This window comes from Anabrus simplex, chromosome 2 (genome assembly GCF_040414725.1).
Source record: "Anabrus simplex isolate iqAnaSimp1 chromosome 2, ASM4041472v1, whole genome shotgun sequence".
Taxonomy (NCBI): Eukaryota; Metazoa; Arthropoda; class Insecta; order Orthoptera; family Tettigoniidae; genus Anabrus; species Anabrus simplex.
The window spans coordinates 976,646,276-976,718,364 of NC_090266.1; the positions used below are offsets into that span (position 1 = coordinate 976,646,276).

Below are 72,089 nucleotides of genomic sequence, written 5' to 3' on the forward strand. Positions count from 1 at the left end.
AAAAATATGTGATCCGTAGTCCAATATGGACCTAATAGTGGTTTTGTACAAAGATAGCACCACAACAGGATCTGCCCCCCATTGCCTACGGGTTACAGCTTGTATTACCTGAATATACCGTTCACTCTTCGAACGCAAATATAAAAAATGATGTTTCCATGTAAGTTTTTGATCGATAAATAACCCAAGATATTTATGGTGACTAACCACTGGTATTTCATACTGATCAAAAGCAAGTGGCGATCGGTCATAGGTTCGGTGATGTGTAAATATCATTGCTCGACATTTCGTTATGGAAAGATTTAACCCATGGGCCTCTAACCATCTTCTAGCTTCATGAAGCGTGAAACTAATATGTTGTCTACAGAGCTGTAAATCTTCATGTGTACAATAAAGCAAAAACTCGTCAGCATACGCCTGTAGTCGAGCATGACGTAAAATGACCGTTTCAAAATCTTTCATGAAAAGAGCGAAAAGAATACCACTCAGAATATCGCCCTGTGGCAACCCATTACTTACCTGCCGGGGCTGGATTGTATAAGGTGTCGATTTAAATCTGAGTGTTCGATAAGTCAGAAGTTGTCTGAGAATGCTAATAAATCCCTCAGGAATCTTGAGAGTTGCAAGTTTTCCCCATAATATGTTCAAAGGTACGGAATCATAAGCCCGTTGAATATCAAGAAAAACCGCTATGGTACTATGTTTTCTATGACGAGCTAATAGTAAATCGATAACAAAACTATTAAATGCTTCAGATGTACTGCGTCCCTTAAAAAAGGCATATTGATATCGAGGCGTCAAGTTATAGTATTCTAATACCCATAGTATTCTTCGAAGTAAGATCTTTAGAAAGACTTTACGAAGGCACGAAACGAGGACTATACCGCGATAATTACTTACCTCAGTGGGTAACTGCTTATTTTTAAGAATGGGAATTAGAAAAATTCATTCCAACTAACAGGTGTACTGTGATTGCGAAAAATATCATTATACCTGTTTAATAATGCCTTCTTTGCTCTAATAGGTAATAATTGGAGCATTTGATATGATACATTATCTGGACCTGGGGAGGAATTTGAGCACGATTGGAGTACTGCCTCCAATTCCTGATAATCGCAGGGTTGTAGCAATACGGAAAAACGTGCGTCTAGTGGGTCTTGGGAATGAACATACTGTGGCACAACAAAATCTGGCGTCTCTCTAACAAGAAAATCTGATAATACCTGACCTGGGATGGTCTTGGCAGGGGAGTGCTGCGTAACTCGTGTGATTGCCCTGATGGCATTCCACAAGTCTGCAATTGGAACCTGACGCGTGAAGGACGATATAAACTCCCTCCAAGCGACACGACGTTTTTGATGGAAAATTCGGCGGGTTTGTGCTATGTGTCGTTTGAGCCGGAAGTAATTTTCAGGTGTTGCGTGCTGCCTATATTGTCGAAAAAGTACTTTGCTGGTTTGAATCATCAAATGACATTCCTCGTCCCACCACTTGACATACACAGGTTTCCTAGAAGATAAAGGGGGTGAAGCGCTGATAGGGTGGTGAAGGTTAATATAAGCTGTTAAAATCTGCAGTAAAGTTTGATATGAAAAAGTATTTTCCGGTATTTTTTGTAACGCATCCTCAATGTAAGCGGTATATATTTGCGGTTTAAATCTCCTCAAAGATCGAATCATGTTATTTTGAAATGTGTGGTGCGGTGGAGAAAAGGGTCTGCCGACACCATAAGAAATAACAATAGGGAAATGATCACTGGAATAAGTATCACTCAAAGTATGCCATGTAGTGGTAGACACCATATTTCGCTTACACAATGTTAAATCTACTGCGCTAGGAGGGGCAGAAGGCGCAGTCAAACGCGTAGGAGAGCCATCATTCAAAATAGCAAAAGCATGGTTATTTACTTCATTAAGGAACTGTGTACCTTGAAGTGTATCCAAATTTCCTCCCCACAGTGTGTGATGAAGATTAAAGTCCCCAAAGATAAAAACATATGGTTCGGTAGTAAATTGTTGAAAGAATTGGTTCCATTGTCTCTCAGTAATGGAAAATTCAGGAGGACAGTAGATATTCACAAGTAAAAGATGCATATAATATAATCCTATAACATATGTATGGGGTATGGCCTGAATATTCGAATGGATGCGATATGTCACGGACGAGTGGACCAAAAAGGCAACCCCACCGTAACCGGGTCCATCATTACGTAAAACTTTGTAATTAGGATACTTAATGCGAGTCTCAAGATTAAACCAAGTTTCTTGTATAGCTAAAAAGTGAGGTACTGTTTCCTGTATTAATTTAAATAGCTCATGACGCTTGTTCATGGGACTTCTAGCGTTCCATTGAGTGATTCTGATCATAGAATTGAATAAAACTGCAAACCCTGTCCCTTAACTGGAAGACATTATGAGCTAACGCGAGGTGATCACCCAATAATTGTACCAATTGCTGAATAGATTGATAAAGACCACTTTGAAGATATTCTCTTTGCCTATGAAATAACGAAAGCGGTTGCGCCATTGAGGCGCTACTCGTGGCAACAGGTTCGTCCAAAGGTGCCTCCATCCGCCGGCTTGCGCCTTCGGAAACAGGTGTAACTCTTGAAGCTGCCATCTCCATGCGGGGAATCTCTCGAACCAAATTTTGATAACCTTCCTTATCATATCCTGGGGCTGGTACTGGTCTCGGTGATTTTAAAATTACTTGTGTGAATTTTCTCTTACGGGGATTCGACTGTGTAGGAGTCGGCCCCTCCCCAGTTAAAGGGGGAAAATTTTGGGAATTGTCTACTACATTATATTCACTAGGTTGGACTTTTTGTACAGCGTCCTTGAACGATAAGTTCTGATGGCTCATGATCATTTTAATGTGGACTTGCTGTTGGTAAGTTGGACAGTCAACATCGCCAGTTGAATGGGTGCCGCGACAATGCACGCATTGCAGGAAAGTTTCCGTACAGTTCGCCGTAGTATGGTGCAATGCACATTTCCCACACCTGGGACTTGTCGCTCTGCAATGCTTATCAACGTGACCGTACCGTTGGCATTTTTTACAGATGATGGGAGCAAAAACATATGGCTCCACCTCTAAATGCACCTGATATAATGACACATACTGTGGAAGTTTCTGCGCACGAAAAACCACTTTTATAGATCCAGTAGGGACATGCTGTGTGCCTTCTTCGTTAACAATTCTACGGTTCAAACGCTTTACAGATTTTATAGTAGCAGGAGACTTTAAGTGCTTTAATATAGCATCCTCTGTCAAGGTCTTCTCTACTCCCCTGATAACTCATACCCGCAATACATTAGAGCTCGGTATGTATGCCCGTAACTTAAGCTCAACTAATATAGGGTGTTTCAAAAATGAATTTGCCTGTACGGCATATACAAATTCTATTTGTACCCTATTTCGTCCCTTGCGGGCCACTGATTTTATGCCTGGAATATTTTTCTCATAGAAAATTCTACCCAGGGTCATAGGATGCATGTTTCCGACATTGCCTGTTGCTGTGGACTCCACAAAAATAATGAAAGGTCCATAATGAGTACTAGGATAAAGTTCCTGCGACTCAGTCTTCGAAATCGAAGCATCAGTCTCTTTATTCACCACCACATTGGGTGTATTCGATTTACTCACTGTACCACTATTCTCACTTAGACTATCATCCTCATCCTGGTCCATTTGAACTGTCTCTTCCCGAGCAACTGTGAGGGTTGAAGGATCAGGAGACTCCTCACCACCACTTTGCTCCCCCATAACGTACGAATTACACTCGTAGAATCACTACTCTATACCGTCCACGCTACCTCGTCACAGCGACTGTCAACTCAACTGCACACGAGCACTGCTAAGAGGGAAATGAGACACAGATAACCTAATGAACTTTAGTATTATCCGCACACTTTATCTTGGTGCATTTACACCCTAGTGCTGAATCGGTCGACCTCGGCGATCTTCGAGATTCGTACTGGCAACCTTTGAAACACAACCTATGAATCGCTTATGCATCGTTGTGCGACATCTGGCGTACGCTTTACGTACTAGTACTGTTGTTGTTTACACAACAAAGCCAAAGTATAGAATTCATGCTAGGAACAAGATTCGCATCGAAAAATGTTTTGTAATGTTATATAATGTATATGTGACATAGTTGTTGGCTTAAGATGATAACGGTTTAGAAATTTCATATCGATCGATCATATTCTCGATTCAATTCAGATTTCATTTTCATTCGGTTGGCAGCACCCGGCAGCACTATCGATACCGGGACAGCTCCCTCCTTGCTCCTCACCCCCCTACACAAATGCACCAAGATAAAGTGTGCGGATAATAGTACAAACGTAATACACTTAACAAGAATGGGACGAAGTGAAACACTTAAGGGCCCCATAGACGGTCCGTCTTAGCGTCCGTCTTACCTGCGCAGTTCTAAGACGACAGGTAAGACGGACCGTGTGTGGAGGAATTTTCATCCCTGTACCGTCTTAGGCTTGGCTCGAAGCGAATCCGGCAGCGCCTGGTTTTTCTGTGCGTGTACAGGTAAGTCGGCGAGCAAGTTGGAGCGTGTGTGGCGTCTTCAGACTTAGCGTCAGTTTTAACCAATTGCTCCTACAGAGCAGCTCGCTCGTAGGACATAATGTCGGATTTAAGAATCATGCCTCGAGCGTTTCTAATGGAATTCATACAGCTATACCGTTGTAATCCGTGCTTGTGGAAAATCAAAAGTAAAGAGTACACGGTACAGGGTTATTTTTACATGTTTTCCATCAACCGCACCCAGACAATTTGGAAAATTGCATTTTCTTTCAAACTGCTGTCCAATACATATCCATTCATCTTCTTTTGTTGGAAACTGAAACAAAATAAAATTATTATTATTGTTATTATTATTAAATCATGCAACTAAAATATAATTTAACCCCAATGTAATTAATTATATTTTTTTGTTTTTAGGTTGGTTGGACGAAGACTGTTAATTTTCACACTCCGTTATATAATTCTTTCTTATTGTACTCTAAGCATACATTATACCTTGTTTTATATTAAATTAACATGAAATACATTTCCTTTTACCTTGTACAAGAAACTTATAAATAAATTTTACTTACTTTGAGATACTGATTCTTGCGCACCTTATATATTGCAGCGCAAGTCTCATGAATTATTACTCCCAAAGACTGGACTGAAATTGCAGCGGAAAATTTCAGATCTTCGTAACTTCTTCCAGTTGCTAGGAAACGAAGTGTGACGTTGAGTCGTTCATGCGGTGTTATTGCCCGTCTCATTGCACTGTTACTCTTTCTGACCAAGTGAAGAAGGTGTAAATAAGTTTCACTGTCCGTCCTCATATAATTGCACCAGTCACCTGGTTCAAGAGTTAAATCTTTCATTAAATTTGTATGCGACAGTGTATCTCGTTTAAGTAACCAAGCTTTTGCCCATTTTGATCAAGCCCTTTTCTTTTTAGCTTTTGATCTCAAAGCTAATGCTAGACCGGTGTAAATTAGAAGTTCCTCTAGCATGTTATCCGTGCACGACTAGCGAAAACTGATCGCAAGTCTGACAGCAAAACGGAGCGTCTGTGTCCTCTTCCGTGTTCCGTCTTACCTCTCATCTTAGAACTGCGCAGGCAAGACGGACAGTAAGACGGACCGTCTATGGGGCCCTTTACGTCTAGCCGCTGACAAGTGTGGTGCTTGCATCGTTGGAAATCGGGTACATTCGGCCACACTCGTTACCGGCCCCGCGCTTTCTTTGTGGTGATCAACGATTATAGTTTCGGCTGCGGTCAGGTAAGTTCGGCTGACAAGTGTGGTGCTTACATCGTTCAAAATCGGCAATATTCGGAGCCCCGATGCTAGTTTCGGCTGCGTAAGTGGGTGTTCCGTGTATCAGCTGCATTCGCGCCAATAATTGTTATATAGTTTTCTGAGTTTTGTCTCTCATGTGTAGTGGATAGTTTTCTCTGGTACCCTCATGTGTGGGTTATGTTGCTGTTTTCTGCTACGTATAACGTGTACAGTTGATTAGTTAGTTTTCTCAGTTTTTGCCTGTGTTATGTGAGTGAAGATTTAATTAGAGTAATACTGCTGCTATTTGTGCTACTGTGAATATTAACTGTTTGTGCTTATATTATAGGGTAGATATCCTGTTTAAGCAACATATTTAATGAAAACATGGATCGCTTTGCATGGAGCCATTGCGCTAAGACTTTTAATCACAATAAAACTTTGGGGAAGCATATAAAGCTGAAGCATTCAGGTTCGAGTACACAGTTTATCTGCAATTTATGCGATTTTAGAACCGACTCGAAATTTTCCTTGACGCGTCATTTGAAAGGGAAACACTCATCACCAAGGTCAGGAAGTAATTGTAATGTCAAGTGTCCACTGTGTAACGAGACTCGCCCTACAAAACATGATATTATACAGCACTACACATCAGAGCACGAGGTATCTATCGTGAATACAACTATCAAGTTTTCAAGTGAAGAGGAGTTCTATAAATGGAAAAATGAAACCGAAAAAGAAGAAGTCTGTGAGTTTGTAATATGGCGATCAAAATATGTTAATAAGAAAGAAGGGTGTGCAAAAATGTCATTTAGATGTCATCGAGATGGTGTCTTTAAGACTGAAAGCAAAAATATACGCCACTGTAAAATGTTAGGGAGCAGCAAGATTAATGGACATTGTCCCGCAAAAATTGATGTAAGCTTTCATTCGTCAGGCGAAGTAACAGTTTTGTACTGTAAAGCTCACGTAGGTCATCAACCAGAGTTAGGTCGTCTAAGACTATCACAAGCCGAAAAAACTGACATTACAGCCAAGTTTGCATTGCAAGTTCCATTCAGTAAAATACTAGATGATATTAGAGATTCCTTGGGTGGCTCAGGGCTAGAACGAATCCACCTACTCACTAGAAAGGATCTTTCTAACGTAGAGCAGCAGTACAGTTTAAAATCACCCGCAGTTCGACACAAAAATGACTGTACGACTGTCGAATCGTGGATTAATGAGATGGAGATTGCTGGTGATGTCGTGATGTTTTACAGACCGCAGGGCATTCTTCTAGAAATCCATCCTCAACTGCAAGCTGATGACTTCATTCTTATTATGATGAATGAAGCACAGAGGGAAATGCTTCGGCAGTATGGCAACGTTTCTGTATGTTTTGATGGTACTCTTGGCCTCAGCAATTACGGATTTGAACTTACAACTCTTCTCGTTCTAGATGATCTTTCTCAGGGATTTCCATGTGCTTTTATGTTTTCAAGTAGAAGTGACACATGTGTTATGACACTGTTCTTATCTGTTATAAGAAATGCACTGTCAGAAGACCTGTAAGCAAGAGTATTTATGTCAGATATGGCAGAAATGTATTATAATGCTTGGTCTGCGGTAATGCTACCTCCTGAATTTCGCCTATTTTGTACGTGGCATGTTGATCACGCCTGGCGAAAAAATCTTTCAAAAGTGAACGGTCGCGAGAAACAGGTTGAAGTGTACAAACTGCTGCGTACTTTACTTTTATGCCCTTGAAGGTGTATATTATAAGTCTACAAAGACTCCTTTCAGCACAGTACAGGTGCCCTTGTATCTGATAGTATTATGAGTGATCAGTTTTCAAAATTAGGTTTCCTGATACATCACAAAGATGTATTTCACAGTTTCGCAGGAAACCATTTCATCTCTGCGTGAGTATGGACACTTGATTACAAGAAGTTCATTCTCATCCAGAACTCGATCAGGTGAAGCACTCAAGTATAGATGTTCTGTGCTTATGAATACTCATGTGCCTTCATAGAATAAAGTCTCTCAAATTCTTTTACTGCCACTGCTTCATATTTTCTACCATGAACAATAGCAGGTGTAGACAATTCATGACCTGATGTTACTTGAGCTAAGAATTGTTTGTTTCATCCTCTCTGTAAGGTGAAAAACGCGTTTAAATAATGAACTAGTTATTCTGATGGAGTGTTCTGTGAACCATAGTCGATTTGCACTCTGCCCCCTAGTTTTAAATTCCACGTTAGTACAATCCCCTGAAAAAAAATCTTTCAACATTTTAGAAGATAATAATTTCTCCTCACCAGATCCAAAATAATCATGATCATTATAAACAGCTTTAAGATGTGCAAAGGATTTCATACAACTGTAAGATTGGCCGGAGATTTGGGGATTGGTAATTTGCAGTGAAGTTTATGGATACATACATTTCTGAAGTACTCATTGTATGAAGAAGTAATTCTGAACTGGTGTGGCCGGGGATCATTACTTCTTATATCTTGAATAGATGACTTGACCTGGACTGCCTTTAAACTAGTGTATTAGTCCCAATTGGAGAGGCTTTAATTTTTTTTTATTAATTTTTTTTTTTTTTTTTTTTTTTTTTTTTTGCACTTGTGGAAAGATTGTAGCTGGCTAGTACAGGTTTCCTAGCAGATGAATGTCTTGCTGGTATTGAAATCCAGCAAAGCATGTAATGTAGTACATACATGTTTGTAATGAGCATACTGGCACTACATTCAGACTGGCACTCCTCAATTAAGAAGTCTGCTGTTTAAAGTCTACATGGTATAACTAATTTTTCCTATATTCTGATGCAACTCGGCCTTTAAAAAAGTAAATTCACCTTCCTCTGCCCAACGCGAGCACAACAAGTACCTCTCTCTGTACATTTTACTACCCACACCTGAATCACGTTGCTCACAGTTCTTTAAATATCTTGAAAAACACTGGGCTGTCATAGTTCGAAGGTCTGTACTTTCATTAACGTCCTTGTATACTACTGCACTTGGGACTTTCATTATGAAAATATCCTCCTCCTTATCCTGCCGATTTTCCACATTAAATGTGGCATCATAATCTTCAAGCCTATAAAGGACAAAATACGTAATGTTACGCGGATATTGACGATTAAAGCATCCATAAAATTGGCATAATCTTCGAGCTTATAAAGGATACAATACGAAATGTTACGCGGATATTGGCGATTAAAGCATCCATAAAATTGACATTGTTCTAGGCCTAGGCCTATGCCAGGTTAAGAAATATAGCAGCGAAAATCCAAACAACAATACCTCTTTGTAAGTTCACCCTTCCTTCCACGAACTTTCGCATTTCTTCCTCTGCGTTCCGCCTTCAGCTGAAATAAATTCCGGCTCCCATAATTCTTTTTTTCCACCGAGCTCGATAGCTGCAGTCGCTTAAGTGCGGCCAGTATCCAGTATTCGGGAATAGTGGGTTCGAACCCCACTATCGGCAGCCCTGAAGATGGTTTTCCGTGGTTTCCCATTTTCACACCAGGCAGATGCTGGGGCTGTACCTTAATTAAGGCCACGGCCGCTTCCTTCCCACTTCCAGCCCTCTACCGTCCCATCGTCGCCATAAGACCTATCTGTGTCGGTGCGACGTAAAACAAATAGCAAAAAAAAATCTTTTTTCACTCATTTCGATGTCTAACAGAGCCGCTGATTGCATTAGATATTAGAAGGAATGAAACATGTACGTCTGTTCGTATCCGCCAGGACCCCTCCGGTCCTTACTACACTCTTGTGGTGGCAACGTGAAGTTCGCTAGTTGCTTTACGTCGCACCGACACAGATAAATCTTATGGCGGCGATTGGACAGGGAAGGGCTAGGAGTGGGAAGGAAGCGGCCGTGGCCTTAATTAAGGTACAGCCCCAGCATTTGCCTGGTGTGAAAATGGAAAACCACGGAAAACCATTTTCAGGGCTGCCGACAGTGGGGTTCGAACATACTATCTCCCGAACACTGGATACAGGCCGCACTTTAGCGAATGCAGCTATCGAGCTCGGTGTGAAGTTCGCCTAGAACACTCCCATTGTAAGTCAGGTTGAAGAGTGGTTGCTGTTGTTGTGGGTACATAGGGGCGAAATAGTGGGGCAATTGATGTCGGCTGTCTCAAAACATTGCTCGCACAGCGGGGATAGTCAATGCGCAGGTGATCCCGGGCTTTGCATATAGCACAGGTTTTTTCTTGTCCCTAATACAGCCTGTGACTATAATGTTCGGTGAATAGTCCTGAACTATCAACATAGATGAACAATGCACGACAATGACCTTATTGTCCTTCGAAATAGTCCCCTCCCATAACTATGCACTGCTGAGATCGGCGATACATGACCTGAAAACTTTGCAAGAGGGCTTCCTTTGGAATGGTGTTCAAAAGCTTCGTCACGTTTCGTTGGATGTCAGGAATATCGTCAAATCTTTTTCCTTTCAAGGCGAGTTTGAGTCATGGGAATAGGAAGAAGTCTGGAGGATTGAGATCTGGTGAGTATGGAGGATGTTCAAGTTGCACCACCCCCTTTTCTGCCATGAAATGTTTGACGATATTGGCTGTGTGTGGGCGAGCGTTTTGATGGACAAAAAACACGAACCTTGTTGTGCATACTGTGGTTGTACCCTGCGTAGACTTTTCATGAAACGGGTCATAATTTCAATGTACCGAGCAGCATTCAAGCTCGTTCCCTCAAGTAGAAATTCCTTGTGGATAATGCCTTGACTATCGAAAAAGGTGATGAGCATCGTTTAGATGCGTGAATTTTCGGCTCTGACGTTTTTCCGACGAGGGGATCCCGGAGAACGCCATTCCATGCTTTGCCGTTTCGTTTCAGGGTCGTACCTGAGATACCAGGTTTCATCCTCAGTGACGATACAGTTCAAGAAATTTGGTGTCGCATCCGCCGTTTCGACAAAATCCTGCGAAGCCTCTAAACGTGCTACTTCTGATCGTCAGTCAAGTGATGTGGCACAAGACGAGAACACGTTTTCATCTTCCCTAATTTCTGGGTAACGATTTGTCGCATGGATTCAGGGTTAATCTATAGTTCAACCGCTATCATGCACACAGTTAATCGCCGATCGTTCGTGATTAATATCTTCACCTTCTCAATGTTTTCGTCACTGACGGCGATCGCCGTTCTTCCGCTACAGGGATTGTCAGAAACACTTTCCCGACCTTCTCGAAAACGGGCGAACCACTCGTACGTACACTTCAAGGACAGTGATTGATCTTCATAAACACGTACCATCATCGCATGCGTTTCTTTCGGTGTCTTGCCAAGCTTAAAACAAAACTGTACATTGATCTTTTGGTCGTTCATGTTCCTGTTCGCAGTTCAGAACGAACGCACTAAACACGCACTGTGTCAAACAGGTCTTAAACGACACACACATGATGATCAACTGAACAACGTTGGGAGCAGGTGGTAAAAACCTGCTGCTACGCAGGTGCTGGGTTGCGTGTCGCCAGTGTTGCCGGATCGACCGTTCTGACTTCATTCACCGAACTTTATTGTCACAGATTGTATGTAACTGTTCCCCTGTACGCCTCTATGGTTACGAAGGATAGAATGTGCTGTGTTAACTGATTTCTTATTTGTCGGATACCATTGAGAACTGGTAGACGGTATAACTGAGACCTGATTCATCATAAATTTCTTTAACATACCGTATTTCGTGAAATAATTTCTTAATTATCATTTGGCAATTCCGGGAGAATATCAGACGAACTCTAGTTCTCTCAATTCCAGCTGCTTCAATAACTACCGGTACTGTCTCTCCACTACAGTGTTTGAGTGTGTAACCTGTTTCATATTTATGCAATATTCTCTCCATACTGGCTGATGAAATTATCTTGTTATATACTGCATTAGCCGGGGCATCCAGTTGGAGAGCTGCTAGCGAGTCGATGTTTACTTGGTGTTTCAGAAACCCAGGTGTGTCTTTTTCGCTGCTGTTGGCCTTATATATCTCCGCCGGAAACTAGGTTTCAGTGTGTTTTTCCGAACCCTTTGCGTGATTACTTTTAAACTTAAGAATTAACTAAATCAATACGCTAATATCGCTGAGGATATTAGCAAGACTTGTTGGTAAAATTTCACTGATCAGTGCTGTAATCTTGTTTTATGTAAACAAAACTGACACGTCTAACTCGGTCCGCCCAAAGAGAATGGCTCTCCGGACATCTGACAGTGAACGTCAGAAACCCGTGTGTTTTGTACGAACCTAAACTATTATAATCTCGCCACTCACCCACCTCACAATCCATCGCTACGGTACTTCCTTAACCCGCCCAATCCCGTGGCCAGATAGAGGGCGTTATCTTCTAGGTGGTCCGCCCCTCCCCTTCAGGGAGGGAAATGAAACGTTCTTGTCGTCTTTGATTTTATTTTATATTATCACATTTTTTATCAAATTAGTCAAATTTTGTTATTGTACAGGAATTGGTTACTCTTTGCAGAGAATTTTTGCCGGTTGGTATGCCTAATATATAGAGTTATCGCGAATTGCAGTAGTTTAGTAACTGCCATCCCTTTACCTTGCGAGGCAATTGATGAATTTTGGTAGGGAACGTGAAGAAAGTCAACTAGGAGTTAGAAGATCGTGTTTTTTTTTCGATGATTCAAAACAATGGGTAATTTTAGTTTTGGGTCTTGATTCATAAGCCAGATGAACATTGGAGGTGTCTGCTTGCTACGTTGCCCGAAAGGAGAGCGAGTCTTTGCTGTACAATACTGCAAGTGTTACAATATTGTTGGCTGCTGTTGCTGTTAACATTTCCAAACGTAGGTATATATTAGTTATCTGTAGTAGCTGGGCAGTTACACATATTATCTGACGCAAGGTGTTTAAAACAGCAATCTGACTTATACTTCGTAAAACAAGTTGAACAGTGAAGAGAGAGTGAACTTGTTTTATGTGTGACATTTTTAAACATTGTAAAAAGTCTCATATTCTTTGTTGTGTCAAGAATAGAACACGTTTTGATAAATAAGTATTGTAACAAATCTAAGCATTTTCTAATTTATAAATATCCACCATTGCCATATGTCATATATTGCAGGGGCTAATGACTGCAAATTTATGCTTCCTGAAACGTCAGTCTTATAATATGAAGTGAATAACATTTCATCATACTACGACAAAAATCATGACTGTATACAAACCTCCCCCACTTTCCTGCTTCACCAAGCAATTAGCAAAAAAAAAAAAACGAAAAAAAAAAAAAAAAAAACAAAAAAACGAAAAACTTTCCTGCTCACTGTATTTTATCCTTCCTCGTGTTGTCAGACCTTAAAAGGTTTCCACATTCTGGAAAGTGTTGAAACATTGATAGTTGATTAAGTAATTTGAATTATTTTAAAGAGGATAGATTTAACAGTAGCTGATCCCCCATAATAACATGAAAAAATTTCAAATGGTGGAAATGTTACATGGAATTGCGTTTGGAATAGAGATGTGCTCATTGCAATAGCCCACCTCAAGAAGTACTTTCGTAACCTAAAGAAATGTTGAACATGCCATTATCCATTAGTTGAGCACCTACTAGCACTGCCATTGGCTGACATTTAATGGGAAATTACTTCCTTTTCAGAAATCGGCACTTAACACTTCCTGTTACCAACCCGTGTAGAATAAAAATGGATGGAAAAAAACCCACTAAAGTCAACAGTACTTTGGTATGAAACTTGATGAATTCGGCTTTTTACTGCTATGGAACATACAATGAGCTGCCAGACCTATCCAACCCAATTTTGCTTTACGTTGCACCAACACGGATAGGTTTTATGGCGACGATGGAATAGGAAAGGGCTAGGAGTGGGAAGCGACTGTGGCCTTAATTATTAAAGTACAGCCCCCACCCAGCATTTGTCTGGTGTGAAAAATGGGAAACCGAGGACTGCCGAGAGTGGGGTTTGAACCAGTATTTCCTGAATGCAAGCTCAGAGCTACACAACCTTAACTGCACAGCCAACTCGCTCGGTAGGTCAGAATTTGATCTTTGTTTTATTGCCAGTATTTTTCCCACAGTCTTTCACATTCCAAATATCAAGTCCACTGTTGATCTTCCACTCCTAAATCTGTGTTGCTTCTCTTTTAGTTCGGGTTGCACCAGTGGCCTTAATCTTTTGTCTAAAATTCTTTTGAACACTTTCATTACATAGAGAGTCAGGGTAATTCCTCTGTAGTTTCCACAATCTCTCCGGTTTCCTTTCTTAAATATAGGTCCTATCATTTCCTTTTCACCGAGCTCGATAGCTGCAGTCACTTAAGTGGGGCCGGTATCCTGTAATCGGGAGATACTGGGTTCGAATCGCACTGTCGACAGCCCTGAAGATGGTTTTCCATGGTTTCCCATTTTCACACCAGGCAAATGCTGGGGCTGTACCTTAATTAAGGCCACGGCCGCTTCCTTCCCATTCCTAGCCCTTTCCTCTCCCATCGTCGCCATAAGACCCGCCTGTGTCAGTGCGACGTAAAGCAAATAGCAAAAAAAAAAATTCCTTTTCCCAATGTTGTGGAAATTTCTTCTGTCCCTAGGCTGCTTTTAACACCCTACTTATCCAACATACTCCCAAATTTCCAGACTCTCGAATAGTTTCAATACTTATTTCATCCAATCGTGGGATTTCTCATTTCTCTACTTCTGACAGAGGTATGTTATTCTCATCATGTGGACCATCCATAGTGTCACAGATTCCTCATTTGTTTCATGTAGGCTAAGTCCCATTCCATATTCAGTAAACTGATTGATGAGGTTGCCTTCTTCATCCATTAAATTTACTGCCATTTCGTAGGGTGACCTCTTGTTCTTTATGAATCCATATAGTTTCTTCTTGCCCTGACTTTGCTCCTCTTCCAGTTCCCATGAAGTCTTCGTCCACCATTTCTCTTTCTCTCCCTTCACTATCTTCTGACATACAGTACTTCTTCTCTTCCTCACTCCTATCTTCATCCCACACCTCCAACATATTTTTCTGTTCTCTCGCTACATCCCTTTCTTTTTTTTTGTTGTTGGTATTTTTACATTCCACCCTGGTGTTTCTTTTGCTTTCTTTTTTACTGCTAAGCCTTCCACAGATCTCTTCAGGTGTTTCCACAAATGCTTCACGAAAATCTTTCCATTCTTCTTCCACATCTCTTTATTTTGGTATCTTTGATTTTAACTTTTCCAAATAAGTCTGTTTATTCTCCTCCTCATTCAATTTCCATACCTAAACTCTTCTTTCTCTAACCTATGTTATTACTGCCATTTTCCCAATCTTTAACTTTACAACCCTTTGGTCGATATCAAATGCCTATTGTGGCATTACGGTTAAATCTAGTAGCTCTTTCCTTTTTTTTCTTTTCTCTATCAGAAAGAAATCCACGAGTGACTTCATTCTTCTTTGTCCCCAGCCATATCTTGTTGTTTTTCTTGAGTTACTTTTCCTGAACCATGTGTTTCCAACTATCGTCTCATTTCTCTCGCAAAAGTCAAATATTTTCTTACCTCTGTTTCTACCACCTTTTCTTGTACACCATCATGATTTGTGCCTGCATAGGCAATTCAAATCCCCCTTAATTATCACTGGTTTGTCTCTAATATCCTCATTTTTCATCAGGAATTCTTGTCTTCCTTCTGGTTACCAGTTTCTCATACTTCACACTCTACTTTGATCTGTATCATGATTATTCTTTCACTCATATATGACACATCCACTATGCTGTGTTTTAAATTGTTCTTAATTATTCTTCCCACTCCGTTCTTGGATTCCTTGCCTCCTCTCCAAAACAACTTTATCCCATTTCTCGGTTCTTTCTCACCACTTCTTTCCATTTCAATTCTGGAAGACCTACCAGGCGAGTTGGCCGTACGGTCAGGGTTGTGCAGCTGTGAGCTTGCATCCGGGATATAGTGGGTTCGAACCCTATTGTCGGCAGCCCCAAAGATGGTTTTCCGTGGTTTCCCATTTTCACACCAGGCAAATGCGGGGGTGTACCTCAATTAAGGCTACGGCTGTTTCCTTTCCTTTCCCACTGTCACCATGAGACCTATCTGTGTCGCTGCGACGTAAAGCAAATAGCGCACACACAGTTCTGGAAGACCAAGAATATCTGTGTCCTTCCTTTCCATTAAATGTACTAATTCTTCTGTTTTCCCTTTCAGGGTGGTGTTGTTAACGGCAGCAAACTTTACTGTTTCATCTTTCTTCCTCTTAATGTTTTCTCCTGGTCATCCATTTCTCATAGTACCCCCAGGGGTGGAAGCACTATGCATCACTTGTGGGGAACCCCCTTGCCTTGATCTGGATCCACAATGAACTTCTATTATATGCTATTACTACGATGGGGTCACCACGCCCAAAGGCATTTTAGAGTTATTTGTAGCAGTTGATCAGGCCACTCCTAACGTGGAGTACAGATACCTCTTGCAGCTGCCTCTAACTTGAGAACAGATGCTGTGTAGTTGGTTCCAGGGTCATTTCCTACATTGACGGCACCTCTACCCCACCTAAGGGAACTAGTCTTCCTGAAGGTATTAGTCCTTTTAGAGTGCTGGGTCGATGACCTAGATGTTAGGCCCCTTTAAACAACAAGAATCACCCTTTAGGGTTTTGGGTTATTTACTGCTGTCTAACACTGTGTTTAGATGCTGGTTGTATGGCATACTCCATTACTGTAGCAGGGTAACAAGACCCCGGCGAGACTTACTCTGACTTTCGTATTACTTTCAAATATACTTTTGTATGTGAATTTGTCAATCGCAGCTTTTTATAATCCATTACCGAGCGAGTTGGCCATGCGGTTAGGGGCGCGCAGCTGTGAGCTTGCATCCGGGAGATAGTGGGTTTGAACCCCACTGTCGGCAGCTCTGAAGACAGTTTTCCGTGGTTTCCCATTTTAACACCAGGCAAATTCTGGGGCTGTACCTTAATTAAGGCCACGGCCACTTCCTTCCCATTCCTAGGCCTTTCCTATCCCATCGTCACCATAAGCCCTATCTGTGTTGGTGAGACGTAAAGCAAATAGCATAATCCATTCTTCTCATCCATTGAGAATTATTTCCAAGGGAAATATTTTTTAGATATAATTGAGAATTAAATGTAAGAAATAAATGCAGTTACTTTAACAATGGAAGGCATTATTCTGATTTATAGTAGACCAATTTTCTCTCCATAGCCTCATCATCTAAGCCCATGCTCAATAATTCTTCATTCTGTAGGCTAGTTACGAAGCCTTATTTGCACACTTTTTTCATGCATCGACTGCGATTCCCTCTAGGGTACCTTCTAGAATTTTTCGTACATCCTTATAAAGATCTGCTTCTCTCAATCTTGTTTCCCTTCACCTGTAAAAAAAATTGTTGAGTGGAAGACGAATAACTTCATAGGTAAAAATACAGCCTGTGCACACCAACCTTAGTAGCATTATTAGAAAGTAGAATTTATGCAAATCTTACTTGAAAATCATTTTAGAGGAGAGATGTGTTCATTGCAATGTCCTGGAACCCAACATCCCATCCCCAGAAGTACATTTACTTTTATAACCCAATAAAGAGCAGCATTCGCCATTGTCTATTGTTGTAGTAGCTACTTCTATTCCTATTGACTAACATAAATTTGAATGTGAAGTCATTCTCGCCAGTGGTGTTTGCACAAGGGAAATTAGAGGCCTAAGGCCGCTTTGCAGCTCTAACCTGGGGGTTTACGCCCCCCCAGACCCCTTTTGCTCGTCCCCAAGTCACTGGTCTTGTCCAGGCCCTACACTAAATTATCTAGACCAATGGTCTTGTCCACCCCTACTCTAACCAATCCAGACCAATGGTCCTGTCCAGGCCCTACCCTAACCTATCCAGACCAATGGTTAGAAGGCCCTGCCCTAACCAGTCCAGACCAATGGTGTTTATGCAGGAAACTGTCTTGCATTACTTTAACTTCCATTCTTTCCACTACTCCTGGGGGCTTACGCCTCCTCATCTTAGTTCATAACTAGAGAGGTTAGCGGCTTTGTCGACCACCCCGATGATGTCCTCTGCAAGAAGGCCGCGATAAGTAAACAAAAGACTGTTGCTCCACGCTGAGCTGAGGCACTAATATTGGTGAGCACTGGTCTGTAATATTGATACTTCATATCCCATTTCAGCGGCAATTTTGTCCAGGTCGTAAATCCTGTACTGGTCTCTGTGTTTTTCACAACACAGTGCAACTCAGCTTTACTTAAGGTCTCACCAGTCATAGTTCTTTCTTTTCAGAGAGTCTAGAATATCTACTTTTGTGTCTTGTTTGAAGGGAGGGGGTTTCACAGTATGTAATGACAGCTTGCTATGTCGATAATCACGTACCTTCGAGTCCTCTCAAGAAACCATTGCTGAAATATTTCATGGTACGTTTCTTGATGATAACTCACATTACTTGACTGGAAAACCAGTTTTAGCATATCTTTAAAATTCTATGTGCTGCTGAACCAGCATGTCAAACAATTCTTCCCCCCAAAGGAAACCTTCATATCACCTAAATCTATGGAGTCTTCCCATTCAGTCTTAAACGGTTTATATTTACCCATATTTCAACCAAATTAATAACAAACCGAGAATTATAACTGCGCCTGAGCAGGAATGTTTTTGTTTAAAATGTTGCTCTTGCTACTCGATGTCCTGTCTCTCTGTTACAGGTATTTGATCATTATTAGATGTCTCATATTGAAAACCTGGAGAAGAAAATACTCTTCTGGTATAGTTGTAACAAAATTGACCTGCCATCTACCCTTTCACACGCCCCATTCCGTTGTTCTCTGTCCGTCTTCTGATGCCCATGGTTTTACGTGGCGTAATCCATTAACCTCGGTGTGGACGAACCATGCTGTTCAGTCATGGCGCTTCAAGTGGGCCATAGACTCTCATATGACCCTCTGTGGTTACTGTTAGTGATCGGTTAGATTCTGGTTTTTCTGAAAAGGTTTTTCGAGGCAGGATTATGTTATTGTAATAATAATAATAATAATAATAATAATAATAATAATAATGGCATGTGGCCTCTGGAGAAACCTGGTGCAGGTTTCTTGAGTTGACACCTGATAAGACGTATTGAAAAGGTGGACCCTCTTGTCAACTTATTTGTTATGATAGACGACCTGCGTGTCTTTGAAAACAGAGCCTTACCAATGATGAATTCTAGTGCTGAAGATACACACACACACACACACACACACACACACACACACCCACCCTGCCCCCGAACCATAGGAATTAACCAGTGAAGGTTGAAATCCCTGTCCTGGCCAGGAATCAAACCCAGGGCCCTTTTGGAACAAAGTCCATCACACTAACCATTTAACCATTGAGCCAGACAGGATTAGTTAGTTTGCACAGCGACCTTAGTACTTATTACTGTCAGTATCAAAATTACTGATGGTGCCTGTTTGTGGCTAGTTAGGACTTGTTCACCTGGAAGCACTGCATGCGACCAAAGTCACTAACCGGGCGAGTTGGCCGTGCGCGTAGAGGCGCGCGGCTGTGAGCTTGCATCCGGGAGATAGTAGGTTCGAATCCCACTATCGGCAGCCCTGAAAATGGTTTTCCGTGATTTCCCATTTTCACACCAGGCAAATGCTGGGGCTGTATCTTAATTAAGGCCACAGCCGCTTCCTTCCAACTCCTAAGCCTTTCCTATCCCATCGTCGCCATGAGATCTCTTCGTGTCGGTGCAACGTAAAGCCCCTAGCAGAAAAAAAAAAACAAAGTCACTAAATGTACCAATCATGTCCTCCTCCGAAGTGTCAGTCAATGTTATTTTCTTTAGCACTAACAGAGTGCTAGTAAGCTCACTGTAGGGAGTGGTTATGGGTAATATTTGAAATATTTGCCTATTATTGATTTTGTCTCTAATTATTGATTGGCTAGAGATCTTATGGTAGAGATGATTGGTTTTCCCCACAACCATTGATTACATGTGTGTATGATGGAGTGTAGATATTTTTGGTGTGATTTTTGCCACTTTTTAAGTGTTTTTTTTAAAGAATTTTATACGTTGTACTGCCTATGCTTCATCTGAGAAAAGTTCTTTTTCTATTAATTTTTATCATTTATTTACTTATTTTTTAACTTCCTAGTGCAAAAGTATATACAGTGGGTGAGAGATGTACAGCCAGCTTTGAGGCAAGGGATACATTCATCAGACCCTGAACTATTCTATTGGGTTTGTACGATATGATGATACTGAAATCCATACCCAGAACATTAAACGGTTGTTTAAATAATTGAAAACCAGTGTTACAACAGAGGGTGAGTAAGGGGATGTAGATTATTTATATATTTTTGGGTTCCCGTGTATCAAGTGGCAGCACTGCTCTGGATTCATAACACCTAGGGAAATCATGATGATTTCCTTTCGTGGCGTTGCGCTGGTTTATCTGGGGTATGGTAAGTGGAAATACGATCTGAAGACTACCTACCCAAAGCCAATGAGGCATGCAGTGGTGTTGTGGCTGGTAAAGGAGCAAGCAGCGGCAGAGAGCAAGCAGTGAGGTGAATGCGAGGATGGAGCTACCGCTCTCCCCTCTCCTTTACACCGTCAGTCTCTGGTTCGTGCGGAAAGTATCACCGCTTGTTGGTAGCCTCTGTGCTGTAGGATGCATTAGTGGAGGAGTGGGGGCAGCACATGTCAGTGTTGCTACAGCATCAATTATATCATTCCCATTGCTACAGCAACAATTATATCATTCCCATTGAAGTTATCGAACTAGTAAACTCCTCTCTATCTTTTAATGACACCATCAGCTTTTTACATGTTGGGAATTCCATATGGTCATAGAAGTAGTCAGCTGTGAGCTTGCATTTGGGAGAGAGTGGGTTCGAACCCCACTGTCGGCAGCCCTGAAGATGGTTTACGATGGTTTCCCATTTTCGCACCAGGCAAATGCTGGGGCTGTACCTTAATTAAGGCCATGGTCGCTTCTCGACACCAATGTTTACTGTTAACTTGGGAGCGTGGGTTGGCAACCATGGGGCCCTTAGCTGAGTCCCGGCATTGCTTCCACTTCCTTGTGGCAGGCTGCTCACTTTCATTTTTCCTATCCGACCTCCCTTGGTCAACTCTTGTTCTTTTCCAACCCCGGCGATTCTACGTTTGCAAATTCTAGGGAGTCTTCAATTTTTACGCACTTCGTAGCCCTCGTCTTTCTTTGGCCGGCACCTCCATTTTTCGAAGTCTCGGATCCCTTACCCTTACCACATGTTCCTACTGGTGTTACTACCATCACAATTAACTCTTTCCGCTCTGTGCTAGGCACTGTACAGGAATCCTGAGAGAGCGTTGGCATAATATTGAATATTAACATTATTCTAGGGTGGCTAAAAAGTAGTTTTTCATCTCAAATATCGTAAGAAATACTCCCTATTCCCCATCCTCTCACGCTTTTATCAGTCTATCTCCGGATGATTGGTTTCCATTTTTAGGTAGATTTCAGCAGCAGAATGGCACATTTAAAAACATGACCTGTCGTTACATTTATGTTATTGTGGAAATGTCCATTGACATCATCACCAATGATGATTATACTGGCCTGCTCAATATTCCAGGTGAAGATGGGAGAAGTATCTAAGAACATGCTTTTCTTTGAATGTGCATACAGCCAACTTTTGTTTCCAAACGGCTGAGCCCAATGTTGACAACGAACACAGAATTTCAAGTATTTCTGTATTTGTTTCAGACTGGCTGATTTCATGGGAGAAACCACTGTAATGAGATAATATGGTTACTTCAAGAAACACATAGAAGTTGATGTAATTACTATGTTATCATGATTACATAATAGAAGTGTGATTAGCTCAGTGAGTTTGCTGCTGACTATAGTCCGCGCATCTTTTAGCGATATTTCTTTGTCCGGGGTGAGGAGTAAGGGAGCTTTCCCGGTTCTGGAGATACTGCCAACTGAATGAAAATGAAATCTGAATTGAATCGATAATATGACCGATCGATATGAATTTTCTAAACCTTTATTATCTTAAGCCAACAGCTGTGTCATACGCACATTGTATAACATTATATAACTTTTCTCTATGCGAATCTTGTTCCTAGCATGAATTCTACAGTTTGGCTTTGCTGTGTAAACAACAACAGTACTAATGCGTAAAGTGTACGCTAGATGTCGCACAGCGATGCATAAGTGATTCATAGTTTGTGTTTCAAAGGTTGCCAGTACGAATCTCGATGATACCCGAGGTCGACTGATTTAGCACTAGGGTGTACGTGTATCGCTAAAAGGTGTGCGTACTATACTTTAAATGTCGATTGATACTGTGTTGGAATTTTCTCCTGGAACATCACCCAGTGTCTGAAAAGCATCCATCCGAAGATAAGTATCAGCCAGGGTGGCTCCAGTGATCTCCAAAATACCTGGGTTAAGAAAGTTTTATTGTTGTTACTTAAACATTCAAGGGTATTTGGCTGATCATTATTTTGACCCTTTCAATAAAAATTGCCCCACTGCCACCTTCAGTAACATATTTCTATTAATAAATGTAGAAATTTTGTAGCTACAGTATCCATCTTCCTGTGGCAAGTAAAACATTCCGTCACCATTCCTTCCTAGCTTCTGAAGAAATATGTCGTGGATTGATTGTCAGCCATCGGCTTTAAAGATGGACGGTTATACAATTACTCTACTCTTGCATAATCATAACTACCATGTGCAATGATTTTACTTTATAAACAGGCCACTGGCTAATGATTGTGAACCAAGTTAGGCACAAAAACGATAAAAAACCACTATGTTCATTTTCCTAGATGATAAACTGCTGTGTAGGAAATTGCACAATGATTTTTGCAAAGTGAAATTTTCCTTCTAGAAATATTTTGAATTAAAACATCAATACATTTTATACTATTCTGTTTACTGTTATATTCATACCAGTTTCTAATCAGGTTGTCATGATTTTTGTACATGGAATAATCATGGAAAAGAAAGGGGGTCAGTCATTTATTTCCCATGGTATTGACAATTTATATTAATTATATTATATATTAAAATTTAGGTTAATTAACACAGCCACTCAGTAACTTTTTTCAAATATTAATTTAAAATACTGTCACATCTGAGTGTCCCAAATTGTATATTGTTACTTTGTACTTAAAACATCTTATTAATCAAAAGAATAATTTCACTAATGAATCTGAGAGAAAAAAATATGTACGATTACTAAATAAAAATGGGCCAATTACGTAGATGTTAGGCCCCTTAATGCAGTCATCATCATCATATTGATATAATATTTTGTCCAGCTTGTTGGCTGAATGGTCTATTTCCTTTGACCGAGTTCGATAGCTGCAGTCGCTTAAGTGCGGCCAGTATCCAGTAATCAGGAGATAGTGGGTTCGAACCCCACTGTCGGCTGCCCTGAAGATGGTTTTCCTTAGTTTCCCATTTTCACACCAGGCTGTACCTTAATTAAGGCCATGGCCGCTTCCTTCCCATTCCTAGGCCTTTCCTATCCCATCGTTGCCATAAGACATTTCTGTGTCGGTGCGACGTAAATCAAATATTAAAAAAAAATTAAAAAATTGGCAATTTCCTTTGGTTCTGAGGTCACAGGGTTTGATACCGGTCCACGGATTTTAACTGTGTGTGATTAATGTCTTGGGGACTGGGTGTTTGTGTTGTTCTTAATACAGTTCTCTTTTACACGCAATACACCACTCTACCAACCACCACAGAAAGATGCAGTAATCAATACATCCCTCCATATAGGGTTGACATCAGGAAGGGCATCTGGCTGTAAAACTGGGCTAAGTGCCCATTGAGTGCCAACCCCAATAAATTGGGAAAAAGGGCAGGAAGAAGCAGTTGGTATTGTAAAATAATGACCGGGCATCTGATCGCCTTAAGTCTGTACATATAAAATAAGAGTTTTGTCTGTATATTGCTTAGAATTAAAAAAAGAATTATATTTCTGTATCTGTTGTGTCCACAGTAAGGACATTAAATTTTTAATTTTCCATCATGTATGTATGTACATGCATCACAAGAAAATGGCTAAACAAAATTTAATGGCAATCAGTATGTGAAGTTAGGGAATAAGGCACTACAGTCTAAAATGTAATTCTTAATTATTTATGATAGTAGTGGTTTGATCGATATATGTAACAATATTTATGGAGAATACAATTTCCGATCGTTTATATCTACACAGTTTTATTGTACTGGCTATGATTACAGAGATATTAATGAATTTAGACTTTTGTTGCTTAGTCCCTATAAAGTCCGAGCATTGCTAACGTGGGAATTGTTAAATCATGTTAACTACGGATAGTTGTGGATTTTGTTGCGATTGCCTTAAGGTGAAAACCGCATGGTCATCACACCATATAGACATGCAAAATTGTGAAGACTACCAAAATAAGGGAAGTGTTTATGAAGGAATGTTTGTAGTCATGAAATGAGGAAGAAGGACCCCTTTTACATTGGATGTCCCAATATCACAGAGTCAGAAGAAAACTAAATGTGAAGACCTACAATATCAAAAGTCTATAACATTGAACAATAACATTACATTATCTGCTGTTTATTGTGATGTGCTTTGTCTCCTCTGCTGCCACTTATCTCTGATAGATGAAAAAATCAAAATCAATACTGATCTGCATTTAGGGCAGTCACCCAGGTGGCAGATTCCGTATCTGTTGTTTTCCTAGCCTTTTCTTAAATGATTTCAAGGGAATTGGACATTTATTGAACGTCTCCCTTGGTAAGTTATTCCAATCCCTAACTCCCCTTCCTATAAATGAATATTTGCCCCAATTTGTCCTCTTGAATTCCAAATTCATCTTCATATTGTGATCTTTTAAAGACACCACTCAAACTTATTCGTCTACTAATGTCATTCCACGCCATCTCTCCACTGACGGCTCAGATTACTGCTGCATACCACATGAGCCAAGGGAGTTACCTACCCGAGTAGAACAGTCTGCCAGAATATTGGCGGGAAGTAGCTGGGGAGTGAGATATTTTTTTTATTTTTTTTATCATGTCCTTCCTGTGGTTCATACATGTTGTGTTAACATACCTGCCAACCCTTCTGATTTACCTGGAAACTTTCCGTTTTTTAACTTGTCTTCTGATTTTCCGATTTATTTTTAATTCTTCCTATTTTTGACCAATATAACCTCCAGTACAGTCAATAATCTGCCCCTATGATAAATTCTTATGTGCTTGTGTAACTTACCTAACCTCATTTCAAGCATTTTTATTTGCTGCTTTATTTCGCCTTCGTATATTGTGTTTCCTACTTGCTACAACAGCATGTGTGCTCTACGGCTGGGGATTCAGAACGGCAATCGTCCTACAAACAAGAGAGGCTAGCGCGCGCTACTGACTCAGTTAATCGGGACTCAATCAATCTTACAGATCTGCATTTAGGGCATTCGCCCAGGTGGCAGATTCCCTATCTGTTATTTTCGTAGTCTTTTCTTAAATGATTGCAAAGAATTTGGAGATTTATTGAACATCTCCCTTGGTAAGTTACCCTTCCAGTCCCTAACCCCCCTTCCTATAAACAAGTATTTGTCCCAATTTGTCCTCTTGAATTCCAACTTTATCTTCATATTGTGATCTTTCCTACTTTTGAAGACACCACTCAAACTTATTCGTCTACTGATGTCCTCCCACGCCATCTCTCCACTGACAGCTCAGAACATACCACTTAGTCGAGCAGCTCGTCTCCTTTCTCCCAAGTCTTCCCAGCCCAAACTTTGCAACATTTTTGTAACGCTACTCTTTTGTCGGAAATCGCCCAGAACAAATCAAGCTGCTTTTCTTTGGATTTTTTCCAGTTCTTGAATCAAGTGATCCTGGTGAGGGAACCATACTCTAGTTGGGGTCTTACCAGGGACTTATATGCCCTCTCCTTTATATCCTTACTACAACCCCTAAATACCCTCATAACCATGTGCAGAGATCTGTACCCTTTATTTACAATCATATTTATGTGATTACCCGAATGAAGATATTTCCTTATATTAATACCTAGGTGTTTACAATGATCCCCAAAGGGAACTTTCACCCCAGGAAAGAATGAGTTTCTTGTGTGGTTCGTGCACTAATAACATCGTTTCTGTGTGTTGTTTCGCTGGAGTTGTAGGCCATGTATTTTTTTCTAGCGGTTCTGTGCTTTTCTCCATGTCAAAATCGTATGTTAATAATGTATGAGACGTACCGATCTGTTTTGTATGTGGTAGTTTCGCATATTTCAGTGCATTTTTGTTTGTTCTTACTTCATAATTTTATTGAGTTGAATGTATTTCAGGGAGTTGTGTCGATGACAGTTTCTGATATTTTCTCTTCACGTTGTGGCCAAAAAACATAAGAAACGATATCTCCAAGTGTTCAGAGATACCTATAAAATTAAATTTCCATTCATTTTACAGTCTAATAAAGGAAACTATTATGTGAATCACCACGGGAGATAAATTGTATTTCGAGTTATCAAAATTTCGAGATATAGAGAATACCGTTTTGGAGCATTTATAGCACATAATTGAATACATTATGTTTAACGGTATTTAAAAACATACAAAGAAACTCTATTTTACGGCATCACTTTAATTATAACACTTACTATAATAACTTTTTAGAAGACAGTATACAGTACATACAGTAGTGAAACAAGAAACACAGCTCCATTAACACCTTTGGAAAAATATCCGTTAGTCTCTTATGTTTGTTTGCTCCCTTCACGTTGACACTTCTCGTCAATACCACGTAACCGAGTTTCATAAATGGAGTTTGTCATCCGCGACTTCTGGGCTTGCTTTCGTACGTGACTGGTAATTAATTGACACCCGAGAAACGGCGAGGCTTTGCCGATTTGCCGATCACTAGAAGTTCGAGTTTCTCAGTATTTTGTCTAATTTCATAAACGGTCTTGATCTACATCAGTTCTGCTTAAAACCCACCAGAAATCTGGCAACATTGGACCTCCTCTTCTCTACAGTAACTAGTGTTAGTGTATCTGTTGGCAGAAACATTCTTAGCACTGACTATGACTCAATCGAAGCTACCCTCAGCCTACCCGCTTATCAACATAAAGACTTCCCACCCGCTGCGAGGCAAACATTTCCTCTGTGGAGTAAAGTGGACTGGCTAGTCGTCAACCAGGACTTGTCATCCCTCCCTTGGTGCTGGTTATCAACTGAGTGTGACGTCAACAGTGCGGTTTCCCTGTTTGAGGATTTAATTTTTACTACCATTAAACAGCATGTACCTTTCTCCAAACCCAGAACACACAAATATCCCCCCTGGCTGAGTGTCGAAACTAAATTGCTACTAAAGAACAAAACCCGTGCGTGGTCACTTTTGAAGTCCATCCCCAATTCACACACGTATAATACTTTCAAACACCTCAGGAAAATTTCAAAATCGCATCTTTAAAATGATTACAACCGACACATCACTTCTATAACTGGAAACCTTAAAAACAACCCTAAAAAATTCTGGACCCTCATTTCATCACGTAGAAAGTCACCCCGGATACCACTGAATCTTGAAATACATAGTGATGATGTCCCAACTGAATTAAGGTCTCAAAAATTCAATGAGTACTTTCACTCCACCTTTACCCCTCCTGCATCTCTCACAGAACCACCACAGATCAATAGTGTTTGCAGTTACTCTCTGTCGCAAATATCAGCGACCCGTAACGAAGTTCAAAATATTCTCAGTAGTCTCCCAACAAACCGCTCCACCGGGCCCAATGATATTAGCCCTATATTCCTCAAAAATACTTCTGCATCTCTCTGTGCACCGTTGTCTACAATTTTAAACCTGTGTATGGCTACTGGTACATTCCCCGACAGCTGGAAACGAGCTGATATCACACCTATTTTCAAATCTGGCAACAAACATGATATCTCATCATACCGCCCAATATCTACATACAGTAGTGAAACAAGAAACACAGCTCCATTAACACCTTTGGAAGAATAATCCACCACCGACTCCTCTTTTTCACACAGCCGTACCTCTCTGAAGAACAACACGGATTCACTCCCGGAAAATCATGCCTCACTAACCTCACTGTTCTCAATCAGCACATCAATACAGCAATGGAAAATAAATATCAGTTAGATGTAATCTATATAGATCAGGCCAAGGTATTCGACTCAGTGGATCATGCACTTCTTCTTCATAAGCTTGCAACCAGATTTAATATCCATGGCCCCTGTCTTGTCATTGATAACAAGTTTCCTCTCCGGCAGAAAACAAAGAGTGGTACTCCCTGAATCTGCCTCATCATGGTTACCTGTGTTATCAGGTGTATCTCAGGGCAGTATCCTGGGACCCCTACTCTTTGTTCTCTATATAGATGACATAATTCTTTGCACCCAAAATAGTCAGTGTTCCCTCCTCTTGTACTCTGATGACCTGAAAATCCTAAGAGAAGTGTCTACGGCTGATGACTGTGATGAATTACAGACTGTTCTCATTTCGTGTGGTGACTGGTTTAAGAAATGGAATCTTTCTCCCAATGTTAAGAAGTGCAATACAATCTCCTTTTCATTGCTAAAGCAAAGAATGAACACTGCATATACCATCCAGGGAAATACATTGCAATCAGCTTCTCAGGTAAGAGACCTAGGTGTTATAATAGACTGTAAACTAACCTTCTCTGCTCACATTCACTCTATAAAATCCCGTTCTATGCGTACTCTAGGCATTCTTTACAGGTTTACTGAAATCAATGATATTAACGCCTTAAAATTATACTTTGTCTCGTATGTTTTCCCCATTATTGACTTTTGTTCCCCTATTTGGTCCTCATCTGCTATCACAAACATATCTCAACTAAATAGTATTCTTAACTTTTTCACTTTCATTGTTAAGACTCGCAATCCTGTTTTTAAGAACAAAGCTAAATCTGACATTATGAACTATCTGGGTATACTTGACCTGAGAAGCCGTTTACAGTTCTCTGATCTATGTTACCTTCACAAAATAATCAATGGCTACGCCAAATGTAATACTCTTCCGGCGTACTTCCCTATACACGTTCCTCCCCGCCCTACATGCAACCGGCGCACTCATCATGTGTCCCATCCACGCCTAACTTTACAACAATGCTCTATCTTCCACCGTCTCCCTACTCTTGGTAACTCACTACCCGATATTGACATATTCACACCTTTCGCATCCTTCAAACAAAAAATGAGAAGATTCCTCTAAGTCCTCCCCAGGTTTTCACTTTCTTCCGTCCCTCCAACACTCGACCTTTCTTCTTCCTAATTTCAGTAACCAACACTTGCCAGTTACCGTTGTCATTGTTATTACATTGTTACTGTTAAAATTGTTAATTTATTGTTGTTACTTAATGTACCGGGCGGTACACCTCTACACCGTTTATTTAAAAATTGCGCCAGTTGAAACTCCTCTTCTGGAGGAAGGTTGAACTTTATCTATTCTATTAATTCTCTACTTTCTCAGAAGATGTCACCACGTGGAAAATTTTGAGTTTTTGAACTGTGTCACTTTTGATGCGTTTTTGTTTCGCTTGAAGTAAGAAGTGTGAACTTTCTCTTCTAGAGGACACTACTGAAGATCAACAATAGTGCGACCTAGTGCGGAGTTAAAGAACTATTTTGTTGGAGAAATTTTTATTTCAAAAGTTTGGGTTTTGTTAAATTTCTTTCTGTTATTGTTTAAGTTGGCTGTATACTCCTCTTTTTCCCCTTGTTTTAGATTTATCCAATCACGAATTTCTTAAATTAATTTCTATCCAATCAGATGTATCTTCCCCCAACTTGAATATGTTGCTGGGGCCTATCCAATAAAAACATTGTGGGCGGGTGTTTTCTTTCCCCTAACGCCTAGAAACTTCCGCGAGAGTATTTAAACTGCTGATTTTAGGGTCTCGGGGCCACTTTTGTTCCATCTCTCAGTGTGTAAAGTACATAGCAGGAGGCGGGAAGCGCCTCTTTCTTCTCCTGCTGTTCAACTTCAGGTAATGGCCTCTTAATAACATCTTTTCTAGCTAGAGTTGGCAGTTTAACTCTCGCGGCGGGTTCTAGGTCTTCCACCATGTAACTTTCCTTTCAAATGTAAAAGCAACTGGTATCTATTCTATCTTTCAAACTACATATCGGGATAGAGAGTGCTTAACCCTCTCGAGCTCCCACTCACATTGTTTTGAGGTGAACTTATTTTTCGCAACCTATTCTTCAGTAATGTAATGTAAGTTTGTGTTTTCTTAAATCACCTCAGTAGTATGGGATTAGCCCTTGCATCAGCGGCCTAAGAGCCAACGTAGGTCTTAGAAACAAAGTGTATTAAGGAGTGCAAGTTCGCCTCCTCTCAAATTGTGATTTTAGAGGTCACGTAATTAACCTTCTTTTCATTTATTAGACCTCAGTAGATTGGGTATTTCTCCCCTGTGTTTTGGTCCGTTGAGGACAACTTGAAGGTGGAGTTTGGTGTAGCCTTTGAGAGGCTTAAATTTTGAGAGCGTGGGGCTCTTTTGAAAATCGAGTGTCATATGCCTCGTGGAGGCTTTTTAGTGTAATTTGGAGCAAGGGCTCCGAGGTATGAATGGGGTTTTCTGCCCCTCTGTTGGAACTAGTGTCTTTGAGGTAAAACTGGGCTGATTGCCCAAGCATTGTGTTTTCGGGGCTCGAAGCCCAAATCCTGTAAATATTGTGACTCCCCGTTGATTTGCTACATTGTACCTGCCATGCTTGTTATATCTTTGTTTTGAAAAGAAAATATAACCTCGTTAAATTTTGAAATTAATTTCTCTTTAGTAGCTTGAGATCCATTCACCACCCAGCACCTTCTTTCACGCCTACCTACCACAAAAACACGGTAACAAGTGAATATGTTTCGGCTAATTCATCTCCATTAGAAATTCTAGGTTCCTTACATGTCAAAATTCGTGTTTTTAAATTTACATGGAAATTCAAATTGTTTGTGGCCAAGCATTTGTCTTGCCCCATCATACTGGGAGCGGACTTCCTGTCTCACACTGGTCTTGTGCTCGATCTTCAGAGTAAGTCGTGCACATTCAAATTTGCCTCTAATTGTAAAATCCCTCTATTAAAGTGTAATTCTGCATCATGTTCATCTATTTCGCCTACCCAGGATGAGATGTTGTTAGACCTTAGACATCTACCTGAGGAGCAGGCTGATAGTATTCGTAAATTGTGTCAGTCGTTTCCCGAGGTGTTCTCTGATACTCTTGGTGTTACTGACCTTATTGAATACAAAATTGAGGTCACGGATTCGATTCCTGTTCGCTTTCCACCTTATAGGCTGTCTCCTCCTAAAATGAAAGCTCTGAAAGAAATCATCGATCAGATGTTGAAGGATGGTATTATTAGGCCCTCCAAGTCAGCGTATTCTTCGCCTATTTTTCTAGTCCCGAAACCCCAAGGAGGCTTCAGGCCTGTCATTGATTACAGGGCTCTCAATCGGAAGGTGGTGTTGCAATCTGTGCCCCTTCCTGACCTTCATTCGTGTTTTTCATGGTTTCGTAAGGCCAAGTTCTTCACTATCTTGGACTTGAATCAGGCCTATAATCAAATTCCCCTTGCCGAAGAGTCTAAACACCTTACAGCGTTTGCCACGGACTGGAATTTACATGAATACAACCGCGTGCCTTTCGGGCTCCCCACGGGGGCAGCTGTGCTTACTAGGCTACTAGATAGGGTCTTCTCCGACATCAAATTCGAGTACTTATATCACTATTTAGATGATGTTGTCGTATTTTCAGAGACTTTTGAAGAACATCTAGATCATTTGCGAGAAGTTCTCGATCGCCTTCGTAAGGCTGGGTTAACTGTTAAGTTGTCCAAGGTTGCCTTTGCTAAGCCCTCTATGTCTTTCCTAGGGCATATTGTGTCACCTGATGGTGTAGCAGTCGATCATTCTAGAACACAGGCCATCCGTGATTTTAAACCTCCCAAGGACATTAAAGGTATCGCCAGGTTCATTGGTATGGTGAATTTCTTCAGAAAATTCATTCCTAACTTCGCTAATAGAGCGGCGCCCTTAAACCTTCTTCGTAGGAAAGGCATCAAATTCGAGTGGGGACCTTCTCAACAAGCCGCTTTCGAAGATCTTAAATTAGCTCTCTGTAATGCCCCTGTACTTGCTATGCCTGATTTCTCGAAGAAATTCATCGTCCAAACGGACGCGTCGTCGTCAGCTGTAGCTGCAGTCCTTCTTCAAGAGACTGAACTAGGGAGGCGTCCCATCGCCTATGCCTCTAGGACCTTGTCGGCTCAAGAAGCCAAGTATTCCATCTATGAGCTCGAAGGTTTGGCAGTCTTATTCGCCTTAGAAAAGTTCCGTCTCTATCTGGAACACGTCAAATTCGACCTGGAGACAGATAATCAAGCATTAAGCTGGGTCTTAGGTAGGCCGCGTCGTACTGGTCGTATAGCCCGCTGGGCTATTCGTATTTCCGCCTTCCAGTTTGAGGTTAGACATATCAGAGGTACCGAAAATGTTGTTGCTGATGGACTCAGCCGTATGTTTCATAACGACGTCGAGACCCACGAAACGGTCGACAGTTCATCACCTCCCGAGTCCATACTATCTGGTGTTAATGCCATCTTAACAGATGCTCCCATGCTTTTTAGGGATATCGAGAAATACCAACGTGAAGATCCGACGCTGGGTCCGATAATGGAAACCCTTTCTTCTGGGGAACATGTCGTCCCTTATGTTCTGAGGAATGGTGTTTTATGTTGCCCTTCGAGGCATGATAAGTTGATGAAAGTTGTTGTTCCAGCGGTTCTTGTACCTATGATCTTCAAATACTATCATGAGACCCCATTGGGGGGGCATCTTGGAATCTTTAAAACTCGTGAAAAGATTCGTGAAATGTTCATATGGAAAGGTATGGACGGTGAAATTCGGGAACTGGTAAAAGCTTGTAAATCTTGTTTGATCAGTAAACCCACCATGTCCACTAAAGTAGGCCTTTTGTCTTCTCATCAAGCGTCGCGCCCCATGGAACGCCTGTATATCGATTATGTGGGACCCTTCCCCCAGTCAAAGGGTAATGCCAACAAGTTCATCTTTGTGTGTGTAGATGGTTTTACAAGATTTTCCTGGTTATTTCCGACTAAGCTGGCTACCGCTCAGTCCACCATTACTTGCCTAAATTCTATTTTTGCTTCTTTTGGTCCGTGTCAATATATTGTATCTGATAATGCTAAGGCTTTTACATCTAATTTATTTCGTAAATTCTGCTTTGACTTGTCCATCTCTCATGTAACTACTTCTGCTTATTATCCTCAACCATCTCTGGCTGAACGGGTTAACCGTAATCTCAGGTCCGCACTCATTGCCTATCATTATGAAGATCCTTCCAGGTGGGACACGTCCCTGCATTGGATAGCTTTTGCTTTGAATTCGGCGGTTCATGAATCTCACAAGTTTACTCCAGCTTCCTTGATGTTCAAGTTTGTTCCCAACTCGCCGCTCTCTAACCTCTGGTCTCTGAATGACATTCTGCCCGAGACAATAGATCCGGACAACATTAAAGATCGTTGGAAGAAGGCTAAAGCTAATCTTAAAGTATCTCATGAAAAGGTTAGGGAAAGGTATGATCGTGGACGGAGACCCACCACCTTGAAGGTAGGTGACCAGGTTATGGTCAAAAATTTTGTTCCCGCGGGCAAGCTTGCCCCCAGATTTCATGGGCCTTGTATCATTCTCGATTTTCTTACGCCGGTTACCTTATTGCTAAGTAATCCAGCCACCGAGAGGATATTTAGAGTTCACCTGTCCCAGGTGAAACCGGTGTAATTTCTGTGTTAACTTGCTTCATATTATTTTGAAAGGATATGAAGGTTATATTTTTTTGAGTTTCACTTGTAAGGCATTCTGCCCCTTCTGTAATATTTTGGTTTTAGATGTAAGCCTTTTGTACAACCTGCCCCGATCCGTTAAACTGCCATTCTGTCCTTTCCACGGCCATTACCACGCTCCCGTCTCCTGCTCCACTCTACACTGTGGCTTCATAATAGTAAATGCCATGGATATCTACACGCCGCTGGCCCCTCAACCTCTCCACAAGCCTGTGCCCTCAAAGAAGATGATAGTCCAACACAATTCTGCCGCCTAGCTTTAATGTTTCAGCGCCCCCGCAGCCGCGCAGCGCCGTGCAGCGACTGGGGAGGGGGATGGGCCCCCTCCTCTCCAGCGAGGACGACATGTGCACGGCGAGCCGGAGCTCACCTCCCGGCCAAGGCTGATGTGCGGCGCACGACCTGCTACACGCCCGCAGCCTGTATCTGTTCACCGCGGGCGCGGCGTACTTCAACACCTCTGCTCCCCTCATAGTGCGGGCGAGCGGTATCTCAGGGTACTTGAGGGGTCCGAGCGGCCTCCGTTGGACGCAAGCTGCAACGGCCGGTCTGGCCATTCAACTTAGCCTACATCAACTACATAGACATTTCTGTTCAACCTTAATTCCGCTTCATGGGAATTCAACAGCAATATTTGGTGGACATTGCAAATTTTTCCTTCAATTTCAAGTATTAAATGTTTATCTTCAGAAATTCAACTTTTACAAACATAAAGACTTTCATTCACCTGCAACAACAACATTTTGAAACTGAATTAAGAAATCTTGTAAATGCTTCTGCTATCTATCTTCGTATCAACATCATTACTTGGACTTTGTTTCAAACTGATTTCATGTGTCACCCCTGGAGGAACTTTTGGGGGGGGAGGTCTGTACCGGGCGGTACACCTCTACACCGTTTATTTAAAAATTGCGCCAGTTGAAACTCCTCTTCTGGAGGAAGGTTGAACTTTATCTATTCTATTAATTCTCTACTTTCTCAGAAGATGTCACCACGTGGAAAATTTTGAGTTTTTGAACTGTGTCACTTTTGATGCGTTTTTGTTTCGCTTGAAGTAAGAAGTGTGAACTTTCTCTTCTAGAGGACACTACTGAAGATCAACAATAGTGCGACCTAGTGCGGAGTTAAAGAACTATTTTGTTGGAGAAATTTTTATTTCAAAAGTTTGGGTTTTGTTAAATTTCTTTCTGTTATTGTTTAAGTTGGCTGTATACTCCTCTTTTTCCCCTTGTTTTAGATTTATCCAATCACGAATTTCTTAAATTAATTTCTATCCAATCAGATGTATCTTCCCCCAACTTGAATATGTTGCTGGGGCCTATCCAATAAAAACATTGTGGGCGGGTGTTTTCTTTCCCCTAACGCCTAGAAACTTCCGCGAGAGTATTTAAACTGCTGATTTTAGGGTCTCGGGGCCACTTTTGTTCCATCTCTCAGTGTGTAAAGTACATAGCAGGAGGCGGGAAGCGCCTCTTTCTTCTCCTGCTGTTCAACTTCAGGTAATGGCCTCTTAATAACATCTTTTCTAGCTAGAGTTGGCAGTTTAACTCTCGCGGCGGGTTCTAGGTCTTCCACCATGTAACTTTCCTTTCAAATGTAAAAGCAACTGGTATCTATTCTATCTTTCAAACTACATATCGGGATAGAGAGTGCTTAACCCTCTCGAGCTCCCACTCACATTGTTTTGAGGTGAACTTATTTTTCGCAACCTATTCTTCAGTAATGTAATGTAAGTTTGTGTTTTCTTAAATCACCTCAGTAGTATGGGATTAGCCCTTGCATCAGCGGCCTAAGAGCCAACGTAGGTCTTAGAAACAAAGTGTATTAAGGAGTGCAAGTTCGCCTCCTCTCAAATTGTGATTTTAGAGGTCACGTAATTAACCTTCTTTTCATTTATTAGACCTCAGTAGATTGGGTATTTCTCCCCTGTGTTTTGGTCCGTTGAGGACAACTTGAAGGTGGAGTTTGGTGTAGCCTTTGAGAGGCTTAAATTTTGAGAGCGTGGGGCTCTTTTGAAAATCGAGTGTCATATGCCTCGTGGAGGCTTTTTAGTGTAATTTGGAGCAAGGGCTCCGAGGTATGAATGGGGTTTTCTGCCCCTCTGTTGGAACTAGTGTCTTTGAGGTAAAACTGGGCTGATTGCCCAAGCATTGTGTTTTCGGGGCTCGAAGCCCAAATCCTGTAAATATTGTGACTCCCCGTTGATTTGCTACATTGTACCTGCCATGCTTGTTATATCTTTGTTTTGAAAAGAAAATATAACCTCGTTAAATTTTGAAATTAATTTCTCTTTAGTAGCTTGAGATCCATTCACCACCCAGCACCTTCTTTCACGCCTACCTACCACAAAAACACGGTAACACTTAATATTGTTGTTTATACCTTTGTTATCTTTTATACGTATTTAAAATTATTATTATTATTATTATTATTATTATTATTATTATTATTATTATTATTATTAGTGTAAAATGGCCCTCCATAGGCTGTATCTAATAATAAATAAATAAATAAATAAATAAATAAATAAATAAATAAATATTAGTTTCCAGCTTCACTCTAACCCCTGCTTTACTTTTTAATTGTTCCTAACAAACCACAAATGCTGTATTGCACAGTTAATGTTGCACAAAATTCGAGTTACAGAGTATTTTTTGCTTCAAGGGAGGAAATGTTTGCTTCGAGAAATCGAGAAATTTGTGTAACCGAATTTCGAGAATAGAGAAATACACGTGAAGAATAGGACAAACGGCCGAAAAATTTAAGTTACTCGAGATACTGGAAATTCGAGTAATGGAGGTTCGAGGTTCGACTGTATTATTATTCATATGTATGTGCCATAAATGAGAGTGATTAGGTACATTTTCTTGTAACCATTTTTATGTTTTTTTTTTTTTAAGGGACACTGGGACTGAAATTTCTAATTCCTGTAAAAATTAAGATATCACCTTAATATTTGGTTGGCTCAAGGTATGTACTATTATGAATATCTGTACTAAATTTGATCAGTGTAGCTTTACTAGTTTCATAGATATTATTTTCCAATATTTATATGCAAATTATTCAAATATTCTAAATGTTAAGCGTATCAAAGCGATCCAGATAGCACATTTTTAAAGTAATGATCTAGTACCTTATTCTTATTTAAATGAAACTGTGCATCATTTTTGAGATTGTATTATTTACTATGGAGATAGGACTTTTTCCCCTGTTGAAGTTTATTTTTTGTAAAATTATTGAAAATTTAATATTTGAAATTTTTTTACAGGCAAACCAGATTTTCAATTATAAAAGTAATGCACACATTTATGGATAATGTACTAAGGAACATTCATGTGAATTTTCAAGGTAATAGCATCATATCTGTAATGTGTATGACATGTTATACATGTGAAACTGAGAAAATAGCATTTTTCTAAAGTCATGCATATTTTTTAATATTGTCAGTTGACTTACTCATTAGAACTATCCTGCAGCATAAGTCATACTCTCCGTCTTCTGTTTTTCAGCCTCTTTCTTCAATTTTTGTGACCGTCTTCTGTCGAGTTGATTTTTTCTTCTCAGAGGACGATCGCTGTATTTCATAGTTTCTGCGAGCATCAGCCTAAGGATTGATTTTTCTGTCACATGAGAGACTGAAGTTCATTTGATATCTGACTTCAAGTCTATTGTTGCACTGCGCCCCTTATTGAACTCTGCCACAGCACTGCATACACCGATTTCAAGTCTCTTTGTTGATACAAAATTTCCTTTGGATACTTTCTCCAGATGCTAGAATATAGACTTTCGTTCTGATTCTGCGTGGCACCACAGACACATTGGGATAGTACTTCATCAGAGGCCAGCCTCTGATACACAGGCATAATCTTACACATTAATGGCTCAGGAAGTTCGACCGACATTTTATCATGACTCTGAGGTACCATAACTTCTGCTATGCTTTTGTTATAGAAGCACCAATCATCTAAGCCTTGGGGGCATTTCTTATATTGGGGCTTACTGTTGGTAGATATGTAATAGTAGAGTGTTGCAGAGATAGCATTTTTCATGTTTGCAACATTAAGTGTGATTTGTACAATATAACGCCTATAATAGCTGGTAAACTTGATAATTGTAGCATTAGTAAGACCACCTGAACGACCACCTAACTGCACACCCTTCACTTTCCAAGTTTGTAGCATCTGTCTCAAACCTTTTCCCATTCTCTTAGCAATGTGGTTTACACATTCCTCCTTCAGTACTGTGTTGGTGCCATACACCACATTTCAAAATTATGTGATGAAAAACTCATAAATGCATGTGCAGGATAATGTTCAGTGAGAATAGAAGAGGAAGGGGAATTTAAATGGCTGTGCAGCAGGCATTTAAATGTCCCGCTGTGCCTTTAAAAATGGCGGAACGTGGAAAATTATATCGCCAATTTATCTGCGATGGTCAGGGGTAGAGCGTTGTGTGAAAATCGAAATATTTGATAAAATATGCCTAAAACTCAGTCCCAGTGTCCCTCAATATTTTAAATTTAATGGTCAATTCACATTGTAACTGTAGACATGTATGTTTTTTATCCTGTCCATTTTTCACTTAAACCGTGGCGAAATATATGTGATGAAATCCAAGAATTAAAAAATCTTCCTAGTTTTGATTTCTAAAAGTTTGCAGCTATGTGATAACTACTAGTATTATCGGCACACTTTATCGTGGTGCATTTGTGTATGGGGTTGAGGAGTAAGGAGGGAGCTATCCCGGTCCCGGTAGTGCTGCCGACTGAATGAAAATGAAATCTGAATTGAATCGAGGCTTTATGATCGATCGATATGAAGTTTCTAAACCGTTATCTTAAGCCAACAACTGTGTCACATACACATTATATAACATTTCTCGATGCGAATCTTGTTCCTAGCATGAATTCTATATTTTGGCTTTGCTGTGTAAACAACAACAGTACTAGTACGTAAAGTGTACGCCAGATGTCGCACAACGATGCTTAAGCGATTCATAGTTTGTGTTTCAAGCGTTGCCAGTACGAATCTCGAAGATTGCCGAGGTCGACCGATTCAGCACTAGGGTGTAAATGCACCAAGATAAAGTGTGCCGATAATATGTGACACACTGCTTCATCCCATATTCATACTATCACTCTTGTTACAAATAGGATTTTTTTTCTTCATTTATCTCAAACACCTACATGGCAGACCTGATTATATTTTTCACAAACTTCCAAATACTGTATTTCTGGAAATACGAATTCTACCTAAACCGTGCATAAAACGACAGTTATAGAAGATCTCTTCTTCATCCATTCCCTTTTCCAGATTCTCTCTGGGTAGGGTAGTGTACCAAAGCCTTCCACCTTACTCTATCTTTCCACCATTCCTCTTCTAGTACTTTATTGCTATCGACTCCTCTATTTGCAATACAGTCCACAACAGAGCTCCTCCATCTCATTCTAGGACGTCCCCTAGGCCTCTTTCCAGTCTCTGTATCCATGAATGTTCTCTTTGGTATTCTCTCTCCTGGCATTCTCATCATGTGTCCAAACCATTTTAGCTTTGCTATATCAATCTCTTCTTGAAGTTTACGCTCTCCCACGCTTCTCCTTATTTCCTCATTTCATATTCTATCTCGTCTTGTCTTTCCCTGTATGCTCCTCAAGAACGTCATTTCAGCTGCTTGTATCTTACTTTGGTTCCGCTTAGTTAACGTCTAGGCTGTTGAAGCATAGGTCAGTATAGGTTTATAATAGGACGAGTATAAAACCTTCTTGCACTTCATTGGCACATCTTTGTTCCATACAATGTCTCTCACACACTGGTAGAAACTTGCAGACTGGTGTATTCTTAAATCAATTTCTCCATACAAATTTCCATCTTGCAATATCATGCTGCCCAAATATTAACATTTTTTCACTGATTCTCTAGAGATTTGTTTCCTATTTTTATTACTTCTCTGGATTTTCTGTTACCTCTTGTCATGATCAAAGTCTTACTTTTTGCAGTACTAATCTTCATTTCAACATTTCATATCTCCCCAAACTACAATGTCATCAGCAAAGAGCATAGACTTTATTTGCTCGTCCATCATCTTCTCCTTGATATTATGTAGAATTATATCCATAATGATAATGAAGAGTAAGGGAGACAGTACACTTCCCTGTCTTAAGCCTGTCTCGACTCTGAACCAATCAGTTTGACCCACTTTGGTTCTAACACAGCTTTTGCAATTTTGATACAATGCTATTACCATCTCCGTTGTTTCATTCCCAATCTGTGCCTCTGTCAATGTTTTCCATACCAAATTCCTTGGGACAATGTCATATGCCTTTTCAATATCTAGAAATGTTACTACCATGTCCTTTCCATATTCCCAATACCTTTCCATCATTTGACGCAATATAAATATTGGGTCAAATGTGGACCTGCCTCTTATGAATCCATACTGGTGTTCAGCCAATTTTCCCTCTACTCTGTCTCTTATTTGTCTATCCAAGATTCTTTCAAGGATCTGTATGAGGTATCATTGTCACTCCTCTGTAATTTTCACATTGCTTCCTGTCTCCTTTCTTGAAAATTGGTATAATGATCCCTTTCGTCCACTCTTTTGGAACAGTCTCTTCTCTCCATATCACTCTGAAGAGTCTATACAACCACTGTAGACCAACTACTCCTGCTGCTATTATCATTTCTATGGTGACCTCATCAATTCCAGCTGCCTTGTCTCGTTTCATTCTTTTAGTGGCCCACTCAATTTCTGCCATGGACACCTCGTTTTCCTTATCTTCCATATGCACTAAATCTGGTTCTTCGATTTCTCCTTGTACCAAGGTATTTTGCATGTTGTAAAGCTGTTCAAAGTATTTTCCGCACCTCTGCAATATATCCTGCTTCTGTGTCATCACTTCCTCCTGTTCATTTTTAATGAAGTAAGCACCTTCACCTGGGTTTTTCTCTTTCTAACCCACTGGAATGAGATCTTTTTATTCCCGGTTGTGTCTTCTTCCAGAGATTCAGTGAATTTTTGCCAGCATTTTTTTTCTCCTCTTGAACCACCTTGGAGCACTCCTTCGTGCAGTGCCTGTATTCTGTTTTTCATTCTGTTGTTCTGTTTCTCAGCCATCTTTTCCAAGATTGTTTCTTCCTTTTAACTATATATTTTATCCTGTCATTCCACCAGGGCATTTCTTGATCTTTCTTCCTTCCTGATACTCTTCCACAGGTCTGTTCTGCAGACTCGACCATGACTGTTTTAAAGTATGCCCATTCTTTGGCCCTTCCGATGTCTTCCTTAGGTATACTTGTTTTAAAGTGTGTCTGGAACCGTCAGCGCCCATATGACAGTTTGTAGTGGGGGGGCCCACACCTGGGGGTACGTAGTATTTTTAATATTTTGGAAGATAAAATAGCAACTTGTATTCTGTGGTAGAATAACCCATGATGTTCCCTGCCTATTGGTGGGGAACGGTACTACCGCTTCTACGTAATACTGACTTTTAAATCATTTTCTTGAAAGGAAAACACCTGACTAGACTAGATTTTCGCCTTTCCCTGAGAGCTGGGGGGGGGGGGGGTGGCACCTTGCCCCCGGGTATGAGCGCCCTTGTCTGGAACTCTTCCTTTATTTCCTCCTCCTGCAATTTCCACACCCTTAGCTTTCTCTGCCTAATCTGTCATCTTTTGTATCTTTCCCATCTTTAACTTAGCTATCACAACTCTGTGATCACCTTCGAAAGATTCACTTGGGAGGGCTGTTAGGTCTACCAACATTTTCCTTTTACCTTTCTTGACCAAAATGTAATCTATCAGAGTTTTGATTTTGTTATCCCAACTATATCCGGTATCTTCTGACTGTTTTTCTTTCGAAACCATGTGTTACCAATGATCAGCTCATTTCTTCTACAAAAGTCTACCAAAATATCTCCAGCCTTGTTTCTCTTCCCATATCCAAATGGACCTATAATCTCTTCATCCCATTTTCTTTCCTGACCTACCTGAGCATCGTGTCTCCTATGATCACATCCTGTTTGTCCTGTATATAGTCTTGCGGATATTCAAGGTATTCCTCTAGATCCATATCTGTATTTCCTGTTTTTGGAGCATACCCTTGAATTATATCTGTAACACCAGTTTCAAGTCCTAATCTGACCTTAATCAACCTGTCATTTATGTTTTCCACCAGTTCTAGATATTCCTTTAGGTCTTTTCTATTTATGAGACCTACACCATTTTTGGCTTCTCTTCCTCCACTACATTATAAGGTGTATCCTTTCTTTAGTTTCCTCTCATCTTTTCCTTTCCATTTGGTCTCGCTGATTCCCAGCAATGCTATATCTTTGTCTACCATAAAATCTACAATTTCTTCCACTTTCCCTGTTAGTGTCACTGCATTGATGGTCGCTATCTTGTTGTATTTGGTTGCTGGTCGCCCATTTCTCACATTTTTCCCAGCATCACAAGAATTGCACATTGCTTGTGGGGAACGCCTTAGCATTTTGCACTTCGCTTGTGTGGTATGACCTAGCATTTTCTGAGGCTTCAGTACCCTTATCATATAGGCTTTTATTATGATGGGTTTGCCACTCCCAAAGGCATTTTAGAGCTACTGCCAGCCAAAACTTGTAGGCCGCTCCTGACATGGAGAACAGACGCCTTTTATAGCCGTTCCTCTGGAGTACAGATGCTACAACTGATATGGGGTTTCAGTGGCATTTCCTCCACTGAGGAAGATCTATTTTATAATATTTAATGTATAATTTTTTCCTTACGGGCTATAATAATGGAGATATTCGCAAATTTAAGACTTTATTGGCAAGTGCATCAACGGCTAGCATTGTCAATTGTTCAGTCGTTATGACGATCAACTAGCTAATAATTATGGTGATTCAGTCAGTCACTACTGATCTGCATTTCGGGCAGTCTCCCAGGTGGCAGATTCCCTATCTGTTTTTTCCCTAGCCTTCTCTTAAATGATTGCAAGCATTGGAAATTTATTGTACATCCCCCTTGGTAAGTTATTCCAATCCCTAACTCCCCTTCCTATAAATGAACCTACATACCACTTAGTCGAGCAGCTCTGATTGTTGTGATTGTTTAAATAAGCTGCAAATCCACTCGGCCATTAGCCACTATTCATCAGGAAGATGGCTATAGAAATGAGAAGGAAAACTCGATCACTCTAAGAATGTTGGTGGGAAAGTGAATCATATGGGAGGTGGTTGCTCTAATATCACAGAGCTTGAAGAAAAAATGTGATGGCCTCTACAATGTCTTAAGTTTCTAAAACTTGTCAACTATAACATTACATTGACTATTAACTGGGTTGCTCGGCCACTTTACTACCGCAATGTTACAAACAAGTAACCCGTCAGCGACAGGTACGACAGTTTTAACATAAAATATATCCCAAATGCTGAGAATTTATTGTATTGATTATCTTAAATGTGTTAAGTATGTCTTGTTAATAGTTACCTCTCAGTTGGGGGAGAGCTTGGTCTATCATAGTGAGATTGTGTTCACATAATCAGTTTCTTTTTATCTTTCATTTTCCCACCTAGCTATTTGATATTTACTAGGAAACTTGTTTCTACACATTGTGGTTATACTGATTGTGTAACAGCTTCAATAAACATTGTTTGCTATTCCTGGCAAGAGTTCAGGGGAACTGGGACAGGAACTGGTGTGTGAAATATCTTGAAAGTTTCAGTGTTAGTACTACATTAAACCACTATTGTGGTGGTACTAATTAACATTGATATGTGTTTTGATACTAACTTGTATTAATTTCCTATCAAGAACAGGTCTGATAATTTTGCTTTTGTTCTAAATAATTACAGTAGTTTTGGAACAATATTGTTCAACACAGGCTGTCATTTTCACAGGGAGGTTGCTACTGATTGTTCGTTGAAGCACTTTTTATTTATTACTAAATCACTAACATAGAGAGGGTGCTTTACAAAAGAAAATATTTAAAAATCCTCCTTATCAATACAAATCAACTCATCTGTTAGATGAAGCAAAGTCTAAACATGTTTCAGCCTAATCTCAAGGCCATCATCAGTAGCAGAACAGTAATTACATAATACACAAACAAATTAAAAATCGTAATGAAGTGAAGTGACAATGATCATGAGTAGTGAATTAAAAAACATATTGAGGTATGAAGTCCTTTCGTCTAATAGATAGTTCTTGAATTGTCAATTAAAACTGCTGACTGTTAAAATGAAGACACTGTGCTGAGGAGTGTAGTGAGACCGTCAATACTATGGGTTAAAACGTGTGTAACATCTGTAATGAGAAAAAGGAAATATGAGTGGATGAAAAACAAGATAAAAAATAATGTACGAAAAGAAAACTCATATAACTTACTTGTAACAAAAGTTGTCTCGAATGGAGATGACCTTGTCAGTCTCAAGTCACATTGCCTGTGTGTGGCTTACTGTGTGTCTGTGTCGATGTGGTTGAACTATAACTTTTTGTTTTACATGCGTTTTATTGTTTTCATTAACTAAGGTGGTATGCTTTCTCATTTATTGTACTATATGTGTAACAGTATGCCCTCAAACTAGCAACGCTAGTTCATTTGGTGTGGTTGGGGGATTCCTGTTATTATCAACAGAAATGATTGTGGAAAAGCATCTTTCATAACTAATTAGGATTGTTTCATATAAATTACAGGGTTTGGTTGGAAGTATTATACAGAATTATTTTATGAAATATGTTTTCTTCCTCGATGTAGTTACCTGCTTTCTAGGAGGTCCTAGGATCAATTACTAACTTCGTAGTTGAGTAGGTTAGATGGTCACCTTTTGTGAGTCAGATGATAATTAAGAGTGCTTAATTATGAGAGACATTTGTTAATACATTAGCTGACACATTAAAGAACCTTTTTCCAGGACAAAACTCCAACCCTGTTAATCCTTGGTGTTGGTTTATCTTGCCAGTTCCCTTACATAATTTGCCAGGCTGTTTTACCTGATGCAGTCACTTAAGCGCGGCCAGTATCCAGTAATCGGGAGATAGTGGGTTCGAATCCCACTGTCGTCAGCCCTGAAGATGGTTTTCCGTGGTTTCCCATTTTCACACCAGGCAAATGCTGGGGCTGTCCATTAATTATGGCCACGGCTGCTTCCTTCCAACTCCTAGGCCTTTCCTATCCCATCGTTGCCATAGGACTTATCTCTGTCGGTGCGGTGTAAAGCCACTAGCGAAAAAAAAAACACCTTGTAGTTGATCATGATTTAATAACATTCTCCGACTTGTAAAATTGATAGTGCTGGGCTCAGTGGCTCAGACGGTTGAGGCACTGGCCTTCTGACCCCAACTTGGCAGGTTCAAGTCCGGTAGTATTTGAAGGTGCTCAGATACGTCGGTATCGTGTTGGTAGATTTACTGGCACGTAAAAGAACTCCTGTGGGACTAAATTCTGGCACCTTGGCGTCTTCAAAAACCGTTACAGTTGTTAGTGGGAGGTAATAATAATAATAATAATAATTATTATTATTATTATTATTATTATTATTATTATTATTATTATTATTATTCAAACTGATAGTAGTTATGTTAAACTTGTAGCATTAAACCATGAAGTTTTGCTCTTGATATGAGAGTGTGACTTGGGGATTAGTGTTTTAGTTGATGGTATGTTAACAGTCATCACTCTCAAAAGAGGAATGGACTCAGTTCCTTTGAGGATGTCAGGATATGCAAGATGAAGAACCATGGGAGCTCAGGATGAAACTGATTAGCATTGGGGAATAAATGATGACAAAGACTGGAGAGGAAATATGAAAGCAGATCATGGCACTAACAACAAATTGTGACTCGTCTGAGACACAGTTCTTTCCTTTTACACTGCCTGACAAAAAAAAATTGAAGCACCGTGAAGAAATGGTCGGATGTCAATGTAACTTCGTACATTTACACACCATCAGTGGGTATGTAAATTATTAAGAGTTGCATTTCCCTGTGACAGGTAGAATGGCCACCCGATTGCATCAATCTCGTTCATGTTTAGTGTTGTTACCAGGCCTGGTAGGGTATATAAGAGGCGTGAACAGCATCAGATGTTCAGTGATCACTGTGAAGGATATGGAGATGTTGAGTACTCATGTGAGACAGCGTTATCAGCACCTGATCAAGTTTGAAATTGGCCTCCTTGTGGGTCTTCATTTGGCCAGCTGGTCGATGCCTGCAATATCCAGATTTGTGGGGCATTCGGATGTGACGGATGTTGGATTGCATGGGAACATGATGGCAGGCATACTTGTCGTCAAGATTCCGTTCGACCCTGTCTGGCCACCAGAAGGGAGGATCACCGTATTGTGCACCAAGCCCATCATAACCCTTCACGTGTGCACCTGCCATCCAAGAACAAATAATGGACTCCATGCACCATTCTGTGTCATCCCGCACCATTGGTCAGAGACTAGCAACGGCCAGGCTAGGGAATTACTATCCCATGCGTGGGCTGCCGTTAACACCACAACACAAACGGCTGTGTTTGGAGTGGTGTCGTGACTGGGAAATTTGGACTGATGGTGAATCGCGGTTCTGCACTACCCTGGATGACAATTGTCTGTGAGTATGGTGGCGACATGGGGACAGGTCCCATAGTTAGAACCACGAACCTACTATGCTGGCGTAGTAGGGGGAGAGGTGATTCTCCCACGTAGCGTCCCAGGTGGCAGATAGGGGGATCCTAACCGGCTTGCCGGTGGACTTGAGGGAAATAAAATACCTGTCGCGGACCACACAAACAACCCTCTGTGGTTGGGGGATGCAGACAAAGCATACACCCATGGTATCCCCTGCCTATTGTAGGAGGTGACTAAATGGGGCGACCAAGGGATGATTGTATTAGAACCATAAAACTACTTGTGATTAGTACCACCACGCGGGGAACACCATGGGTCGCTTTTACTTGCGCGTAGTACCACTATGTTAGATACACATTAGATTTGTGATTAGTAGCAACAGAGTGCGTTGCTGGCTTTTACAGTACCTGTGATTAGTACCACTTTAGGAGTGACACCATGGTTTTGGCTTGCCTATGATTAGAACCCACTATATGAGCAACACCACAGGATAGTGCAAGTCCCTGTGGTTAGTACACGTATGTGATGAACACCATAGGTTTGTGTTGCCTATAAATGGCGCCGCAATGTGCGAAGCACCATAGGTCTGTATTACATGTGCGAATTTCATTATCTGTGAATAGTACCATAATGTGTGGAATACCGTGAGTCTACGCTACTTTTGATTAGTAGCCTACCGCAACATGACAAATACCATGGTTCTACATTCCTAGCGATAAGTACCATTATGAGGGGCCGATGATTTGGATTTTGGACTCCTTTAGACTGCAAGCATCATCGATTCAGTATTATGCTATAGAAGCAGTCCCTTGGTCAGTAATACTATTGTTTTACATCATTCTCTGTGAATGTGAGGCTTTGCAGTTCGGATCCACTGATTGTTTTAAATTGATATCCATGCAGTCATTCTTTGTCCTCATGTTTTGAATTCTGGTCAGTGGAGGATTTTGGACTTTTAATTTGTCATTCCATTTCATCTCATTTCGTACTATTACAGGCCGATGACCTAGATGTTAGGCCCCTTTAAACAACAAGCATCATCATCAACCATACTTAGAATGTTTAGGAGAGGCACAGCAGTGTTACTTCTGGCATCATTGTGTGGGGAGCCATTGGGTATGGCTTCTTCTGGTCATGACTGGTAGTGATTGAAGCAACTCTGATGGCACAAGGGTATGTCACGGACATCCTGCGTCCTCATGTGACAGTATTGTGGTGCCATTTTTTAACTGGGCAATGCTTATCCACATATGGCGTGTACCTCTGTAAACTGTCTGGATGATGTTGAGGTGTTCCCGTGGCCAGCAAGATCCCCAGATCATTCGCCGATAGAACGTGTGGGACCAGCTCGGATGTCAACTCCGTCCCAGCGCCAGTATCCAGGAAATCAGTTACAACAGTTGTGGGCCAGCTTTCCTCAGGTGAGGCTATAACAGCTTTGACACCCTTCTCGAAGGAATCAGTGCATGCATCCAGGCCAGAGGGGATGCTACGTCATACTGATAAGTGGGCTTGTACTGCCAAATTCTTTGTACAGTAAATTTGACTCAATTTTTTAATCACTGAAACATCACATACCCTCCCAACTAACAGTGTCAGGGTTTGATGCGGTACCTCTACTTAGTGTATTAATCAACGTAACTCCAACATTCAGTTCAGGTTATTCTTTCACTTTCAATTTCTAATCATCTGTGTTTATATTAATATTCATTGAATGTATCATTTATTAACATAATTTCAATAGTTATTTCAGGTTACTCCTAATTTTGTATACTGCACGTATCACAAATTATGAAACGATTACAATAAACAATACCCTTTCCCTAATCTATTGTTCCCGAGATTAGGGGAGACGGGTATCTTTGACTTAGTGTATTAGAGTTGTGCACGTAAACAATTTGCCTTCGTTGCCTCATTGCCTTCTTAACCTCCTACTACTTAGTTGGCTACATGGTTGGGTCACGCAGCTGAAAGCTTGCATTTGAGATATTGTGTGCTCAACTTGCACTGTCGGCAGCCTTGAATATGGTTTTTCTGTGGTTTCCCATTTTCACTAGGGAAATGCTGGGGGCTGTGCCTTAATTAAAGCCACAGTTGTTTCCTTCACTGCCCTAGCTCTGTCCTGTCCCATTTTTGCCATATGGTCTGCGACGATGCAATGTAAAACAAATAGAAAACATCTTACTTTGAAATAATTTAGATACAGCCTGTAATCCTGGAACAGGGCAAACTCACAATCATTAGGATGATTGAGGAACTATCCCATACAGCAGATAGCAGCCCTAGTGACAAATCTTGTCATGATTATATTAGTTGTACTGATTCTGAGAGCCCGTTACTGTTATAAATAAGGCAGCTGTTATTAAGTAGGTCTTGGCTCCAACAAAAAAATATTTTGGCAATGTGTAAGATGACAATTTTGTGTGTACAGTAATTACTTTGCAAGGTGTTTGTTAATTTTAAGGTATATTTTTTTTCAGTGCTATTTATGAATATTTTAAGATAAATTCTGCTCGTATGAAAACTAGTTTCTTAGTGTGGTTTGTTAGCTATTCCTCTGCTGTATGGAAGTTACTGTGATTGAATCCCAGTGCAGTTAGTTGACATTTAAGAGTGCATAGTACCGGGCGAGTTGGTCGTGCGGTTACAGGTGTGGCTGTGAGCTTGCATCCGGAAGATAGTGGGTTCAAATCCCACTGTCAGCAGCCCTGAAGATGGTATTCTGTGGTTTCCATTTTCACACCAGAATCTCCTGAAGTCAGAATTTGTCTTCAGGCACTGTGCATAAGTACATGCCCTATATTTCCTAATGCATATCTTAAGATTTCCTGTATTGTCTCCTGTTCGCGAGAAAAATAAAAGTTGCCATGACTTATGACTCGACCTCCATATTTGTAATATCAATGCTCTTTGTTTTGCCACATACTGTAGTTCTTGAAAACGTTAACTTTCTAGAATTTGTTGTTATTACTACTTTACTTTTGACTCCAGGAAACAGTATTGTGTCCATTGTTGTACCTTTGTGAGTGTTGTGTGCTGCCCATCATATCATCCATCAATAAACTGTAAAGATGACCATACCTTTAATAGCTTCAAAACTAGTCAATAATTGGTAGAGCATAGTTTTTAGCATGATAATAGAGTTATGTTTACATATACATAATATATTCAATTATTTTATTACTGGTATGACCGGGCGAGTTGGCCGTGCGCGTAGAGGCGCGCGGCTGTGAGCTTGCATCCGGGAGATAGTAGGTTTGAATCCCACTATCGACAGCCCTGAAAATGGTTTTCCGTGGTTTCCCACGCCGCTTCCTTCCAACTCTTAAGCCTTTCCTATCCCATCGTCGCCATAAGACCTATCTGTGTCGGTGCGACGTAAAGCCCCTAGCAAAAAAAAATTACTGGTGTGTGTTTGACTTTGTCAAATACAACTGTGTGTTGTTTAACTACCAACAAACTATTCTATTCTCTTATATATTATATCTATTTAAAATATACACTGACTGACAGAGCAAATACAACACCAAGAAGGAGTGGTCAGAACTTTATGCCAATTGCAGGGTAGACTGACGTCACTGAGGTATGCTCATGATGTGAAATGCGCCGCTGTGCTGCGCACGTAGCGAACGATAAATGGGACACGGCGTTGGCGAATGGCCCACTTCGTACCGTGATTTCTCAGCCGACAGTCATTGTAGAACGTGTTGTCGTGTGCCACAGGACACATGTATAGCTAAGAATGCCAGGCCGCCGTCAACGGAGGCATTTCCAGCAGACAGACGACTTTACGAGGGGTATGGTGATCGGGCTGAGAAGGGCAGGTTGGTCGCTTCGTCAAATCGCAGCCGATACCCATAGGGATGTGTCCACGGTGCAGCGCCTGTGGCGAAGATGGTTGGCGCAGGGACATGTGGCACGTGCGAGGGGTCCAGGCGCAGCCCGAGTGACGTCAGCACGCGAGGATCGGCGCATCCGCCGCCAAGCAGTGGCAGCCCCGCACGCCACGTCAACCGCCATTCTTCAGCATGTGCAAGACACCCTGGCTGTTCCAATATCGACCAGAACAATTTCCCGTCGATTGGTTGAAGGAGGCCTGCACTCCCGGCGTCCGCTCAGAAGACTACCATTGACTCCACAGCATAGACGTGCACGCCTGGCATGGTGCCGGGCTAGAGCGACTTGGATGAGGGAATGGCAGAACGTCGTGTTCTCTGATGAGTCACGCTTCTGTTCTGTCAGTGATAGTCAGCGCAGACGAGTGTGGCGTCGGCGTGGAGAAAGGTCAAATCCGGCAGTAACTGTGGAGCGCCCTACCGCTAGACAGCGCGGCATCATGGTTTGGGGCGCTATTGCGTATGATTCCACGTCACCTCTAGTGCGTATTCAAGGCACGTTAAATGCCCACCGCTACGTGCAGCATATGCTGCGGCCGGTGGCACTCCCGTACCTTCAGGGGCTGCCCAATGCTCTGTTTCAGCAGGATAATGCCCGCCCACACACTGCTCGCATCTCCCAACAGGCTCTACGAGGTGTACAGATGCTTCCGTGGCCAGCGTACTCTCCGGATCTTTCACCAATCGAACACGTGTGGGATCTCATTGGTCGCCGTTTGCAAACTCTGCCCCAGCCTCGTACGGACGACCAACTGTGGCAAATGGTTGACAGAGAATGGAGAACCATCCCTCAGGACACCATCCGCACTCTTATTGACTCTGTACCTCGACGTGTTTCTGCGTGCATCGCCGCTCGCGGTGGTTCTACATCCTACTGAGTCGATGCCGTGCGCATTGTGTAACCTGCATATCGGTTTGAAATAAACATCAATTATTCGTCCGTGCCATCTCTGTTTTTTCCCCAACTTTCATCCCTTTCGATCCACTCCTTCTTGGTGTTGCATTTGCTCTGTCAGTCAGTGTACATTATTTTTGAGACTTCTGTTAGGTGGAATATCATTAATACTTCATATTGTAAACAGTCAACTGCACGTATTAGTAATGATTACAATAAATGAATAATCTGTCGATAGAATATGGAACAGTGCTGTAAGAGAAGGGATGACTCCTCCTGTATTGGATGATATTGACAAGAAGTCTCTCAAATGGTTTGGTCACCTGGTCTATATGGATGCTGAAAGGAAATCTAAGCAAGAGCTTGAGGCTAGACGTGAGGGAACTAGAAGAAAAAGATGTTCATGGATTAATTAGGATCAGATGGTCAGTGAAATTGTGAAATAGTGAGGAAAAGACCCGAATAAAGCAAGGCAGCTGGCATGAGACAGAACAGAGTACCAAAGATGGTTGGAAGGCCTGACACCAAGAAGAAGAAGAAGAAGAAGACGACGACTATTTCCCCGGTTGCCAGTCATGTGTGACTGAGAGAGAAGAGTATTCTGTTTGTTTATTTTTATTGTAGGCTAGCTTTTTAGCAATCCATGTGTAAGACTTTTGTGAACTACAGTAACTGCTGGTATTTGCCACCAAAAGGCTTTCTGCACATCTACACCTTGAAATCATTTTACGCCAAATCTGATCATTATCTCCTAGGTAACCAGCCCTCCTTAAGTTCTCTCAAAAGCTATATTATTAAAAATTTTCAGATTGCTTTGTGCTATTATTTTTATTTACGCCTGCCAATTATTGCTCCGAGATAAAGATTGAGGTCAGCAATAATGTACTACCGAAGTTACTTTGTGTTATATACATATCTTGCATTTAAATTAATGCATATTTCTTGAAATTGTTATCATTCCTGTATTTATTGATACTACTACTTTACTTTTGGTTCTAGGAAGAGGTCAGGATGCCTCTGGATTGGCTGTTCGGAAATAAGAAAAGGTCTGAGCCAGAGCCTGCACTGCCCACATTTGATGATGTTGCTCTTCAAGGTAGCAGTGCTGAAGATTTTGTGTTGGTTCGGAATGAACAATGTAACATTGGTTCATCTGCTGAAAATATGAGGCCTAACACAGCACTCCCGTACTCTCTCGCTCCTTCAGTGGGAACTTCAGAAAAAAGTGGTGCTACGGATGTAACGGTCAACCAAAACTTTCTTCATGATGTACCCTTTAAGCTTGCTGCAAATGAGACTTTTCAAGATATTGACTCTGCTACTGCTTATCAAATCAGAGCCAGCCAGTTGATTTCATATATTGATGAAAAGCTTTCTTCTGAAATATTTAATTATGACTTCAAGGTTGAAAGAAGTGTTCTTAGGGAAGCTGGAAGTCGTGATTTAGGATAAGTTGAGAGTTCTTATAGCATCGGTGTTCATATGACTTGCATAAAATAAAATGTTATCTTGTGCTTTGTTTAAATGTAAGCCTTGTTTGTTCCATCTTGTTTAAATGAGTAGCAAACAGGGTAAGAATACTAACTAGATCGCAACAACAACAAAAATAGGTTAGGAATCTAACATGGTGCAGCACACACAATGCCACAGTGCACAACACAAGGCTGCCAACTAATGAACTTGGTCCAGCTTGTGACAGGAACGCGACAGAATACAAGATACATTTGCCTAGTGACAAGACTATTGGGCTGGAAGCATAAGCCTCCAGGTTGGAGCCATGAAATGGCGTACAGGCCTCTAGTATCCCCTCTGACAGTATGTCTGTACCATTGGCTGGTGACAAGAACATTGAGGGAATATGATGCCATGATACATCAGTTTCAAACTATGAGGTTTCATTATTTTTGCAGATTGTGGTAGCAGTGGGCCAAGGAGTGATGCAAGCTCTGTGGGAGACAACAGGAACACAGGAAAAAGCCACATCTCTGAGATGACCTAGTGCCAGTTTTAATTTTTTTGTGTTAGTATGATTACTTCTAGGTGTGCGTTGGTGAGCCCCTGGCAAGCATAAAGGATCTCTATTATATACTTCAAGTAGCTTTTCACATTTGTTTTAATAAAAATGAGTACATAACAAGAAACCAAACTTTTTTCCATAGACAATACATTTTCTACAATAAAAAACAGGACCCCACTATTGTAACACAAAGAAGCTAAAACAAATCCTCAACGAACACTCGTTTTCTGTGAAGTGAACAAAAGGTAAAAACCTAATCAACATGAATCCAAGACTTTCCATGGCAAGATTTTTCACCCAAAATACTGTACACAAAAAACTTCACAATTTATCCAAACATTAAAAAAAAAAGACATTACACATTTACTCCTAAACCTTTGATAAAAATTCCATAGAAATTTGCAACAATTTTTAAAAACATAGTTTTATTACCCAACCACACCATTCATTCTTATGGTATTATAAACATGTATTCCAACAGTGCCATAACTGAAACCATTAATTTGATAAGCAAACTCAGTAAAACAGAAATAAAAGAATTCTTAATCATTCTGAAATTTGCTGTAGACAATAATTTCACATTCAATAACAAAATTTATCAACAAAATGGATTAACAGTGGGTTCTCCATCATCAGGAATATTAGCAGATATTTACTTAAATAGTTTAGGAAGCAATAAAATAATCAACAAAGAAAACAGATTAATATTTTAGACAAGATTTGTAGATTATATTTTTGCCATAATAGAGCAACAGATTACAACTGGAGAAACTCTACTGAAACACTCAACTCTATAGACCCCTTCATCAAATTCCCCTTGGAATCTGAAATCAAAAACTCCTTGAACTATCTTGACTTAAAAATCACTAGAAGAAACACACACTTAACATTTGACTGAGCGAGTGGCAGCGTGTTTTGGGTCGTGCTGCTGTGAGCTTACATTTGGAAGATAGTGGATTCAAACTAGTGATGGGCAGTTTGAGACGGGGTCTTGAGATTTCACGGGACTAGTACAGGCACCGTTTCTTGCGAGAAATTTTGAGAGATCTTGAGCGTTATCTCCGCATTGGTGTGGAGAGCAGCATGTCTTAGGCCTACAGGTAGACAGAGCTGAATGCTATGGGTGTTCACTTTTTCATTTCTACCGAGGTCTATTTTGACACAGTATAACATAATTATAAACGATACGCATTCTGGCATTGTATGCAGCAGTAAGTAGTTGAATGAGTAGGCTAAGTACATAAACTGACGTCTACTGTAGGTGCACATCGTTATCAGACCCCACGTTCAATATCTATATGACCAGTGCTTGTGTTTACTGATATTTTGGTGACTGATATAATTCCTTACAATGTTATAGAGTATTTGCACCATAATTAGGTACTTTGATATATGACAGTGTAATTGTGTCTAATTGCATGCGGCAACTTTAAGGCTATGTCCGAAATGCAGCGCAAGTCGTTGGTGTAGGTTATTTTGAAGACATGCCACATAGCACAGCCAGCTGTGTTGTTTATTCGAAAGAAGTCAAGTACGTCAGCAGAAATACATCTGGGAGGATCCGCATTTACAAACACATATTGCTGAAGGGGAATCGTTGCAGAGAACATCTCCTGTGTGGTCTGCATCACAAGACGGTACCTTGTATCCTATCTCCAGTTATTCACAAATTGTGCAGGGTTATTCAGCTAAGATGTCTGCCTCAAATAACTTGTGAACCGTTTAAGACACTGACATTCTGTTTTCACTTTTGTTAATGGTATTAAGGGGCTCATAGTTGAACACGCAGTACTTTTCTAGGCTTTTGACAAAATGTATCAACACACACGTTTCCATATAAGAACTACTGATGATATACTATCAAACTCACATTCGTAGTTACTGGGACGTTGCACAGATTGCAGCACCGGAGAATCGGTCTCGAGAGCATTGCCCATCACTACTCTGTCGAAAGAGTTGGAGCAAACTCGGGCATTTTAGATTGTGTGTTGCACTTGTGCGTAATGGTAGTTGCATATGCAGCAAGGCACGTTTTGCCCCATGTCAAGTTTGAATAATGCATGCCAGCTAAGATGTCCATCTCAAATAAGTCGTGAACAGTACATTCTGTTTTCACTTTTGTTAATGGTATTAAGGGGTTCATAGTCAAACATGCAGTACTTTTCCAGGCTTTTGACAAAATTTATTGGCGCACACATTTCCATGCGAGGACGTTATTTCGTGAAGTAAATGCAGTAACTGCTTATGATATACTATCAAGCTTACACTCATAGCTACTGGGGCATTGAACAGATTGCAGCACAGGAGAATCAGTCTCAAGAGACTTGAGCGAGAGCATTGCCCTATCCTAGTTCGAACCCCACTGTCAGCAGTTCTGAAGAGCGTTTTCCATGGTTTGCCTTTTTTACACCACGCAAATTAAGGCCACGGCCTCTTCCTTTCCACTCCTAGTGCCTTCCTATCCCATTGTCGCCAGAAGACCTATCTGTGTTGTTCCGGCATAAAACAAATCATAAAAATAAAAATTATTTGTAATAAATAGTTTCTGTGCACTGTTTCTTCTACAAGTCTCCTTTTTTTTAGCCTCAGTACAGTTAGTTGCTCTAGAAGAACTAAACTGTAGCCTGTGATTGGACAGCAATTTTGTTTCCTATGTTTCTTCAATGTTGCCTGTGTATTTCTTGTCTCATTTCTTAGGATAGTCTCTGGAGCTGGACATGTGCATAGAAGCTGGATGTGAACTGTCGCTCGCTGAGCCTGCAAGTCTTAGGATCACCACCAACACGTGTAGACGACTATATTGCACGAGTGCTACCAGTGACCGCCCCTGTTAATTCTAAAATTATTTTGAATTGTGATAACATTAAAATACAGTGGCGGTCAAAATAATAGAGCCACCTCTATTGACGGGATTAAGAACTAGGATATCTATTAGTTCGCAAAATCTCCACGAGTGCCCTGTTGTCAGTCCCTTTTAGATAACATCAGGGAAGACGTCGCTGCTATCTGTAGTCGTGCGGAAGGAAGCGTTTGAGCTAGACGTGCAAAAAGAGGCATAAAGGTAAGAATCTTATGGGTCAAAATAATAGAGCCGTTTTACAGAAGTCCCGTTCAAATCGATTTTTGCAGTCGTTTTGGGGGCTAGCGATATTATTTGTCAACAAAACCTCCACTCAATATTATTTTGTATGTAAATTGACGTTTGGTTTTGTTTACATTCTTCTAGATGGGCAGAGCAAAGCATACGAGTGATGATGAGCGTATAGTAATGTTCCGGATGTTCAAAAGTGGGATGTCCATGAATCAAATAGCCAAAGATTTACACGTTTCGCGAAAACGAGTTCAGAACGCCATTAGACTGGCAAAACAAACAAAGCCGCAGGTGGAGAACAGGGGGCGACCTCGTGTAACTACTCCTCGCGTAGACAGACTCGTCACTAGCGAAGTAAAGGAAGACCCATTTTTGTCAACACCGCGACTGAAAGCCATTTTGTTTAGCGACAAAAATGATGTTCAACCATCAACCTCAACGATTCAAAGACGACAGAGATCCGCAAAATTGAATGGGCGCATTGCGAGACAGAAGCCACATGTTTCAAAAGCTAATGTTCGGAAAAGGTTGGACTTCGCCCGGAGAAATAAACAAAAACCTAATATTTGGTGGAGGAACATCCTTTGGTCCGATGAATCCAAGTATAATAGGTTTGTCTCAGACGGAAAAGTCTATGTGCGCCGCCCACCAAATCAGGAATTTAATCCCAAGTACACTTTAAAAACTGTGAAATACGGTGGCGGAAGTGTTACGGTATGGGGATGTTTTTCATGGTACGGCATTGGTCCAATACACCGTATCAATGGCATAATGAACGCAGAAATGTTCAAAGACATCTTGGCAAATGTGATGCTGCCTTCTGCTGAAGAGGAAATGCCGCTGAAATGGAAATTTCAGCACGATAACGATCCAAAGCATACTGCAAGGATCATAAGGCAGTTTTTTCAAGATCACCATATCGAAGTATTAGAGTGGCCACCTCAATCCCCTGACGCATCACCCATTGAGAACTTAATGGGAGATCGTAGACAAGAGAATTGACCGCTCAAAATCTACATCTTTAGATAAACTTTGGGAAGAAATCCAGAGAGCCTGGTATGCGATCAGCAGCGACGAATGCAGGTGTTTAGTCGACTCTATGGATAAGAGGTGCAGGGCAATCCTCAAAAATAAGGGTTACTCCACGAAGTACTAATGCACTCCTATGCAGAAACGACTCTTCCTGTAAATTTCATAAGACTGAGATCAAGTACAAAATATTTGTGTCAATTGGCTCTATTTTTTTGACCCTGTGGTCTGGTATTCTTTTGAATATTATTAATTAGTTTGAGTTGTGTTATCTATATAACTGACTGTGGTACAATGTGACTCTGTTGCAATGGTTCCTGTACAATGTAAAATTTTGTTTCCATCATAGTACAGACATGTCTAGTAATAAATTTGCACTTAATTCCAAACCATTGCCAGGTGGCTCTATTATTTTGACCATCACTGTATATAACTCATTTTCCAGTACTTGATCATCTTATATATATTTGTAACCGTAACTTTTGCACTTGGTGACTAGATGAGCCTAAGACCAAGGCAGGGTGTGTGCTTATCTGGAGTGTTACAGAGAGGGAAAGGTTTACTTGAAAGAAGTATAATGGAATTCAAAGAGAGCTGGTGAATTTATTAACAACAAAAAGGGCTCAAATTTCATATCACCTCTGTACAGAAGATATACTGGATATGCCTTCTCTTTGGCACGGGCTGGCAAAGTTCATTCTGGTCCGGCTGGGGTTCTCGTTCGACCCTGAGGCGCCTTCCGATGGAGATCTAGACTGTCTGGATGATCTGGAAGTTCTAGAAATTCTGGATGGTCTGGAAGTTCACGTGATACGAGTGTTGGTCGAGCTTATATACTCCGCACTTGCGCCCTGGACGTGTTTGAGTTATACAAACAGCTTCCGCACAGATGAAAATGATTATAGAAATGCCCTCAGAATGATTTGTAACACTTGTAGATCGTGCACTCAAAGACTTTGAGCTGCTAACTGGCCCACCTTTTATACAAGAATCGTAGGAATTTGTGATTGTATCCTGTTGAATATCTCCCTTGATTCTGGTCGCATTCTCTTCAAGCTTGATGAAAATGGGGGCATAAAATTGGATAACACGATGATGTGCTCTTAATTTTATCTTAACCCCCCAAAAGTCATTAGCCATAGAACGTTTGGAATGTTCTACCGGCTGACGTAATCCAGCTGTGAAAAGATAAGGTGGGATGTGACGTCACACGTTCCACGTCGCACTTGGCCTGTTGCTGCAGCCAACTGTGTGCTAACGCACGGCGCGTAGTTCGAGCTCAGTTGGCGGGGACTCGGACTTGGACCAGCGTTCCTCGTACAATATATAAATTAACTTGTCCTGACTGGCTGATTCTTCATCGTCGAGCCAAAACTACTGGACATAAAGAAATAAAATTTTGGTGATACATTCATATTACAATGTAGGTACTCACTAAGGGAGGATTTTTGGATATTCCATCGCCAAGGGGGTGAATTTTTAAAATGAGTGTATCTATATCTCGAAAACTGAACAGTTCAAAGACATGAAAATTCGTATTTCGAATCTCCTTTAAAAATAAAGAAACACGTATTTTTTTGTTTTCGGTAAATCCTGTTAAGGGTGGTGAAAATGGGGTTGGATACCTATAATGTGGATGCTGCACCAGGAAAATATTATGGGGCCAGAGCATGGGAAGGATCTCAGGTAGTGTGCGGTAACTTATTGGAGCAGGTACAGAGAAGGATAGCTTCGCAGGGCGAATAATAGATGGTAACCAAGTTTTCTTGACAATATTTATTGATAATTTCACGCAAATCATCCAGCGGTTGATTAATCAAGATTAAATTTTCAATCAGTCTCTCCAGAATGCAAAAATCAAATACAGGCGCTGTTATATTCTGAGACATCCACTTGATGCTAAAAATGTATACCAAAATGAATACGAATTTTCCAAGATCTTAAACACCCTACAGTTCATCTACGATCTCTTATGCAGGTTCAAATTCCAAAATAACACTTTGTACATAGAACTTCAGTTAACCAAAACTCTAGATTGCGTAGAAATTAAGTCCATCACTTGTGATGCAAACCTACAGTTTTTCTAATATTTTTAAACATAATATTAACACACACTTCCATTAATAATTTGATAGTTCAGATGTTTTCAATCACTTGCTGTAAACTCCTACAGTTCACCTAAACCAATTTTATAAGAAAAGAAAATGGTGCACTTGTTTTATGGCAAGCCCTATAGTTCATCTAAGTCAAATGACTTCAATTTACCAAATTTTAAAGAAAACTCTATAGTTCAAAATAAGACCTGAAGTCTTCTTGAATAACCTCCTACAATTATTAGGAACAGCAGGATTAAAATCAACACGAAGCACTTTTTCTTTTTGAGGAATGTAGCACTATGAATGATTGAGTGCTTTATTAATAGTTAGTCAGTGTCTAACAAGGGAACATCGACAATGGTCAAGTCGCCGATCGCAAAGAAACTTGGAAAGCACATTGAGGTACACGTAAAAACGATGTCGGCATCAATTTTGGGTGCCAACATTCATTAGGTCGTTAACTACGGGGCCTAAAAGTTGCGACATTTCAAATTCCGCGCGATCAGCGATGAATACCTGCTGGCCAATGCTAAGCCTGCACACTGCGTGCTTGGAGACACGCCTCTGCACCTCCTCCCCTCCTCGCTCCAGTTGGTTCGCCACCACACGTTTCCCTTTTTCCCGCGCTTGCCGGCTGCTTAGCTGTTCAACGGGACCGGCTCTATACTTTGCTTCTTTTCGACTATAATTATTTAAATCCTTTAAATAACGTTCCGTTTCACACTTAATGATAATAAATAACCTACACTAATATACCCGTATTTTATTCAAATGTCACATTTTCATTCCTGCTAATTCCGGTGAGTTGTCACATTCATGGATACAACTCCGTGTTAAGTACCACCGGGCGTGGTCAAACGTGGGATGGGGAACTGCGTCCTACTTACGCTTAAATTATTATTTACTTCTAAAACGCCTTAAAGCTGTCAGTAGTGTCCTTTAGATTTGACATACATATGGAATTAATTAAATTAAATCGTCCACCACTAAATAAATCTCCCGCCTTTAAACAACGTTAAATACCTTTTTATGCAAAGAAATGACTTGCCCGGGTAGAGGATCTCATTGAATGTAACGAGATTCGCTACCTCGGGATATCAAAATCTGGTTATAGGTCCAGATCTTCATTTTATGTCCCCTTCCCCACCCATTTTGTGTACGCAATCAGTTGTGTCATAACGAAACGACATCGCGGACGACAACAACAACAATTATAAACTCCGAGTTTGAAACTACTGGTATTTTCCGTATTGCGTACTCTGGTATAAGGAATAGGCCTATAGGTAGAATGTTTTTATTTGTGCTTGTACTGAACGATTTATTTATGTTTTGCAGTGACAGGCACAACATATTCCAATTGCAGCAATGGTTGTCGAATATAAATACATTTAATGGATAGGCAACTTTGATATGAGTATGACATGGAATGTAGTAAAGTTTGACGTAATAAGGAAAGCCTTGAAAAATAAAAAAAAGATATGCATTTATATATGCAGTAGATATACAGTAATCACAGGCAGGCCTGTAGTCTTACTGTACCGGTACGTTTGCGTTATAGCTCACGAAGGTCTATGTATTCAACAAGTACCGATATTAAAGTATCACACTACAGTCTTCTGGGTATAATGGCAGTTATATACGCAAAAAGTTAAATGGCAATTACAATTATAAGGCAACACAATAAGTTACTCCGTATAGGCCTACATTACATCGGGCAAACTCTCCGCCAGTAACTGATAGTAAACAAAAACAACCTTTGGTCTATTCGAAACATTAAAAAATAGTGAAAATAAAACCGAAACAAAACACAATTAACAACAGGCGCCATTTTTTTGCCAATTGCTTTTCGTCGCACCGACACAGATAGGTTTTATGGCGGCGATGAGAGAGGAATGGCCTAGGAGTCGGAACGAAGCGGCCGTGGCCTTAATTAAGGTACAACCCCAGTATTTGCCTGGTGTGAAAATGGGAAATCGCGCAAAACCATCTTCAGGGCTGCCGACAGTGGGATTCGAACCCACAATCTCCCGGATGCAATCTCACAGTCGTGCGCCTCTAACCGCACGGCCAACTCGCCAGGTGCAAACGTTTTCATAAACATTTCAGAAAACGTAAACTGACTAATACAATGTGGAAATTACAAAGGAGAGATATGAGGAAGGCTGATAGATTAGAGGTGGGGACGGAGCGAGTAATACCGATGAGTAATCCGGTTGTAGCGGTAGAGCGCTCCACCGATCCCCTCCGCTTACAACTGCGAGTACTCGCGGAGGACCTGAGCGCAGTGTAGCGTACAAACACGTACGAAAGTACCTGTATTCAATTTGTGTGTTTCGAATGTACGTATATATTTCCTACGCTTGTTATGTTTTGTAGATAATGTAAAGTCTGTTAGATTATATTTGTGGTGTTAGTGTGATATTTAAACATATTCGTAGATAGTAGTTATATATTTAGAACATTTAAAGGAATTTAAAGAAATATTTACAGAACGTTGTTCCACAAATGCCACGAAAACCGTTGGATGCCTGGCAGCTTTTTGACATCACTGATAATAGGAAACACGCAAAATGCAAAATTTGTGGCCGCACATACGCGACGGGTGGTGGCACATCAAATATAATATAATATAATATAATATAATATAATATAATATAATATAATATAATATAATATAATATAATATAATATAATATAATATAATAACTGTATTTATAGAAGCATTCTACTGATAGCTGTTTGGCATTGGGACGTGTAGTAGTATGTTGTCAGATATGTTTTGTAATCACATTTGCAAAGGAGGACATTCCAGTCAACGTCCATTTACGTAATTACTTTTGTCATCCTGTAGATGAAATTATGTCAGTGTTTTTCATTATATTCTGATACGATCTTTATATTCAGGTTATTCTTCTCATTAACAGTGTACCGCATCACATGAACTTACGAAGTAATTGTTAATACATTACTTTTCTGTTAACTTCCAATCCCCTTGTATACAAACCCTTTCGGTAGGTATGCGCCATACTTTGTTTCACTATTCGAATGAGTTAACTAGACGAGTTACTGGCATTTATTCCACATACTACCTCCTACTCCCTAGCAATTACGTATATAACAATTATAGTGAATATATATGCAGTTATTTACAGTTGGTACGTTGTGAGAGAAGGGTATTAATAGGGGGATGCAATACCTTCGCAGTGCCATACCTATAACGTGTTTAAACGTCCCGCGTCAGGACATTCACTCGGTACTACCGGGTGATGACGTCACAACAACTGCTCCGCTCCGCTCCGCTCCGTCCCGTCCCCAGCACTATGATAGATTACCCAAAGTGTAGCACTGTTTTTTTTTTTTTACGGGGGGGCCCCGTAGCCCGCTCCCCCGCCGTGACCATCGACTCTACATGGCCTCCGACTTACTATTAATTTCTAAGTAGAAAAGAGATAGCTGGGTAGAGTGGGAAGTGATACAAGGAGTATCTGCCTGTTTCCATGTCAGACACGTTACCAGGCGAGATTGTGTTAGGTATATGGTGTTGAAGTATGGTATTGAAGGGTCAGGGAAAAACCACATAGGCAGAAGGAAGAAAGAGCCTACATGTAAAACCTGACATCGTTTGATAGCACATGCAAGGATGTGGGCTGGATAAAGACCAGAGGTTGTGTTAGTTAGGAATATGTGTCATGCAATCATAACCATTTACCTAGCTTTTGTCAATTATTATGGGGGATCAGTCCTACTTGTCACTGCCTGGTGCGACTCGGGTCCGCTGGCGTCTGGGCTTTGCGCCACAGGTTAGTCCCTTGGTCCAGCAGCCAGCAGTCCGTGGTGCCAAGTCTCCTTTTAAGGAGAAGGGGAGTAGTGCCAAGCCTTACATGTTGTAAGGGGCATCTCCTTTCCCGCCTGATGACGTCCCTTCTTTGCGGTGTTGGTGTCGCACACTTGTCTCTGTAAATATATACACATATATACACACATCCTATTATATATACATTATTACTTTTCTTCTGTAGAGTGCGGGCCGCTTTTCCGCTCTCGTGTCCTGTAGAACAAGTACAAGTACGATTAGTAGATTAATAGTTAATGGTATTAGCAGGGGTGGGTTTTTCGTCCACTCCTTTGTCGCTGGTGGGGGCGGGGTTGGATTGGATCGTCTCTTTCTTGGCTGTGTTGCCTTCGTCGTGTTGTATTTCTTCTCTCAATCCTCCCTCGCTTGGCTAAATCTGTAACATAGTAATAACATAATCTAGGACAGAATGTAGGTAGTAAACAAGCATGAACATATATACAGGTGTTGTGGTGTGTGTGCATAGTGTTAAGTGGTGCGGTGTAGTGAGTTGGTGTCAGTTTAAGAGCGAGGGCGGTTTTGGGCCCCCGGCCGCCTGGCCCTGTGCCTGAACAGAATGTGTTTCGGTGTGGGGTATTTGGTGTATAGGTCGACGTCATAGCGTCCTATTCCACTGACTAGTGGGTTGACCTTACTACCCCATGACTTCTTGTACATTCGGAGTGTTTGCTTTCGTATGTGTTGCCTTATCGAGGTGACTTTCGCAATTGCGCGTAGGTGGCGTATTGGTGTGTCATACGGAAGTCTAGCCGCTGCTCGAATGCATTTGTTTTGTATTAGTTCCAGCTTATCCAGGTTCGTCATAGCAGTGTAGCCCCAGGCGAGAGCTGCGTACGTTATTATCGGCCTAATTAGAGCCTTGTACATGTTTATTGCTACTCGCTTGTTAATACTGGATCTTTTATTCAGTATCGGATAGAGCTGTGACAGTCGTGCGTTTGTTTTCCGCTGGATGTCTTTAATGTGATATAGCATGGTTAGTTTTCTATCTAGGACTACTCCTAGATATTTGACCTTGTCGTGCCATGCTATATCTCGATTAAATAGTTTGAGCGGTTTTATGTTGGCTGGCCTATGTGTGCGTCTGTTCTTCCTAGTAAACATCAAAGCTTGGCATTTGTCAACGTTGCACTTGATACGCCATTTGGTTAGCCAGGGCTCGAGAGTTCGCAGTGCTACTTGTAGTCTTTTTCGGGTGCATGCTAGCTGAAAGTGTTGTACTGTGATAGCAGTGTCATCCGCGTAGAGGTGCGTGGTAGTGAGTTACGCTGTCGGCATGCCATTCGTAAATAGAATGAACAGGATTGGCCCTATTAGTGACCCCTGGGCTACGTGCGCCCTGATCGGTCGCGTGCTTGACAGTGTGTTATGAACATCTACTTGGAACTCTCGGCCTTCCAGGTATGATTTAATTAATCTTATGTACCCTGGGTGGAATTCGAGGTCTATTAATTTCGCTAATAGGCCTTCGTGCCAGACTTTATCGAATGCCTTCTGGATATCAAGGAATACCGTGCCTGTGTCTCTCCGCTTGTTTAGTCCGATGGTCGCTTGTTCTAGGACCCGGGTAAGCAGTTGCGGGGCGGAGTGGCCGTTTCTAAAACCGAATTGTTCGTTTCGAATGATTCCTCTTTCCTTGATATGTGCTATGAGCCTTTTCAGCAGTATTTTCTCGAATACTTTGCTGAGGGCGTCCAGGAGACTGATGGGCCTGTAATTATTAGGGTTGGATTTGTCCTTGCCTGGTTTGCCGAATACAAGGATTCTCGCCTTTTTCCACTGTTCCGGATAATACTGCAATTGGAACATTGCATTGTATATTTTAGTGAGTAGTGCGAGGGCTTTCGGGGTTAGCTTTTTGAGTATTATGTTCTGAATCTCATCTGGGCCGGGTGCCTTTTTCGCGTTAAGGTGACCTATTATCCACTTAATTTCGTGGATATTAGTCTTCTTAACCTCGGGCTTAGGTGCGTTTGTTAGGAATTCCGCTATCTTGGCCTCTGTTTGCCTAATGAAGGCGGGGTCCGACGGTTCATCATTGGGTTTAAAGGCCTCTTCGAGTGAGTCGGCTATTACCTCTGCTTTATCTTGATTTTCATATACAGGTCCGTTAGGTCCCTTAATTGTTGGGATCGCGTGTGGTTCTCGCGTGAAATATCTCGCTAAGTTCCACACCGGTCTGGTATTTGTGTCAAACGTACTCAGTTTGTTATTCCAGATCCGAGACCTATACTCCATTATTTCGGTTTCGATTTCGACCCTGAGTTCATTTTTACGTATCCGGTCTTCATCGCGGTGGTGTCGGGCCCAGTTGCGCTTGTGTCTGTTGCGCTGGCGTATTAGATCTTTAATGTGGGCCGGTACTTCAATGTTAGTGTTTTGTCTAGGTTTGTGTACCGGGATGCTCGCAGTTGTGGCTGCCTGGATCGCATTTACGAGTGTTTTTAGGGATTCATCCGTTTGGGCTGGGTTTACTATTTGTATGTCCTCAGTCCCCTGTAGGAGTGAATCGAGTTTTCTTTCGCTTCCAGTGTAAATATTACTGGTTGATGCCTCGACCCTAGGTCGTTAATGACCTTTATGGTGTGTCTTTGAGGAATATTTCGCAGTAGGGCGATGTCCAATATGTCGTCGACCTGTTCGTTTGGTGCTAGGAACGTGGGTTCACTGGGGGCTGTTACCACATAGTCCTGGGATAGCATGTGGTTGTACAGCCTTTCGCCGTCTGCGTTAGGTTTCAGGCACCCCCAGCTGGCGTGTTTCGAATTTAGGTCGCCTCCTAGGATCGTGTTTCGATTTTGCCTTAATACCGATTCTATATCTTGTGTGTTAAGGTGTTTAGGTCTGGAGTATGCCGATATTAAATTGACGGGTGTTCCTCGCACTGGCATGGCAATTCCGCACGCTTCCAGCTCGACCAGTTCTGGTAAGTCTATTTCCATATGTTTAATGTCCTTCCGTACCAGAACTTCCACTCCTCCGACTCTATTAGCCTTATCGCTTCTGTGTATTTTGTAGCCTCTTATAGTGAACTTCTTCCCCGGTGGGAGGAAGGTTTCAGTTAGGAGGGCTACGTGTATAGTGTTCGCAGCTAGGAAGGCTTCGAGTTCGTATTTCTTAGACCTGACGCCCTGGCAGTCCATATTAGAACTCGAAGCTCCTGCGTGTTGTTATTGTTATTATTATCGTCCTCGTTTGGTTGTTCAGCCATCTAGGGTCAGGAGGTCTGCAATGGCATTAATCAGGTCCTTCAGCCAGGGGAATGGTAGCATGCTGGCCATCATAACCCCAGTGGTTATGGCTGCCGTGAGGTTCAGGTTCGGGAAGAAGATTTTCAGGATTTCTTCGATCCTTTCCCTGAACGCCTTTACTACCATTTTCCCTTCTGGCTTCTGTGCCTGTTCTTGTGTAGGTGTTGTGGTTGGTGTGGTGCTGGGGGCGGGCGTTGGGGGCGGTGGTGCGAATGGCAGTTTACTAGTGGCAGGTTCACTGCGGGGGGTGGAGCTGGCCTGGGGGGGGGGGCTGTGACTGCTCGGGATGTGCTTGCGTGGGCTTAGCCTGCCTTTGATTTCTTGCCTGGGTCTGGGCCTTCTTTTTGTTCAGATTGGAGGCCTTGGTTTGAACGGTGGTGGGGGCTGGTTGGGCTGAGGGCCCGGGATTGTGTTCACCCACCGTCCTTAGGGGTTTAAAATTTAATATTCTTATGCCTGAAGGGCCTTGTTCTTGGCCCTTTGTGTCTGAGGGACCTGCAGGACCTGAAGGGTCCTTTTTGCCTGATTGGCCTGGTTTATTTTTGCGTGATGCGCCTTTGCCTGATGGGCCTGCTTGGGCTTTAGGGTTGCCACGCTTATTACCCTTTGGCCCTTTGCTTGATTGACGGCTTCGAAGGTCCTGCGGCTGGGACAGTTTCTGAAATTAGCCGCGTGTTTCTCCCCGCAGTTTGCGCACTTGGAGTACGCAGGGTCGTTACCATGGGGGCAGTCGCGGGACAAGTGGGAGGCGGCGCATCTGCGGCACCTGGGCTCCAGTCGGCACCCCGCCCCTGGATGGCCATGCCTCTGACACACTCCACATTGGGGGCCAGTGGCTGGGGGGGCGGTACGGCTCGACTGACACCAGCATGTTCGCTAACATCCTCATTTTTCGCAGGTTGTCCGCTCCTGGGGTATCCGCCACGGCAACTAGGAATAGGTTGCCCTTGGCAGGCCTATTTCCTGATCTTATTCGCACCACGGAGAATGCGGGGATCTCCTGTGCTTTCAGGGCAAGTTGGATTTCGTCCGCATTACTTCCATTAATGGGAGTCCTCACTACGAACCGCTTCATAGTGCTGTTGGGCAATATTCTTACAAAGTTAATATTTAGCCGTTTCAGCACCTCGATAGCGATTTCATAGCTCTCAAAGCTAGTCATGTGTAGCCGTATCGCTTCGTGCGCGTCAACTCTCGGCCTAGGGAAGTAGTAGTTTCTCTGGTCATGCGTTAGCTTTTTGAGGAGCTCCTCTTCAAGTGACTTTGTGTTCTTGGTGTACACCGTAAGGGGTGGGGGAGGGGTTGCCACCTTACGGGTGCTTGGTTGTGTTCGTGGTGGTTGAGGTGGGCTCAGCCGAGCCTGCCTCGTGTGTGTGGCGTGTTGGGGCTGGGTTGAGCCGATAGATGTTTCTGTGTTGCTATCGGCTTGGGTACTTGGTTTACGTACCCCGCCTTTCTGAGCCTTGCGGCTCAGGGGCTGGGCTACTTTGCCTTTCCCCTTCCCCCTCTTCCTCCCTTTTGCCTCCCTGAAGCCGTCGCCCTGGTTTCCTGGCCGGGTGGCTGGGACCTCGGGTTCGGTCGCCACGCGCTCGCACGGTTCCTCTCCCTCCGAGCCTTCAGAGTCGGCATCCTGGGATGTGCTAGATGCATCTATCACCAGTTTTTCCTCATCTGAGTCGGAGTCCGATTTGCCAGCTTGCTTGTGGTGGGGTTGAACTTTACGTGGCGCCTTTCGCCCAGTCCGTTTATTCTTGCCCTCTTTCCTTACCTTGGGCGCCGCCTCATCACACAGGTTGGCGGAACTGGGTCCCGCTTTCCCGGCGTCCGGCTGGCTTGCCGCTAGGTTGGGTTTGGTGGCAAGATTTGTGTTAGGGGGAGTGGTAGCCTCCTGTTTGTGTTCAGGTATCTCCCCAGTCACTTTCCCAAGTGCGAGTTCCGGCACTTCGGGGTCGAACCCCGGTTCCCGTTCACTCGCACATAACGTCAGGCCTCCTGGTTCGCTTTCCCCGCGCTGCGCGCTCCTTTCTCGGGGCTCAGCTCGAGTAGAGCCAGCCGGCCGAGTGGGCAGCAGCTGCACAGGTATGTGCTGGCCAGCGGCTACTGACGGGGTGGTTATGGGGGTTGTCCTGGTGGTGGTGGTGGTGGTGGTCGTGTTCGTGGTGGTGGTAAGCGCAAAGTACTGCGTGGCGCACCCCGTTACGTGAGGTTCGTGCGTCAGGTTTACTTGCACAGAATCAGGGGTGAGGACTGTTTTGTGCTCCTCTGGCGCATTTCGCTCACTGCTCACGGGGGGCACGCTGTGTTTGGTCGCCACCGGTCCCCGTTCGGCCGGGTCCTTGGCCGTAGCGGGGGCCGTTAGCTCTGAGCTGCGCGCTTGCGGTCGGCCTTCCATGTACTGACCAAGGCCTATGTTGCTTAACTGCGGTGATGGGATTTTCACCTAAGTACACAGCATAGCATGGCCATTGGCAGCCTGGGATGGGCTCACTGGGGACGTGTTAAGGAGTAAGCCCTTAAGGATGTCCCTGTGTGATGATATAGGGCTGGTCAGCCCTAGCCTACTGAAAGTGGTTGGCGGAGGGGTGCGCTGTAACAACTGCGCTGTTCCCTCCGCTGGCGGGCTGACGGCCGTGGAGTGAGTAGCTTGCCGTGATAACGGCTGCCCCTCACTCTCCGTCAGTTCTTGCAGATCGTCGTCGTTGTCTGTAGTGATTCCAGACTCACTGACAATTTGCTCTTTCCTAAGTGCATTTTTGCTCTTTTGGAGATGAGTCTGGAGCCGTGTGTTTGTATGTGGGGACATCTAAATCGAACTAGTGGACGCGGGATTATCCCTTGTTACGGGGGTCCCTGGGCCACAGAATCCCTATCTAACCCTAGGTACCGAGAGGCGGTAACCGGCTGGGGCAGGTAGTGTAGTCTCTCGAAGTTCTCGCTGAAAGGAGAGAGAAAGCGGAGCGACAGGCACGTACGACCTCTCGCTACGACAGTCATCTGCTCCTTGTGTATAGCACTGGTTCTCTTCGACCTCTAAGAAAACGGGCTGGCGAGGTGGAAAGGAAACGTACGGTGGCGAACCAATTGGAGCGTGGAGGGGAGGAGGTGCAGAGGCGTGTCTCCAAGCACGCAGTGTGCAGGCTTAGCATTGGCCAGCAGGTATTCATCGCTGATCGCGCGGAATTTGAAATGTCGCAACTTTTAGCCCCCGTAATTAACGCCCTAGTGAATGTTGGCACCCAAAATTGATGCCGACATCGTTTTTACGTCTACCTCAATGTGTTTTCTAAGTTTCATCGCGATCGACGATTTAACCATTGCCGATGTTTCCTTGTAAGTGGAATTACTCACTCAAAAAAATATATGAAAAGCCCTTATATCACCTGTAATCTGCTTATAAGGATAGATGAAGTACTGTCCTGCGGCTTGATGACTGGAACTTTCTGCAGCATGCAGCCAAGACTCGAACTCGACACCCGCAGCGTGACAAGTTTCATCCAATGAAGACACTACGTTATCATCCCTCGTCGAAACTACGATCTTCTTCTTCTTGATATTTGATTGGGCTCGGTATTTAACTAACACCCAGTTCAAATACTTTATGAATGAACACTTCACACACTCTTAACCACTTATTTATGTTGAATAATAAACACTTTATCTCACAGATTTTAAAGCTGGTAAAACTGTAAACTTCTTGGTTATTACCATGTAGGGATCGTACCATAGTATGTGGAAGTAATGCAACTATTCAGAAAGTACTTTAACACAATGATCTCTAGTATGAGTGAAAATTTCCATCGAATGGGTATAAGGGGAATAATCTAGGAGTAACCACGTGGACACAAGGTACCATAACTTCACACTGAAGTGACCCATCTTGGCTTCTTGCTACTATGACATACTTGACCGGGTCTACAATTGGGAAGGGCATAGAATATAACTCAACTACTAAAGGAGCTAGTAATGAGGATGGGATAACACAAATCAGAGGGTTGTAATATAGATATAGCTCAATGTGTGTTATTACGAACGACGTGTTACCCTAAACCTTACCTCCTGAATTTTGATCTTTCTAACAAAAGAAGAACGTACCGTAACACGTGTGATAGAGTCGACAAATGACAGCAGCAGTGCGAACAAGGGTCTCAATAGCTGTAGTAGTTGTATAAACCAAAACCGAAACACATCTTAAATAGGCATAGTAGACAGTGAGAAGTAAGACTTTTTTAAATGACACAACTATTCATGAAAACGTTAACCGGATGGAATTTCTCACAGTATGATTTTCGTATCATTTAAAAATCTGTTTAATATGTATATTACATCCGGTGCCGGGTTGCAAACAAGACAATCAACACTTGTTGGAAGCGGTAGTCGTAAACATACTAGACTTGTAAGTAACCGTGTTCGAGCCTGAATATATAACGGGCACTGTAGAATGAGGTGATTTGCATCCGCCTCATTTGAGCCACACTGACATATCGGTTGGTTGACAATGTTTCTTTTGCTAATTGCTTTACGTCGCACCGACACAGGTCCTATGGCGACGATGGGATAGGAAAGACCTAGGAGTTGGAAGGAAGCGGCCGTGGCCTTAATTAAGGTAAAGCCCCAGCATTTGCCAGGCGTGAAAATGGGAAACCACGGAAAACCATCTTCAGGGCTGCCGACAGTGGGACTCGAACCCACGATCTCCCGAATGCAAGCTCACAGCGGCGCGCCTCTACGCGCACGGCCAACTCGCCCGGTGGTTGACAATGTTGAAACGATATTTATACATGGGCGTAAACGCATGGTTGAAACGTAGCCTAATAATATTTATTATATAACGCCGTGTGTACGTTGTTCGTTGATACCAGTGTTGGATTGGCAGAGAGGGTTGGATTCTGTGATAGAATTTCCATTTTGCACTTGCAGTTTCATTCCAGAACTGTTGCCATGTTGATTTTTGACGTTTCTTTAATATTGGAATTACATCAGTTACTGGAGTCATAAATGTCATTGGAGGGGTGTTGAGCAGTGATGCTTCTTTTTTTTTGCTAGGGGCTTTACGTCGCACCGACACAGATAGGTCTTATGGCGACGATGGGATAGGAAAGGCCTAGGAGTTGGAAGGAAGCGGCCGTGGCCTTAATTAAGGTACAGCCCCAGCATTTGCCTGGTGTGAAAATGGTAAACCACGGAAAACATCTTCAGGGCTGCCGATAGTGGGATTCGAACCTACTATCTCCCGGATGCAAGCTCACAGCCGCGCGCCGCTACGCGCACGCCCAACTCGCCCGGTAGTGATGCTTCTTTGGCAGCTTTATCCGCTTTTTCATTACCGGGGATATTTTTATGCGCCGGAATCCATATAATCGTAATCTGTATACCATCATTTTGTAAGTCATATAGTAGCTGCTTAACATTATAAACATACCAGTTAAGCGTGAATTTAGAGGACTGGATCGATTGTAACGCTGATAGTGAATCTGTGAAGATATTGGCATTTGGAATTGATTCGTTTCTTATATACAGTAGTGTTTGTCTTATCGCTATAAGTTCTGCTGTGAATATAGAGAAATACGGGTGTAGTTTATATAGTTCAATGTGTTGTATTCGTTCATAATAAAACGCTGCGCCTACTCCACAGGCATTCTTAGATCCATCGGTATAGAAATTATGACCAATATTAGAGTATGATAAACGAAGTTTTTTTGATGTTGATGAAAACGTAGAGA

General features: G+C 41.7%; 1 long non-coding RNA gene across 1 annotated transcript; it reads left to right on the forward strand.

The window, feature by feature from the left end:
* Positions 1-12,342: 12,342 nt before the first annotated feature.
* Positions 12,343-52,557, forward strand: LOC136864589 (uncharacterized). The gene is made up of 2 exons (XR_010859336.2): positions 12,343-12,601; positions 52,032-52,557. It is a non-coding gene; the product is annotated as an uncharacterized lncRNA (long non-coding RNA).
* Positions 52,558-72,089: the final 19,532 nt, after the last annotated feature.